The 72089-nt window shown below is 43.6% G+C and overlaps 1 long non-coding RNA gene across 2 annotated transcripts; it reads left to right on the plus strand.

Annotated features, from left to right (window-relative positions):
• Positions 1–3338: 3338 nt before the first annotated feature.
• LOC140065680 (uncharacterized) lies at positions 3339–33525 on the plus strand. Of its 2 annotated transcripts, none has more exons than XR_011848020.1 (4): positions 3339–3377; positions 9374–9530; positions 31126–31327; positions 33465–33525. It is a non-coding gene; the product is annotated as an uncharacterized lncRNA (long non-coding RNA). The 2 variants fall into 2 exon arrangements; XR_011848019.1 differs by lacking the exon at positions 3339–3377 and adding an exon at positions 3956–4215.
• The last annotated feature ends 38564 nt before the right edge of the window (positions 33526–72089 follow it).

Consider the following 72089-nt stretch of genomic DNA (forward strand, 5'->3'; position numbering starts at 1 on the left):
ACTATCCAAATTAAATTGTCTCCATAGCAGCCTCCACACGTTGTCTCCATTGCTACCTCCAAAAGTCGTCCATATAGCTGCCTCCATACATCGTCCCTTTATCAAACGAGGTGTGTCAGGCAGAAATTTGGGTTGTTTTCATGGATTCCACATCAAAGTTGTTAACTTTGTCGCCACCCTGCTGTGTTATCCACAAAATATACTGGCAAACTTTTACCATTTAGGGATATTATTTCAGCGCTTCTTGCGCATCTGTTTACATTCCCCTCACCTGGCATATCCTAAACTTATAAGAACGCTACTACACTTGATCTTATACAAAAGGTTCTTAGAAGTGCTGTTTGGGGAGTAGCCTAGAGACAGGGGCTTGGATTGGCGAAAGCTCGCCTGGCAGCGGAACGCCAGCTCCATGCGCATCATGCGCTTCTTGCGCATCTGTTTACATTCCCCTCACCCGCCATATCCCAAACTTATAAGAACGCTACTACACTTAACTTGGTGCAGGCTGGGACCGAGTCTGACCCTGGGGCTGGTCATATACTGCCGACGCAGAGAATTGCGGGGCCTACCTCGGTCCAGGTCTCAAAGGCCTACTATACCTCCTCCCACCCCTCCTCCACCTCCTCCTCCTCCGAATTACCATCCGTGGGCATGGCGCCATCAGTCGGTAGCTCTAGGCACAGCAGCAGTGCCGTCGCTAAGCGACAGCAGGCGGTGCTGAAACTGCTGAGCCTAGGCGATAAAAGGCACACCGCCCAAGAGCTATTACAGGGCATTCCACATCAAAGTTGTTAACTTTGTCGCCACCCTGCTGTGTAATCCACAAAATATACTTGCAAACTTTTACCATTTAGGGATATTATTTCAGCGCTTCTTGCGCATCTGTTTACATTCCCCTCACCCGCCATATCCTAAACTTATAAGAACGCTACTACACTTGATCTTATACAAAAGGTTCTTAGAAGTGCTGTTTGGGGAGTAGCCTATAGACAGGGGCTTGGATTGGCGAAAGCTCGCCTGGCAGCGGAGCGCCAGCTCCATGCCAAGATCCAACTAACATAGTTTTAACTGCAGCACCTTTAATCTACTACTAGTTCACTGCCTCCATACATGGTCCCCTTATCAAACGAGCTGTGTCAGGCAGAATTTTGGGTTGTTTTCATGGCTTCCATGTTAACTTTGTCGCCACCCTGCTGTGTAATCCACAAAATATACTGGCAAACTTTTATCATGTACCGATATTATTTGAGCGCTTCTTGCTCACCTCCTTTGGTTCCTCTCTGCCACCCATTGGTTTGAAGCCTGAGTCCATTTAGGGTATGTCGCCATGACACTCTCTAGCCTGCTGCCGCTGCCTCTGCATGCCGTCCCCTATAGTGTCAGGGTCAATTATTGGATGTTTTAGATGCTATCTAGCTTCATTCTGTCACTCTGTCATGGCCATGCTGTTGCCCATAATTTTGGCATAATGGTGCGATTAGGCAGCCTCAGAGGCATCCATGCATGCTGCCCCTGCTGTTTCCTGTCCATTTCCGTGGTGTTTCCATCCTTTTCTGAGGTTCCCAGGTGTTTGGCCAAGCTTCCCTGTGCAGAGCCTTGGTCCCCTTGAAAAATGCTCGAGTCTCCCATTGACTTCAATGGGGTTCGTTATTCGAGACGAGCACTCGAGCATCGGGAAAAGTTCGTCTCGAATAACGAGTACCCGAGCATTTTAGTGTTCGCTCATCTCTAATAGTCACATATATATTCACCTCTATTTATACAGTCAAAGCCGCACAGATCTACCTTACTTTCTGATCAGTGGGGGTCTAAGTGATGGGACCACAGATCTCCTTTGCACCCCTGTTGTAGATTGAGATGAATAGAGCAACTGGCTGCACATGCGACAGCTGCTCTATTAATCTCTATGGCGTTGATGAAGATTGGCAAGTATGGCGCTCGGTAATCTCCATTAGCACAATAGAGATGAATGTAGCAGCCAGGGCATGCACGACTGGCTGCTCCAGTCATCTCCGATGCAACAGGGGTTCAAAGGACCCCTGTTCTTTAAATCCTAAGGAATCACATTACTGAGGATAGGGACAAACTTACTAGGGGTTTGAGCCAAATCCAGACCTGGACCTGAACTTTTAATGAAGATTGGAGGTGGTCTGGGGGACCCTAAATTGCAATGCTCGGTATAAACCCAACTTCTACTCAACATTACTCATATACTGTAATGTTTGACTACTCTACAAAAACATTTGAGTCTCTATTGGCCATTCCTAACCTCCAATTTCCCCCTTTTATGCCATATTGCATCAGCCCTCATATCATGGCGGTGCTTCTAAGAGAAAAAATCGTCTTAAAATGGTATTATAAAGGCGTACCATATGACAGCACATCGTGTGACTCTCCAATGCATTAGATCTCACACTAGCAAGTTTACACATCCCCAGACTGCATTCAGTCTTCTCTCCGTGACAGGAAACAAACATAGAAAGACTGAAAAACTTCTGGGAAAGTAGAGCTATGCATATCACAGCTACATTGTCTGAATTCTTCTTGTTAAATTGAAAATGTACCACTTACTCTACAACTGCTAAATTGTGTAATAGTAACACCCAGTTAGCAATTTACATTTATAGGAGGAGATTTAGCATTAAAGACCACTTTACCTCATGTTTTTACACTTATGAGTGTATAAGTGTGGGGGGCAAGGTTTTAGGTAATTTACCTGCATCGCTTTCTTGACATGAAATCAAAACCTCTTTTTTTTCCCTCATCATCCGGAAATTCCTGACCATAAAATAGCTGCTGATGGAGGGTCCTGTGATCTCTATCCGTCCATGACCAATCGCCCTGCCAGGACTTTATCATAGTATTCATGCATATATGATCAAGGTCCTGGTAGGGCGATTGTTCATGGACAGCTAGAGATCACATGATCCTCAATCTGCAGCCATTTGATGTCCATAGGAAAAAGACAGGAGGCTTCACTTTACATATCAAAAAAGCAGTGCAGAACCTTTAATAAATGTATATTGGTAAATTACTTACCGTATATTCATGTATTAGTCGAGATTTTCAGCACAAAAAAATGTGCTGAAATACCCCAACTTGGCTTATACTCGAGTGTATAAAAGAATTTACTTGCGTACTCTCCTTCAGATGCTCCCTGATGGTCCACGCAACTCCTCTTCCTTCTCTCGTTCACGTGAAACACAGTGGGCAGAGATGTGCCCCGGCTCTCTGCCCCCAGTGTACACAATGACATTGGCAGCGGCGACCACTACTGATGTCATAGTGTGCGTCCCGGGCACAGTCTCTGCCCTCTATGTTCCAACTGAATGGGAGAAGGAAGAGGTGACGCACGGATCATAAAGGAGCTTCAGAAGGTGAGTAAGTAAGTTTAATTATTTTCTACAATAAGGGGATCTGGGGCATTTCATTATAGGGGAGGATGCAGCACGGGGCATTTCATTATTGGGGGAGGTTGCTGCTTGGGGCATTACATTACTGGGGGAGGCTTTGACCAATGTATTTCCCACCCTAGGCTTATACTCCAGTCAATATGTTTTCCCAGTTATTTGTAGTAAGATTAGGAGCTCTTGCTTATACTCAGATCGGCTTATACTCAAGTATATACAATAATATCCTGCCCCCCACACTTATACACAAACATTACAAAAAACTTTAAGATTAAGTGGCCAACCCCTCTCAATAATACACATGTGAACATTCTCTTATGGGGTTACCACTATGGGGGAACTTTATTAGCAGTGTCTGAGTTAAAACTGTTCTAGTTGCCGTGAAAACCAATCAGAGCTTTGTTTTCATTTAAAAAAAAAACACCAGCAGGAAAATGAAAGCTGAGTTCTGATTGGTTGCCATAGGCAACTAGAACAGTTCTGCTCTGAAACACTTTTGAAACATCCCCCCATGGTATGTAAATAATAGGGAAGGGGCAGCACTATTCTAGTGATGTGTTCCCCGTATATATACAAGATCAATGGCGATCACTGACCATGGATCTCCCGTGATAGCCTTTGTAACATAGCAAACCCCTTTGATCGAGTTTATTATAAGAGTTATATATCATGTCGATGCAGAATAAAGACACCAGCAATTCCCATCATCATTCTCATGGATTAAAATCTCACCACTGGCTGAAACCCTGAGATATAGCCTCTCTAGAGCTCCATTCTGTACGTGGCCTTGCAGAATAGTGAACAGGTAAGCGGCACGTACAGAAGGTGTTATCCATCACAATGATTAAGATGCCTCTGCCCGTAGTCACACACAGCTTCGTCCATAATTCACACAGCTCCACTTGTGTGTCTCCGTGAAATCAGTTTAATTCCAGCAGCTTCCTCCCCGCCACATTGTGCGCTGTGCAGCAGATGTGATGGAGGATTATAAATCAATATTACAGGTGTGTTATTACTCCGCAGCTATGCAGCAGCATCTCCTCACCTCTAGATTTCCGCACTCTCTGGTTACTAACTGGAACGTGTCCCTTTAAAACGAGCCTATTTAGAGCACAGATGCTCAATGAATTCAGCAGACAGACGGTATAATGGAATGTCAGTGTTCTAGTCTGCTGCCTGCGAGCTATGGCACTCGCTTTTTTATTATTATTAATTTCTTGTCTCCGTTTCCAGGGCTGCCTCTGGGCTCGGAGCTTTACAATTGCTATCCCGGTTACAATTCTCCATTTCTGTTTGGGCATTAACTAAAAATAGAGAAAAAGGGTTTTTTTAGATTAAATCCGGTGATATTGTGCAGATACACAATAGAAACAATATATTGTTAGGCGTAATGTTGTATTTCGGTGTAGAATCTTGTTATGTTTCTGTGGAGCTGGTGTAAGATGCCATTAACCCCATGAGCTGTCACTCACTTCCATTCATCAGTAGTATCTGTAGAAAGTCATGTTGTCCGGTACTTGGAGGATTATGGGAAGACACAGTGGGGCACATTTACTTACTCTGTCCCCGGAGTTCATCAAAAGTGGATTGTCCAACTCCGATGCACTAAGATCGTGCCCCGATATCCTGCATGTGTCGCTTCCCCACTCAGGTCCGATGGAGTTCACCTTCTTTTTAGTGGTGCATCTAAGTGCTTGGTCTTGCAACACAATTTAAAAGTTAGATCCCGCGCTCAGTCCGAATTATACGCCCCCTATTTGTGTCGCATGGAAGCCAGCACAGCTGTGCCAAAAAAAATCCCCGAAATAGGTGCAAATTCTGACGAAAGTGCAGCACGCGACCCTTAGTAAATGAGCCCCAGTATGCATATTTGACCCACACTTGCAAAAAGTAGTAAGGTAGGAGTCAATTTGCCAACATGACACTAATATTGGTTATTGCAATTTATCAGAACAATGGATCCCTTTGCTAGAACATAAAGCAACAATTATTGTACATATTGGGGCACATTTACTTACCCGTGCCTGTGCGTTCCCCGAGGTGCGTTGTTCGACTAGAATGCACATCTGCCGCAATTCACTTACATAATGCGCCCAATATCCTGCATGTGTCGCTCCCCACTTAGATCCGCCGTAGTTCACCATCTTCTTCCCGGTGCATGTAAGTGCATGCTTGCTTGCGACACAATTTTAATTTTAAATCTGCACTTAGTCCAAATCAGTTGGATCGTCCGATGGCCGCCCCCCCTATTTGTGTTGCCGATGCGCCAAAATCCGATTGTGTGCACCAAAAACCTCTGCTTAATGCGGTGCAAATCGGAAATCATCAGAATATCCGACGATAGTGTGGACAGTTGGTAAATGAGCCCCAGTGTTGTACATGTAGCCCCTGCTGGGAACACAAAATGCAATCAAATGGACAGTGAAATTAAGGTAAAACAGGGTTTAAGACAAGCAGTCACCCGTACATACTCCCAAGTAGTAGACTAGACTACATTTCCCAGCTCTATGCCACTTCCACCTAGAGGAGGAGTTACAGCAAAAAAGGATTGATTGACTGAGAAGGAGATTTGTGGTCAAGACTCAGGAAAGAGACAAGATGTCTAGCAAAGAGAGAGATAAACTGTGTGTTCATGTACCTACATCCCAACTTTTGGGCTAGGGAAAGAGGGACAAAAGGTCCCTCCCTTTTTCAGAAATCACAGCCATTTTCCCATTCATTGTCACACCTCCAAATACAGTATAATATTGACCTTATTGGCCCCCACATTGTATAATGCCCCTTCCTGTGGCCAACCCTATATGGACCCATATAATACCCCTCTTTAATTTTATACTCCATTACTTTTGTGGCCTCCTGTCCTCTATCTTGGCCGTGTTGTGGCCTCATATCCTCCACCTTGGTTGTGTTGTGGCCTCCTATCCTCCATCCTCCCTATTTGTGTGGCCTCCTGTCCTCAATCCCTCTTATATAAGTGATGTTCTCCTCCATCCTTCTTATATAGTAGCCTCCAGTCCTTTGTCCCCCTCATATAGTGGCCTCTTGTCCTCAATACCATTTATATACAGTGCCTTGTGTTTAAAAGTTGGATTTGGATACAAAAAGATTTCACAAACTTTAAACATCCCAAGGAGCACAGTGCAAGCGATCATATTGAAATGGAAGGACCACTGCAAATCTACCAAGACCCCGTCGTCCCTCTAAACTTTCATAGCAGACTAGGAGAATATTGATCAGAGATGCAGCCAAGAGACCAATGATCTCATGAAATGTAGAGATCTACAGCTCAGGTCAGAGTCTGTCCATAGGACAACAATCAGTCGGAAACTGCCCAGTTCTGGCTCTTATGGGAGTGTCAAGAAGCCATTTCTCAAAGTTATTCATAAAGAGTGTTGTATTAAGTTTACCACATGCCAACTGGAAGACACTAAACTTGTGGAAAAAGGTGCTCTGGTCAGAATAAAACAAAATCGAACTTTTTCGCCACAATGTCAAACAATATGGTTGGCGTGAAAGCAACACAGCTCATCACCCTGAACACACCACCCCCACTGTCACACATGTTGGTGGCAGCATCATGGTTTTTCTGAAAAAACTATTATAAAATTATGATAATATGGTTCCATTGCTCCTTTGCTGCCCCATTTCTCTCTTCTTACCCTAATTATGCACTGCTTCAGCCTTGTCCTGCCCATCATAAGTCGAGAATAAGTCATCACTGTCTTGTCCCTGACAGGCAGAAGTAATCAAACCCTGCACCTTCCCCAGCTGCTGTGTATGAGGCATCCAGCCCAGGTTCATTAGTCCTATTTGGAGAGTTCAGACGGCTCCTGTGTATGTAGAAGTAATGTGTTTATATAGACAGCCAGCCTGCATGCAGCTTTCCCAAGGTCCTGCATCCCACAAGTGCAGCTCACACATCCCACATGTGCAGCGCACACATCCCACAAGTGTAGCACACACATCCAACAAGTGCAGCACAAACATCCCACAAGTGCAGCACACACATCTCACGAGTGCAGCACACACATCCCACAAGTGTAGCACACATCCCACAAGTGTAGCACACACATCCAACAAGTGCAGCACAAACATTCCACAAGTGCAGCATACACATCCCATAAGTGTAGTGCACATATTCCACAAGTGCAGCGCACCCATCCCACAAGTGCAGCGCTCACATCCCACAAGTGCAGCGCACACATCCCACAAGTGTAGCACACACATCCAACAAGTGCAGCACAAACATTCCACAAGTGCAGCATACACATCCCACAAGTGTAGCGCACATATACCACAAGTGCAGCGCACCCATCCCACAAGTGCAGCGCACACATCCCACAAGTGTAGCACACACATCCAACAAGTGCAGCACAAACATTCCACAAGTGCAGCATACACATCCCATAAGTGTAGTGCACATATTCCACAAGTGCAGCGCACCCATCCCACAAGTGCAGCGCACACATCCCACAAGTGCAGCACACACATCCCACAAGTGCAGCACACATATCCCACAAGTGCAGCACACACATCCCACACGTGCAGCGCACACATCCCACAAGTGCAGCACACACATCTCACGAGTGCAGCACACACATCCCACAAGTGTAGCGCACATATACCACAAGTGCAGCGCACACATCCCACAAGTGTAGCACACACATCCAACAAGTGCAGCACAAACATTCCACAAGTGCAGCATACACATCCCATAAGTGTAGTGCACATATTCCACAAGTGCAGCGCACCCATCCCACAAGTGCAGCGCTCACATCCCACAAGTGCAGCGCACACATCCCACAAGTGTAGCACACACATCCAACAAGTGCAGCACAAACATTCCACAAGTGCAGCATACACATCCCACAAGTGTAGCGCACATATACCACAAGTGCAGCGCACCCATCCCACAAGTGCAGCGCACACATCCCACAAGTGCAGCACACACATCCCACAAGTGCAGCACACATATCCCACAAGTGCAGCACACACATCCCACACGTGCAGCGCACACATCCCACAAGTGCAGCACACACATCCCACAAGTGCAGGAAACACATCCAACAAGTGCAGCACACACATCCAACAAGTGCAGCACACACCCCGTACACGTGCAGCGCAACATCCCACACGTGCAGCGCACACATCCCACACGTGCAGTCACACATCCCACACGTGCAGCGCACACATGCCACATGTGCAGCACAAACATTCCCACAAGTGCAGCACACACATCTCACAAGTGTAGAATGCACATCCCATAAGTAAAGCACTCATATACCACATATACCACTTGTGGGAACACACTTCCCACAAGTATAGAATGCACATCCCACAAGTGGAGCACACACATCCCACAAGTATAGAACACACACAGTGGAGGAACTACCAGCACACATCTCTACTATAGAGCACAGCAGTGACAAGTGCAGCTCACACATCCCACAAGTGCAGCGCACATATCCCACAAGTGTAGCACACACATCCAACAAGTGCAGCACAAACATCCCACAAGTGCAGCACAAACATCCCACAAGTGCAGCACACACATCCCACAAGTGCAGCACACATATATCACAAGTGTAGAACACACTCCCACAAGTGTAGAACACACATCCCATAAGTGCAGCACACAAATACCACAAGTGAAGCTCACACATCCCATAAGTGTAGAACACACATCCCACATGCACACATTACACATCATACAAGTGCAGCATACACATTATACAAGTGCAGCACACACGTCATGCAAGTGCAGAATACACACCACACAAGTCAAGTACACATGACACACCTACAGTACACAACATACAAATGCACAGTGATTTTTATATCTTTATATTGTCTTGCATAGCTACATCATATTCTGCATCGCTGTAGAATCATCTCAGTTCATAACTTTAGTAGAATTCACAATGTAAATTGTCATATGTAGCAAATAAACTTCATGTCTACAGGAAATCCATGTAAACTCAAAGGGAAAAAGCAGAAGATCCCATTGCTAGAGGACAAACCATTGCTAACCATGGAGCCCTAGGTTGTCAAAGATTTATCATCACTTGGTCTGGAAATAAAAGCCAAAAAAACAGAAGAAGCTTTTGCCCACCTATTGGAGTAAGTCTACTATACAGTATATGTCCATTTTCAGCACCTACACGTAGCCTTGACTGCAATACCCAGTTATAAGTGTTTGTTAATGGGGTCCAAAAGATGATAATATATATATAAAACTATTGCATATAGTAAACATCGAAGGCTATTCTGCTCAGAACCTATATATTCAATATTTGCAGGAACAATATGCTACAATCCGCGTTCCTGTATCATATCAGATGATATGCTTTGTACTTCACATATCGGCTCATTATTCTAACAGCAGCAGCAGAAATCTGCATTAAAATACCCCGAGGGCTTTGTGTGCATGTACGTCCTCCCAGCAAACACAATAGCTTCCTGCGAGACTATAGGACTGTTTCCATGCACACTCCTACATGCAGAACCACACTGGGCTCCTACCACCTACAGCTGTGATACATGATATTGCTTTTCTATGTACAACATTATTACTGAAATTCCATTATAACATCAGACTACGAATTAGACGTAGATACATTACTGTCCGTAAGGTGTATAGACACCGCAGATGAGCCACGTGCCATGGATATGAACATGGATTTCACCTAGAATAGAATAAGCTGCAATGTTGTCGGGAATCAGCAGAAACTCATTCGAAGGATTTCTTTATGTCTGATGGCTTTAGCGTATCGATGGCTTTGTTTTTCCCTTTTAGATCCAGTCTCCGGGGGCTTGTTTTCCACTGTTGGCTGCTCTGGGACGCGCAGCAGATGTTAAATAGGGCACGGGGGACATATCAAGGCCTGTGGCACATACAGTAGATATTTTTAATCAAATAGTATGAAGTCTTGAAAGAGTCTACCTGCTGTTTCAATCAGCGGTGAACTTATGCCGTCTTCTTTATAAAAAGGGGGAAAATGTTGGCTTTAGATCAGTGTTTGTGGAATACATCGGCTCTTAGATAGGTAAGTTATCCAGCGCAAACAATAGGGAATACAAGAGAGAGAGTCGCAAGGCCCATGGGAACGGAAAAGAAATCTTATATATCATGAGCCTTGCATGTAGTAGGTACAATATATAGCAGATTATGGACACAATCCTAGGTGGGTTATATATAATAGACCAGTATCACTGGTACCCTCCGACTTTAGGACTGTTGGAGTCATTTACTCTTGATTTTACCCCGAAGGCAGACGTCGAGGGAAATGTAATGACATGTAGTGATATGATCCACAACTAGTGCCTTTTCGCCTTTTCACACAGAGAACACTTGTCAAAACAAGCATACACATGTCTGGGAGGACAAAGTATCATGTAAAAGTGCTAAATCTATCACTTTTAAATCTTTCACCATGCTACTTAAAGGGATTGTCCACTTTCGGCAGATTTATATTGTCTGTGGTCATGTGAAGTCACACTGGTGCACAGCTTATTATAACACACCGTTCTGATTACTCTGCTATATATGATGAGCCGTTCACCTGTGTGATGTTACAGAGCTAGGTACCATTTTTTATCCACAGGAAGTAATCATTGAAGCTTCCTATAAAACAGCAAGGAATTGGTACAGAAAGGATATTGGAAAATTATATAAATATATATATATATATATATATATAAATATATATATATATATATATTGCACAAAAATATCAATTATTGGAAGAATATGGATAATCCCTTTAGTTATCCCTTGGCTTGACATTTACTATTAATTCCAGCTTAGTCCCTGACCAGGTCACAGCCTGGGGATGCCCTGTTGTAGTCATGATGCTTGTACAGGGGTTACATTGTAAATATTAGGGTATCTCAAACCCCTGGGGAAACTATATAGGAATTACTCAGGGCAGTGATTTTCAAGAGCCGATTTTTTTTTCTTTAAGTTGAAGATTGCATTACATAATAATAGTCAGAATGAGGAGTGTGAATTCTTGTTTCTCCATACCCTTTCTTTTACTAGTGATGTCACTAGTCTACTTTCCTATTCCCATCATAGCTGAGCCAAGAATATTAAAAAAATGAAGTGCTAACACTTGTCCAGCCTATATTTTCCATACAGGTTATTAGCCATAGCACGTATTTGATGGGTTATGTTAAACCTAAGCCTGTATGTAATATGTAGAAAGGACACAAGATATCCTCTTGTAAATGTATGATGGAAGAACATATAGAAGGTCCAGCTGTGTTTTTACAAGACTCATAGTATCAGGAGGTTACAGGGTCCCATTACATAGGTCTTGTGGGCTGTGACATTGTAAAAGCTTGTAATGAGTGTTACAGATCTCTTAATCCTTGTGGATGCCACAATATATCCCATTACTTCACTACAGTGACCTCAAAACATTTCCAAAGTATTTTTCAATCTCTAAAATAAGTAATTCAGAATATTAAGCTCAATACTAAACTTGATGAGAACTAATACATAACATCTATCTATCCATCTCAATTGGGCATTAGCGTCATGAGAAGTGATATATAATATATACCTAATGATCTTCAATGCAATCTATCTACTGCACTGCATAGACAAACTGCACTGCACAGACAGATATAACAAGTCTGGGAACATACTAAGAAACAGACAGCAACAGTGGACCTTGAGACTTATCCCATTACAAGCTGTGTATGCCTACTTGCCTCGACTTACCCTAAATGGTAAGGGGAAACAACGTAAAGGAAACAAGATAAAACAAACAAACACAGAAGAATAATCCCCAGAGCCGGGTCACAACAAAGAGGGCAAATGAAGTACAGAATCACAAGGCAGGAGGGTGTTCAGAACACAAGCTGAAGGTTAAAGCACCAAAATACAGGATACAAGGATCTGACTGCAAGTTACACTGTTTATGTGTCATAGCAGAGCTGCAGACTGATGATGATGATGATGCAAATCAATCAATACAGCGAGCAAACATAAACCAATGTTTACATTAAGAATGTCAGTTAATATAATGACACATTGGGCACATCCTTACATGTAACCTACAGAGATAGGAAGACACTGGTATAGATACTACACTGATTAATCCCTCTTCCCAACTTGGAAGGTTAATTTCAAAAACAAATTTCCGCTGTATTTTATTTGTTGCTTTCTCAGTTTTCCAACTTCCAACAGTAAGTTGCAAAAGTTAAAAATTGGTTTCACTTTACCCTTGACCATCTCTGGAGCAGAGGTTTTATACAATAACAAGAGCTTAAAGTAAGTGTGGATTCCCATGCGCCCAAACCCTTCAGATCCCCTTAATCCCAATGTGTTCTGCTTGGAGACTTCTGTTGACATCCTGATACAATACTCTAATAAACAGGGTAAAAAAAAATATCTGATGAATAGCAACATCTATTATAACTCCGGCAATCAAATCAAAACTGGGATGAGGATTTTAGATTGGGGAGAGGGTAGGTTCCAATGGAAAACATTATGGTTTAATGCACTGAAAACAAAGATGTACAATTGACTGAATGTGACTTTAACTGTACTGATAATGTGGCACTGGTGTTGGTCTTCTCATACATTTGATATTTTGGATAGTTTCACCACAGATCCAAAATTTTGTTCTTATTTCTAAAATGGCTTGGCTTTAAGTAAATGTTGGAAAGTGTAAGAATAGTGTTAAAAAGTAAAATGCACTTGCCTTCCCATACAATATTCTCATCCTCGACTGCACCCATTCCAATGTGCTACCCATCCACAACTTGTAATGTTTGAGAAAAAGAGGAAAAATCATCACAAGAGGTAACAAATGCCCAAAGTGTTTAATCTTCAGTTTCTGAGTGCACAGTTAGCTGTTAAGCTCCCCCTATGGGTGACTACGGGCAAACAAAATCCATTCATTTATCTATGTCTATCTGGCATCTGGCACCCTGCTTCTGAAAATACTAAAAGATATTAAAAGATATAAATAGATATGATTCGAAAGAGTAAGTCAAGTTTGGACATTCACTTAAAGCCAATATAATAATAAAATTTACCATAAACAAATATCCGGAATATATTTTACATTCCTTTGAGATATTCCTAGACATATATAAGATATTTATAGGAAGACACCATTTATCATTTGATTGAGTCCTAAAAGTCAGAATAAGCTGGACAAATAGTTATGGCACATTGACAGTATGCCCAAGGGTACTTCCATGTGTGTTGCTGAAGGGCAGCAGTGGCATCATTAAGTATTTATACAATTTAGACAGCTTGGGTAACAATCTGTGACGCTTGGGGGTTAGAAAATCATGCTTGTCCCTGCCAATGACGATGGATCAATGCTGTCTGCCCTAACCACTGCGGCCAGGATGTAGCTATGAGCTAGATGAACCTTACATCTGTCCGGATTCCAGTTTTACTTCCTCAGCCGCACACTGCCAGCTATGTATACCAGTATTACTTCCCAAAGCCCATTGGCCAGATTAGCCAGGGGCAGTTTGGCATGTGGAATAAAGATAGTCACATACTTAAAGATCACTGTCTGCCACCTCTGAAGCCATCAAACACTGCTGTTGCTTGTGGAGGGTCTTTTGGTGTTCATCACAGCCCAGTGTCTGTTCAGATCCTACTGAAAAGAGTGATTTACATGATGAGCTCATTGATGCCAAGATGTGTTGTGCCAGCCAGATTCTGGAAGGCATAGTAACCACACAGCTGGCGATTAGGGTCAGTAACATGGGGCTCCCAACTGGCAGCAAACCAAAGCTTTAAATATCACGTCATCCAATTACAGATTTCTAAATGACTTGGCTTTACAAATAGCATTGACTTTTAACTTGGCATCTCACAAAAGTTTAAATGTTATTATAAGATGTTAGAATAAGGAACCGTTCCAGTGGGAGGACTTAAAAGTCATATGAAACTCATGGAATACCCTTATTTTTATATTATTAAAAAAGTTGTCTGCTTTAATGCAGAAACAGCAGTATTCTTGCACTTGGGCTGGTATCACAACTACGTCACATTGACATTATTGAGGATGTTTGGTAATGTTTAGACCAGGTCTGTCATATAGAGAAAACAAAAAAAATGAATGGACCTAGTAAAGATCATGATTTAAATTTAGCAAACCTGATAAGGATGATTTTCTACTCTACTGAGCTCCACGAAAGTAGAAGAAGACCAAGATTGAGAAGAAGAATTCCAAACAATGGGGCTCATCTACTAATGGGGCGAGGGGCAGAAGGCAGCCACAGCAGTAAGGTAACAATCAGCCTAACGTTTACTATAGAAAGAAATCGTTTGGATTAATCAATGTATCTAGATACTGAAACATAATGAGTATTAGCAACAGTTTATAGAATGCAATACTGGTTTGCTACAGCTGGGTTGCCTGGCTCCATCTTATTCTTGGGATCATTTTAAAAATCTATGTAAAACTTTGTCAATGTGTGGTTTTGTTTTAATATAAAAAAAGTAATATTTTTAATATATTTTGTGAGTTCCCCTTTTTGTAGGGTGTTGTGATTTAGGCTGGGGGGAAGTCACCCTAACTCCTATTTAGGACGTATCTAATTTGGGTTAACTCATTTACTAAGTGTCTGTTGGACGCATTTTCTTCGGGTTTCCCTACTATTTCCTTTTTGCATCGAATTGCCCCGGGATTTTGGCGCACGTGATCGGATTGTGTAGATTGGCGCCGGGTTTCACACGACACAAATCGGGGGGGCGTGGCCGTCGGACAACCCGCCAGATTTGGACCCGGTAAGTAAATCTGCCCCAATGTTCTGTTTACCTTATGTTCGCCATTGGCAACAACGTATGGAAGGTTACATTTCATAACACTTCCATTATTTATAGTGGGAGTTTATAACAGAACCTACCAAGCATGTGTGTGAACTAGGCTGGAGAAGGCATAACAAAATGAAAAAACTCAAAAGAAGCATACTCATGTACTTCAGTAGGAAATATGTACGTCAAGACCAGAGGAGTCTAGAAAACTTGCGAAAATTGTAATAATAATATTAATGAATAATTTTGAATGGAGATGTTCTTTATTAGAGATGAGCGAGCACTAAAATGCTCGGGTACTCGTTATTCGAGACGAACTTTTCCCGATGCTCGAGTGCTCGTCTCGAATAACGAGCCCCATTGAAGTCAATGGGAGACTCGAGCATTTTCCAAGGGGACCAAGGCTCTGCACAGGGAAACTTGGCCAAACACCTGGGAACCTCAGAAAAGGATGGAAACACCACGGAAATGGACAGGAAACAGCAGGGGCAGCATGCATGGATGCCTCTGAGGCTGCATAATCGCACCATTATGCCAAAATTATGGGCAACAGCATGGCCATGACAGAGTGACAGAATGAAGCTAGATAGCATCTAAAACATCTAATAATTGACCCTGACACTATAGGGGACGGCATGCAGAGGCAGCGGCAGCAGGCTAGAGAGTGTCATTGCGACATACCCTAAATGGACTCAGGCTTCAAACCAATGGGTGGCAGAGAGGAACCAAAGGAGGTGAGCAAGAAGCGCTGAAATAATATCGGTACATGATAAAAGTTTGCCAGTATATTTTGTGGATTACACAGCAGGGTGGCGACAAAGTTAACAAGTTTGATGTGGAATGCCCTGTAATAGCTCTTGGGCGGTGTGCCTTTTATCGCCTAGGCTCAGCAGTTTGAGCACCGCCTGCTGTCGCTTAGCGACGGCACTGCTGCTGTGCCTAGAGCTACCGACTGATGGCGCCATGGCCACGGATGGTAATTCGGAGGAGGAGGAGGTGGAGGAGGGGTGGGAGGAGGAGGAGGTATAGTAGGCCTTTGAGACCTGGACCGAGGTAGGCCCCGCAATCCTCGGCGTCGGCAGTATATGACCAGCCCCAGGGTCAGACTCGGTCCCAGCCTGCACCAAGTTAAGTGTAGTAGCGTTCTTATAAGTTTGGGATATGGCGGATGAGGGGAATGTAAACAGATGCGCAAGAAGCGCTGAAATAATATCCCTAAATGGTAGAAGTTTGCCAGTATATTTTGTGGATAACACAGCAGGGTGGCGACAAAGTTAACAACTTTGATGTGGAATCCATGAAAACAACCCAAATTGGTGCCTGACACACCTCGTTTGATAAGGGGACGATGTATGGAGGCAGCTATATGGACGACTTTTGGAGGTAGCAATGGAGACAACGTGTGGAGGCTGCTATGGAGACAATTTAATTTGGATAGTGCCTGTATGTGGCAGTCCAAAAAAGTTTTCAAACCAGAGGAGCAGGTAGGTGGCCCTCCAGAAAAATGGAATAGATTGAGGGCCTGTATGTGGCAGTCCAAAAAAGTTTTCAAACCAGAGGAGCAGGTAGGTGGCCCTCCAGAAAAATGAAATAGATTGAGTGCCTGTATGTGGCAGTCCAAAAAAATTTTCAAACCAGAGGAGCAGGTAGGTGGCCCTCCAGAAAAATGGAATAGATTGAGTGCCTGTATGTGGCAGTCCAAAAAAGTTTTCAAACCAGAGGAGCAGGTAGGTGGTCCTCCAGAAAAATTAAATAGATTGAGTGCCTGTATGTGGCAGTCCAAAAAAGTTTTCAAACCAGAGGAGCAGGTAGGTGGCCCTCCAGAAAAATTGAATAGATTGGGTGCCTGTAGGTGGCCCTCCAGAAAAATTAAATGCATAAAGTACTATAGCTAGAGCCAGTGGGCCCTGTCAAAAAATAGCCAGTTTCCTCTGCTTTAGTGTACAAAGAGGAGGAGAAGGAGGAAAATGAGGAGGAGGAGGAGTGCATAAATTATTCAGGTTGAGCTTCCTTCACCTGGTGGAGATTGGAAATTAGGAGAAATCCAGGCTTTATTCATCTTAATAAGCGTCAGCCTGTCAGCGCTGTCAGTCGACAGGCGTGTATGCTTATCGGTGATGATGCCACCAGCTGCACTGAAAACCCGCTCGGACAAGACGCTAGCGGCAGGGCAGGCAAGAACCTCCAAGGCGTACAGCGCCAGTTCGTGCCACATGTCCAGCTTTGAAACCCAGTAGTTGTAGGGAGCTCTGTGATCATTTAGGACGATGGTATGGTCAGCTACGTACTCCCTTACCATCTTTCTGTAAAGATCAGCCCTACTCTGCCGAGACTGGGGACAGGTGACAGTGTCTTGCTGGGGTGACATAAAGCTGGCAAAAGCCTTGTAAAGCGTACCCTTGCCAGTGCTGGACAAGCTGCCTGCTCGCCTACTCTCCCTTGCTACTTGTCCCGCAGAACTACGCACTCTGCCGCTAGCGCTGTCAGAAGGGAAATACTGTTTCAGCTTGTGCACCAGGGCCTGCTGGTATTCATGCATTCTCACACTCCTTTCCTCTCCAGGGATGAGAGTGGAAAGATTTTGCTTGTACCGTGGGTCCAGGAGAGTGAATACCCAGTAATCGGTGCTGGAATAAATTCTTTGAACGCGAGGGTCACGGGATAGGCAGCCTAGCATGAAATCTGCCATATGCGCCAGAGTCCCAACGCGCAAGAATTCACTCCCCTCACTGGCCTGACTGTCCATTTCCTCCTCCTCCAACTCCTCCAACTCCTCTTCTTCTGCCCATACACGCTGAACAGTGAAGGTCTGAGCAATGCTCCCCTCTTGTGTCTCGCCAACATTCTCCTCCTCTTCCTCCTCATCCTCCTCCACCTCCTCCGATATGCGCTGAGAAACAGACCTGAGGGTGCTTTGGCTATCAACAAGGGAATCTTCTTCCCCCGTCTCTTGTGACGAGCGCAAAGCTTCCGACTTCATGCTGATCAGAGAGTTTTTCAACAGGCCAAGCAGCGGGATGGTGAGGCTGATGATGGCGGCATCGCCACTGACCATCTGTGTTGACTCCTCAAAGTTACTCAGCACCTGACAGATATCAGACATCCACGTCCACTCCTCATTGTAGACTTGAGGAAGCTGACTGACCTGACTACCAGTTCTGGTGGAAGTTGACATCTGGCAGTCTACAATTGCTCTGCGCTGCTGGTAAACTCTGGATAACATGGTTAATGTTGAATTCCACCTCGTGGGCACGTCGCACAACAGTCGGTGAGCGGGCAGTTGGAGGCGGCGCTGCGCTGCCCTGAGAGTGGCAGCATCTGTGCTGGACTTCCTGAAATGCGCACAGATGCGGCGCACCTTCGTGAGCAAATCTGACAGATTGGGGTATGTCTTGAGGAAACGCTGAACTATCAGATTTAACACATGGGCCAGGCATGGCACATGTGTCAGTCTGCCGAGTTGCGGAGCCGCCACCAGGGTACGGCCGTTGTCACACACAACCATGCCTGGCTTCAGGTTCAGCGGTGCCAGCCACAGATCAGTCTGCGCCGTGATGCCCTGTAATAGTTCTTGGGCGGTGTGCCTTTTATCGCCTAGGCTCAGCAGTTTGAGCACCGCCTGCTGTCGCTTAGCGACGGCACTGCTGCTGTGCCTAGAGATAGCGACTGATGGCGCCATGCCCACGGATGGTAGTTCGGAGGAGGAGGTGGAGGAGGGGTGGGAGGAGGAGGAGGCATAGTAGGCCTTTGAGACCTGGACCGAGGTAGGCCCCACAATCCTCGGCGTCGGCAGTATATGACCAGCCCCAGGGTCAGACTCGGTCCCAGCCTCCACCAAGTAAACCCAATGTGCCGTCAGCGATATATAGTGGCCCTGCCCGGCAGCACTCGTCCACGTGTCCGTGGTCAGGTGGACCTTGTCAGAAACGGCGTTGGTCAGGGCACGGATGATGTTGTCTGACACGTGCTGGTGCAGGGCTGGGACGGCACATCGGGAAAAGTAGTGGCGGCTGGGGACCGAATACCGAGGGGCGGCCGCCGCCATGAGGTTGCGAAAGGCCTCGGTCTCTACTAGCCTATAGGGCAGCATCTCCAGGCTAAGCAATCTGGAGATGTGGACATTAAGGGCTTGGGCGTGCGGGTGGGTTGCACTATATTTTCTTTTCCGCTCCAGCGTCTGGGGTATGGAGAGCTGAATGCTGGTGGATGCTGTGGAGGATCGTGGAGGCGACGATGGGGTTTTTGTGCCAGGGTCCTGGGCAGGGGGCTGACTATCAGCTGACACAGGGGAAGGAGCAGTGGTGTGCACGACCGGAGGTGAACGGGCTTGGTGCCACTGATTCGGGTGTTTAGCATTCATATGCCTGCGCATACTGGTGGTAGTTAAGCTAGTAGTGGTGGAACCCCTGCTGATCCTGGTTTGGCAAAGGTTGCACACCACAGTCCGTCGGTCATCCGGTGTTTCCTTAAAGAACCTCCAGACTTCTGAAAATCTAGCCCTCGCCGCGGGAGCCCTCGCCACGGGAGCTTCACTACGTGACACATTTGGCGCTGATGCACCTGCTCTGGCCCTGCCTCTCCGTCTGGCCCCACCACTGCCTCTTCCAACCTGTTCTGCTATAGGACTCTCCTCCGTCTCAGAAGCACTGTGTTCACCCGGCCTCTCAACCCAGCTTGGGTCTGTCACCTCATCATCCTCCGATCCCTCAGTCTGTTCCCCCCTCGGACTTCCTGCCCTGACAACAACTTCACCACTGTCTGACAACCGTGTCTCCTCATCGGCGGACACCTCTTTACACACTTCTTCCACTACGTCAAGAAGGTCATCATCACCCACAGACTGCGACTGGTGGAAAACCTGGGCATCGGAAAATTGCTCAGCAGCAACCGGACAAGTGGTTTGTGACTGTGGGAAGGGTCCAGAAAACAGTTCCTCAGAGTATGCCGGTTCAAATGCCAAATTTTCCTGGGAGGGGCAGACTGGGGGGGAGGAGGCTGAGGTGCAGGAGCTGGAGGAGTGCCGATTTCGGTGACATGGGTGGACTGCGTGGAAGACTGACTGGTGGACAAATTGCTCGAAGCAATGTCGGCAATCCACGACATCACCTGTTCGCACTGTTCTGGCCTCAACAGTGCTCTACCACGAGTCCCAGTAACTTCAGACATGAACCTAGGGAGTGTAGCTCTGCGGCGTTCCCCTGCTCCCTCATCAGCAGGTGGTGTCTCACCCCACCCAGGACCACGGCCTCTGACCCCTGCAGTAGATGGACGCCCACGTCCCCGCCCTCGTCCTCGTCCTCTACCCCTAGCCCTCGGGTTAAACATCTTGAAAATGAAAGTTATATAACTTTAATTTTTTTTTTTACTTTTTTTTGTGTTTTTTAGTTTTTTTTTGTGTTTTTTAGTTTTTAAAACCAAACAATGCTATCCTATTGCTATGGCTATTTTCTAGCCAAGTATGAAAGCACACTGCTATGCCAGATGAGATGACGCTGAGTTATGAAAAAATAAACGTAAAATAAAAAGGAAATGGCAGACTGTGCCTAATTGAAATCCAACCCCTAATAAATTATCCCACTTCGGTCTTTGCGATGGATATGTGCAACACTAAGCGCTAAACACAGCGGTCGCAAGTCTCACTCCAAATTCCTCACAATTGGCTAGTATATGCACTGCAGCAAGGACAGCCACCAGCAGATCAACCAGAAATAAAATATATATAACGCTATTGTAGGCGTAAGTAAGCCGTTTGGATTCTCCTTTGGCTATTTTCTAACCAAGTATGAAAGCACACTGATGAGATGACGCTGAGTTATGAAAAAATAAACGTAAAACAAAAAGGAAATGGCAGACTGTGCCTAATTGAAATCCAACCCCTAATAAATTTTCCCACTTCGGTCTTTGCGATGGATATGTGCGTCACTAAGCGCTAAACACAGCGGTCGCAAGTCTCACTCCAAATTCCTCACAATTGGCTAGTATATGCACTGCAGCAAGGACAGCCACCAGCAGATCAACCAGAAATAAAATATATATAACGCTATTGTAGGCGTAAGTAAGCCGTTTGGATTCTCCTTTGGCTATTTTCTAGCCAAGTATGAAAGCACACTGATGAGATGACGCTGAGTTATGAAAAAATAAACGTAAAATAAAAAGTAAATGGCAGACTGTGCCTAATTGAAATCCAACCCCTAATAAATTATCCCACTTCAGTCTTTGCGATGGATATGTGCGTCACTAAGTGCTAAACACAGCGGTCGCAAGTCTCACTCCAAATTCCTCACAATTGGCTAGTATATGCACTGCAGCAAGGACAGCCACCAGCAGATCAACCAGAAATAAAATATATATAACGCTATTGTAGGCGTAAGTAAGCCGTTTGGATTCTCCTTTGGCTATTTTCTAACCAAGTATGAAAGCACACTGATGAGATGACGCTGAGTTATGAAAAAATAAACGTAAAATAAAAAGAAACTGCCAGACTGTGCCTAACTGAAATCCAACCCCTAATAAATTTTCCCACTTCGGTCTTTGCGATGGATATGTGCGTCACTAAGCGCTAAACACAGCGGTCGCAAGTCTCACTCCAAATTCCTCACAATTGGCTAGTATATGCACTGCAGCAAGGACAGCCACCAGCAGATCAACCAGAAATAAAATATATATAACGCTATTGTAGGCGTAAGTAAGCCGTTTGGATTCTCCTTTGGCTATTTTCTAACCAAGTATGAAAGCACACTGATGAGATGACGCTGAGTTATGAAAAAATAAACGTAAAATAAAAAGAAACTGCCAGACTGTGCCTAATTGAAATCCAACCCCTAATAAATTTTCCCACTTCGGTCTTTGCGATGGATATGTGCGTCACTAAGCGCTAAACACAGCGGTCGCAAGTCTCACTCCAAATTCCTCACAATTGGCTAGTATATGCACTGCAGCAAGGCCAGCCACCAGCAGATCAACCAGAAATAAAATATATATAACGCTATTGTAGGCGTAAGTAAGCCGTTTGGATTCTCCCTTGGCTATTTTCTAGCCAAGTATGAAAGCACACTGATGAGATGACGCTGAGTTATGAAAAAATAAACGTAAAATAAAAAGGAAATGGCAGACTGTGCCTAATTGAAATCCAACCCCTAATAAATTATCCCACTTCGGTCTTTGCGATGGATATGTGCAACACTAAGCGCTAAACACAGCGGTCGCAAGTCTCACTCCAAATTCCTCACAATTGGCTAGTATATGCACTGCAGCAAGGACAGCCACCAGCATATCAACCAGAAATAAAATATATATAACGCTATTGTAGGCGTAAGTAAGCCGTTTGGATTCTCCTTTGGCTATTTTCTAACCAAGTATGAAAGCACACTGATGAGATGACGCTGAGTTATGAAAAAATAAACATAAAATAAAAAGAAACTGCCAGACTGTGCCTAATTGAAATCAAACCCCTAATAAATTTTCCCACTTTGGTGTTTGAGGTGGATATGTGTGTCACTAAGAGCTAAACACAACGGTAGCAAGTCCCCCTGCAAATTCCTCACAATATGGTACTAGCTGCACTACTAGTGCCAGCAAGCCCAGCCACAAGCAAACAAACAAAAAAAAAGTATAACGTTATTGTAGCCCTAAGAAGGGCTGTTGGGTTCTTGTTGAATCACTCCTGCCTAACAATATTCTAATAGAACACCCTAACGCTTTCCCTGACCAGCAGCAGCTCTCTCTCTAGCGGCATCCAGACACAGAATGATCCGAGCAGCGCGGGCAGCGGCTAGTCTATCCCAGGGTCACCTGATCTGGCCAGCCAACCACTGCTATCGACGTGTAAGGGTACCACGTCATGCTGGGTGGAGTGCAGAGTCTCCTGGCTTGTGATTGGCTCTGTTTCTGGCCGCCAAAAAGCAAAACGGCGGGAGCTGCCATTTTCTCGAGCGGGCGAAGTATTCGTCCGAGCAACGAGCAGTTTCGAGTACGCTAATGCTCGAAATAGCATCAAGCTCAGACGAGTATGTTCGCTCATCTCTATTCTTTATGAAGGTTTCTGGGATTTTAATGCTCTCCATGCTGGCAAAAATACTAGAACTCAAATGGAATCACAATGGAAAGGGTCATGATTTATCAATGTCTTCGAGAATACAAATCTGACATAGTCGCAACCCCATAGTCACAACCAACTAAATTTTTGAATGTTGATAAAAGTCCAAACCGATTTCACCATTGCAAAGGATGTGATGCCATGTTCTTTTCCATTCTCCTCCTACTTTGTAAAAGAATGACGACCCCCTGTATTCACCAATAATCTGTCTATAAAAGACAGCTATAATATGAGGCAATGTAATCTAACCCGTCCTGTCTATATATTTTAACATCTACTTTATAAGGAAATTTAAATCCCACCGGCTCCGCCAATACAGACAGGGGCAAATCTATGTGGAAATGGCATCAGGTTAGCGAAGGTCACAAAGACCAAGTTTCCTAAATGCATTTTAATTTTTCCATAAAGCAACATGAAGAAAGATGGCCGTTTTAATACTTGTGTCTTAGCCAAGCCCTTCTTAATCCATCTTATGCTTAACAGATATCAACACTTGTGCTGGGAGATTTGTCTTGTATAAATACCCTCAAGAAATAAATAAACTGTAGGATACTAAGGCTCTGGCTCTATCGCTTTCTTTTCCTCTGCCTGTAATGTCCCCAGCTGCTGTCTGAATCAGTCTTAAATAGAAGCCTGTACTTCATTCTAGAGATAACTCAGCCTCGGCTAGTAATATAGGACAAGAAGCTCAGAATCCATAGTGGATTGCTTTTCAATTACCATGACATTAATCTGTGTGTTTATGAAGAGAACATATTAAACAAAGGGTAAAAAAAACACAACAATGACCCGACTATAAGATTCCTACGTTATAATTTTGGCATTTATTTCAACGACAAGCATACCTGTGGTTTTGTTTCTATTCTTTGTTGCAAATCCTAATTAATCCTCAGCAGGCAGGGTGGTGATGAGACCCAGATATCCGTTTTCATGAATCGAGCTGATCGGGGTGGAGTGGGGAAGACAGAAAAAAATTGCAGATTTGGGTGACTGCCAAGTGGCTCGCCAGATTCCCTATAGGCCCATTCAGATAATAGATACAAGTCTTATAGACAGGTGGCCATCTCCGCATAGTATCAGTGTTAAATGCATGGCCATACATTGTACAAGCTGTGGCCTTACACTAAGCCTAGTGGCTTTTAGTCTAAAGTTACCACATGTTGGCTGTCAGCCAGTCGTCCGTGTGTATATCCGCTCAATAAGCTCAAGCTATGCTTCAGACAGTAGTGAAACGGAGAATATAACCTAAACACCACATTTTCTGTCTTGTCTGTGGGGAAAATCATCAAGCTCCTTGTTAACTAAAGAAGTGTCCCAGAAGAACCAGTATGTGGGCAGATCAGCAGCTTTCCAGACACATTACAAGAGATATTAGCTTTCACGGAGTCCTCTATAAGTCATGATGGGGGAGATTTATCAGAAGTGTCTGTGGTACAACTGTTCTCGTTGCCCATGGAAACCAATCAGAGCTCAACTTTCATTTTATAAACTGCTGTGGGAAAATGAAAGCTGAGCTCTGATCTCCCCGGTACCCAGCCTCCTGTCAGCACTGGCACTGATCCTGACATGCCCGATATATTTAGAAAGGTAAAAAACAAGCTGGAGCCGTGCTGCTCAATTTCCCATATTTAATTCAGAATCACAGTGGACTACGCGTTTCGGAAGCGGAACGCCTCCTTCATCAGGTCCAAGAATACAAGCGTTCTGCTTCCGAAACGCGTAGTCCACTGTGATTCTGAATTAAATATGGGAAATTGAGCAGCGCGGCTCCACCCTGTTTTTTACCTTTCTAAATCCCTCGTTATCATCCGCTACAGCCAGTAGTATTGGATGACAGGTTTACTGCAGCAGCTCTCATTGTGTGTTTATATGTGACAAAGTCATCATCCGATCGGTGTGTCTATATGCTATATAGTCATCGTCCGATCGGTGAGACATTCATTGCCAACAATTACCACTTCTGTCTCTGATACTACTATATATGTACATGTATATGTATATATAATTGTATATTTGTCTACATATTTATTATCATATAACTTGCGCTGTGTTCAATTTGCTTTTTCATATATGTATGCCTGATATATATACAAATTTAGACATATGGTTGGAGTTATATCTCAACCTACCAGTATTATATGTATGATGAAGATTGTATGAGACTTTAAGGTTTACAAAAGTCCTCTGTGTCTGTTTAGTTTGTGGCTCACCACGTTGCTTTGCTGCCTGTTATACCACTAGTCTTGAGTTCTGATGCTGTCTTAAACATTTGTTGTAATATGCATAGGAACAGTGTGGGGTTGCAGGGAGGAGTCTGTGTCTGGGGTTGGTAGAAGGGGCATGTCCTGCCATCATGAGATAATCAGATAAACTTTTTATCAACAGTAAAGTGACGGAAAGACTCAAGTAAGATGTTCGTTATAAAAATAAGTATTTAAAGTACAGTAAGCTATTGCAACACCCCACACCGGGGCCTAGCCTTTTCTTGGGTCCGGGAGGCAGCCTCGGCCCAGAATACCGGAGTGGCTGGCAGTTGCGGCCTAGGGAATGCTGATGTCATGGTGCTTGGTATGGGGACCGGAGGGCTGTCCTACAGCCTGGCAGGTCTGCAGGTGGTGTGTGCAAGAAATATGGAGGGAGAGGCTGATGTATTGGTTTCTCCTTGGGGCAACACCTGAGTGTCTGTAGGATGAATCCCTGGGTAAGGGAGACCATGGTGGGTGTCTCGGAGGCAACTTTGTGCAAATCAACTTATAGTTCTTTATTGAACAGCAGGCAATGGCCAAACATGATAACACGGCATATGCTTGGACACTGGGATGCTCAAGGAGAGTTGGTATGCAGGAAAGGTGCACACAGCCTGATAGAAGATGCAGGCTGGGCTGGTTCAAGGAGAACTGTGTCCAAGTAGTAGAAGCAGGCAGTAGGCATGAGGCACTAGAAGTTCCTGGGATTAGTATCTGTGGCAGCAATGGGGCATATGCTGCACACTCTCCTCTGCAGTCTGACTCCAAGATGGAGTCTCTCACTCTGACTGAATGATGTACTCTCACCCAGCAGGGGCTTTTTATACTCCCCCTGGTCAGGTGGTAGCACCTCTCCAATCACACTCCAGCTTTCATAACAAACAGATCATTGGCTGATTACATACACCAGTTAACTGTGTATTGCCTTTCCAGTCAGTATCTTCAAGCTGCAATTACTAAGTTTCCTATGTTACAGCTTCTGACATGGAGAGGGACACTTTCGCAACACCTACCTAACCCTTTGCATTGGCAGGGGTGTTGCACTATTAGTTTTCCGAAGAACAGCCCCTTTAATGCTAATATATTTCTATAGGGCAATGCATATTTTTATATACTTTGGTTCAGAAAATCATTTCTATGAAATAAAATAAGAAAAGAGTGCACTGGGATCCATTGGATGTTATGAATTGAATGATTTTTTCCCTTTCGAAGCAGAGTTTTCAGTTCTATTACAGGAAAACTCTTTCTATGTTATAGCACCCCATATGGAGCTGTACAGTGGCAATATGGTGGATTACACTGTTTCCTATTGTGCACAGTACTATCAGATGAAATGCATATGGATGTCTATATGGGGCCCAAATTTAAGAATACGCAACAATATAGTGAAATGTTGTGATTTTTGTAACTGCACTATACTACATAGTAATAACACTGGGACAGTGACACTAAACATTGCTATATCCCTATTTTGGGCTTTTAGTAGGATTTAAAGGAAATCCACCATCAAAATGAAGCACCAGGGACACTAAGGACCCTTTCACACTTGCGTTGCAGATCATGTCAGAATCTGATCAAAGTACAATGGGGCAGATTTATCAAGCTGTCTGAAAGTCAGAATATTTCCAATTGCCCATGGCAACCAATCACAGCTCAGCTTTCATTTCACCAGTGCTCATGAATATTTTAAAGGGGAGCTGTGATTGGTTGCCATGGGCAATTGGAAATATTCTGACTTTCAGACTGCTTGATAAATCTGCCCCAATGTGTTTTTGATGCATCTCCATGGTGCGTTTTTCACATGTGTGACTTCACATGTGTGACTTTTCACTGTGAAAAGTAGAGCATGCTGAGATTTAAACGCGAGTTTAGAAAAATGTGTGTGTGTGTGCATGAGAAAAACCTCTGAAAACACCAATTTATTACAATGGGTCAGAGATCCAGACACTGTGACTGTGGTAATCTTCTTGTATTTGTTATCCATCCTTCTAAAATCAACTTTTATAATTATGCTTATTAGCAAGAAGGGTTCTGTGAAGCATTGCTTGAGCTCAAGATCTAGCTTCATAGGCTGTTACACTGTCTCCCTCTCTGCCCAGCTGTCTCAGCACTTTCCCATCCCTCTGCCTGCTGTTATCTCACATAGTGGGAGGTGGAAGTGTTGAGACAGCTGGGCAGAGAGGGAGACAGTGTACCTGCCTATGAAGCCAGATCACGAGCTCCATAGCATAATTAGCTTTTCTAGCTCATTAACATCATTTTAAAAGTTGATTTTAAAAGAAAGAAGGCCATAATTAACAAATATAAGACGATTACCACAGTCACAGTGCCTGGATCTATGAGTGAGTGTCCCTGGTTTATCATGATGGATTTTGATGATAGATTTCCTTTAACACAAGTGTTTAATGTTAAATTGTAATCAAATGTATACTTTTTTGTGTGTGACATGGTCCGCTATCGCTAGATTGAGATAGATAGAGATAGATAATTCTTCGCCTTGTTTATTTTAAGCTAGCACTAAATGTGAATGTCTATGATTTCTAGATACGACCATGGAAAGTATTTGCTTTCACAGCTGAAAAATATCTAATTTCAATTTCTCATATCATGTAACATGTGCCACGGAAAAAAGGACCCAGTGTTGCATATCTTATCGCCATTAACGTCACTCAGCCAAGCACGGTAACTGTAATGTCGCCCTATCATCTGAAATAAAATGACAGTATTTGATTTGCAAAAACAGATGCACTTCTGCGCGTAACACGTATTATATGTATAAATTATTACAGTAAAGGAACATCAGTAGTTGTTTTTAATTAAACGATGAAAAATGACTTGTCATATTTCCATGTCATGTTTATTTTCAAGATCGCCCAAAAGAAAATAAATAAAATACATGACAGGGGTGTGCAACATATCACATGCATATCACAGAGGCAGGTCATGCTGCTGCTATTGGGCCCCTGGAGAAATGTGGCCCGGTCTTGATTTGTCATTTATCCTTTTCTATTTGATAAACATATCTTTTATTATGTCAATATATCCCCAATATAAACATGGTTGTTATCTTATTACAGTAAATCTGTGGAGTAGCCTGCCTTAAGAGCTGGTCATAGTAGGGACAGCAGAGAGCTTCAAGGTGTCCTTTTACATCTAAATAGCATTGACGGTTATTTTATAATATAGAGTAGGAAGGAGGACATGGATAACGGATATAAAAAGATTACCACAGTCCCGTTTCCTGGATGTATAAGTAAGTGCCCTGGTTTATCATGGTAGATTTCTTTTAAATCTAAAATATATTGGTCCTCCTCTTTAAAAGGTTTTACAATGTATAGGTTGCCAGATTTTTAATTGCTTCTTTCAGATACAATAGATGGTGTTGGAACACTCTGGCTGTTAACAGGAAAGAGCTCTATTAAAGATATGAAACTACTACTCTAGTATCAAATACCAGGGATACACTTCAGCCTCATTGCCAGGTTTCAGTAATATTATGAAATCTCTGATGCCCTAACTGCACTATAATATTTTATGTCTCTACCATCTGTGGCTCTGCCACGTGGAATCCATGAGTATAGTGTACATTGAATTACCCCCGAACTGCCACTGAATGTAGAATATTAGCTTATTTAATGAATATTTGGGTGCAAAATTCTTGCCTGAGGGTTGATTCACATAATGGAATTTTCATGTAGATTTTTTGGGGGGATTTGTGTAAAATCTGCATCTAATGCATGTGAATGTGGTTTTTGCTATCCCATTCACGTACATAGAAAAGTTTTCAAAAGATTTTCCAGCTGGAAGAAAAACCATCTTTATGTGTGACCTGTGACTTATTTTCTGCAAAAAGATAGGTTTACTTGTATTAAATGACATTAGGCTTAAATTTCATGTGGCAGTGCTAATCCATGACAGCAAAGACCCAAAAGTCATCCTAATGTTTCTAAACTGCAAAATAAATATGAACATGGGGGGGTATGAACTTTAAAGGGGTTGTCCACTTTACCTCATGTTTTTTGTAATGTGTGTGTAAGTGTGAGGGGAGTGGGATATTAGGTAATTTACCGATATACATCTATTAATAGTTATGCTCCATTTTCTTGATATGTAAAGTTAATACTTTACATATATTGGGGCACATTTACTTACCCGTCCTGTTGACACTGCCGATCCGGAATGTCCGACGGTTATTCGGAGCTGCCGCGAGTCACTAAGATTGTGCTTCCAATTTCCTGCATGTGTCCCTTAACCGCTGGGGTCCGCCGCAGTTCACCTTCTTCTTCCTGGTGCATGTGAGTGCTGGTCCCCCTGTCTTTTACCTCATCAACCAGACCTATCCATAAAATGGCTCCAGATGGAGGGTCATGTGATCGCTATCTTTTTATGATCAATCGCCCTTCCAGGGCCATGATCTTTTATTCATGAATAATATCATATAAGGTCCTAGCAGGGGGAGATTGTTCATGGAGAGATACAGATCACATGACCCTCTATCTGCAACCGTTTTATGGACAGTAATGACAACTGATGAGGTCAAGGACATTTCTGAACATGCGGTCTTACAATATATATATATATATATATATATATATATATATATATATATATGTATGTGTGTGTGTGTGTGTGTGATGTGTGTGTGTAAATTACCTAATATCCTGAACCACACACACATTACAAAATCATGAGGTAAAGAGGTCAACCTCTCAATAGTGGGTTAACAAGAAGACAACCTAGTAAGAAGGTTTATTTTCTAGGGGTGGGTACTAAGAATTACTTTATATGGTCTGCCTGTTATGAACTTTTTGGAGACAGTGATAGGACCACAATGATTTAATATTTTTGGAAGTTTGAACAAAAGTGACATATATGGAGCACGTGATGGGCAAGCCACGGCTGGTCTTAGCAGTCATGTATAAATGAGCAATACACAGCCAATGAGCCAGAGATTGATACAGCAATCACATGCACAATGTATATACTAATGGTTTGAAAGTGAAATGGCAGTGAAAGTCCTGGAAACCAGAAAGTCTCTGCTGGAACCAGGAGGACCCCTGGGGAGGAGACTTTATGGTTTATATATTTTTACATAAAATCTGTAAAAGAGGATTTTTTATGAGCATAGCCTAAAAGAGCTTTCACTTAATTCACAGTCAACAAATATTTTTATCCAATATAAAGATTTTCTACATCTTGAATTTGACATTTCCTGAATTATCACAGAGGACAAAGATCTGGTACAATCCCAGAGAAAAACATGTTTTATTGTACCTCCTGTCTTGGAGAGACGTAAGCTCCAGAAATGTAAGCGCTTTCTGTTCCTCTCTATGCAATCTGTTTGCGCAGTGATATTACACAATGACAAGAAGCCTTTTACCTCTCTGAATTAAAGCAAAGTGCTCTATCTCCCATTGGCTGTTGGGGAAGTTGGGACGTGTTGTGCAATGTCTTTATTCTTCTATTCCTTTCTTCCTTCACATTTCTCATCCCCCAGTCTCCCTGTGCTGAGTTTCCTGCCAGCTTGGCTTGTCGAAAAAATCAAAATGAAATCTCCTCCATTTTTCTTTTCCTGAACAGATTGGAAGTCATTATGCTCAGCTGAGCTAAGAGATGGCCTGGGAGGGAAGAAAACATTTCACAGTAAGACTCTCCGAGGCCAGCGGAAGAAAACAGCCTGCAGATACAAGTCATTGTGAGCTCAAATTAAGTTTGTTTTACTGCAAATGCAGGCATGGACCAGCTGCAGCAGTCACAGGGAGACATGTACACTCAGTCTAAGGTATTCTGCCCTCTACAATATAAAAATGAGTAAGTTTATTAGCTATTAGTAGAGAAGTGCATATCTATTCAAGGTTTTGTGGTTTTGGCACAAATTAAATACAAATATTTTCCATCACATCTATTAGGATACAATTATTATCATTTCAGTGAAAACTGAATATTAAAACACCTTTCAAAATTTACTAAATGAGATACCCTATATACCCGTGCATAAGCCGAGTTTTTAAGCACAAAAATATTCAGAAAAACCCCACCTCGGCTTATACACAAAAATCTATGAAAAAAAATGACATACTCACCTTCTGGCACTCCCTGAAGCTTGGAGTGGCTCACTGATGCTCCCGCCTCGCGGCTCCTCTTCTTTCTTCTCTCTGCATGTAACAGTGGGCAGAGGCACGTCCATTTGCTCTATCGGACGACGGACACTGTGATGTTTTGTCGCTGGTGAGGTCATAGTGTGCGCCGGTGTTCAGAGCACAAGGACTTGCCTCTGCTCCTGTTACAGAGAGAAGGAAGAAAGGAGCCAAAGGGACAAGAGCATCGGGAGCCGCGCTTAGCATCATGGACTGCCAGAAGGTGAGTATGTGGGTTTATAAATTTATACGCTGAGGGGCTGCTTGTGACCAATGCATTTCCCATGCATACTCGAGTCAATCAGTTTTCCCAGTTATTTTTGGCAAAATTAGGCACCTCAGCTTATACTCGGGTCGACTTATACTCGAGTATATACAGTATTTTAAAAACCCTATGTTTTTAGAGGACTAATAGGTTTTATATTCCAATCAAGGTATACATCTGTGCTGCTTTGGTAAATAACATCAGATAAATGCTATAAATAATTGATCCCCACTCAAGTATTTGTTTTCTATTTGAATGATAAATCTCTCTTCTATCTCTACATTTATTGAGTGCTGGATTTTATTTATGTTATAAATAATTGGTGCTGCCTCTATCCATGTACCCACTGATGGGTGTCCCAACCACAAAACTCACAAAATGAAATCACTCTGCAGGTTACATCTACACTGAACAGTAAAATGTGTTATATAGGCATTGGGGCAGATTTATCAAGCTGTCTGAAAGTCAGAATATTTCTAGTTGCTTTCATTTTACCAGTGCTCATGAATATTTTAAAGGGGAGCTGTGATTGGTTGCCTAGGAACTAGGAATAATCTGACTTTCAGACAGCTTGATAAATCTGCCCCATTGTGTATGCTACACTTTCTTGCTTGAGATTTGGAAAATGTCAAGATTATTTAGATCAATAGTTACATAAAAACATTACAATATATGATTCAGGATGTTCTTCTCAGCTCATAAATTCAATTTTAATTAGTTGTGTATGCTATTTTCCTAGCAACCTTTTTATAAGATCACATGACAAATCTGGGCAAAACTAGATAGACAAAAAGCTAGAAATACATCCTCTGCCCACAAAAGTCCACATGCAGGGGGCCGCTTTAGGACAGGAGGCCCTGGGCAAATACCCAGTTTTCCACCCTCCAATGCATAACATAACCAATAATACGAGCCCTAAGTCCTTATGTAGGCACTATACAGTTTTGATGTACTGTAGAGGAAGCTTCCAATATATTGTTTACAGAGAAGGAGTCCATGTGATAGCTGTAGGAGTCCATGTGATAGTAAAAATTAAGATGCCCAGCCAGCGAAAGGGGCAAATGCCCTTTGTCCCACCTTCAAAGTCCCACCTTTCTAAATGAACAACACTTACGTTCAATATCAGTACAAAAGTTTATTTTTCTCAAAATTTCAGAGTCTGATGCATTCTTAGACATAGGGTGGGGACAGAGGATATATGAATGATTCCATTGTGATCTTGTCTTCTATACACCTGGACTGATTACAGCAAGGTTGTCTAGATTTGTTCCCAGGTTAATTATGGGGATGTGTCAACAGATTGTCAAATTATAGTCAGATGATAGACAGAATGGTACAATGTGAGACATTAATAGCTATTATTCTGCCATAATACTCCGAATATCATGGATGACATAAAGTGTCATAGTTTCATCTATGTGACATACCATAAGCTACTTGCATATTAGTCTGAAATGTTAGATAAACTATGATAGGAAATCATGTAACATAGAACTCTAAGCATCTATCTCTTTTAGGAAGAGTCTCAACACCTAGTCATGGGCTATGTCTAGCATTGCAATCCATCCAGTGTCTGAATGTCCCTCCTGGGCACTTAATGATCCTCCGATGGGCACAGGCTGTAATAATTGAACCCATGAATAAAGAAAAAAAAAAACGTAATTTGAAGGCTGCTTGGATATTTTTACTAGTTAAGACCCCAAAATGTTATCTGGAACCCCAGTCCGAGTCCTTTTCTATTAAAGTGAATGCATCTAATCTGCTATAGGAGGGCAGATGTGGTTCTAATTCTGGAGAAAACAGCTGACTCCTTTCTCATCCAGGAGAACCTCTTCCCGTTCCTTCCATCTATAACCTTTACATCTCTCTCCGCAGAACATTAGTGCTATTAACCAATCAGCTCCTGATCCATCCACAATCAATGTTCAACAAAGTGCAAAAGTCATTAACTTGAAAGCCGTTAATGACCAATTATTACTCTTACACCTAAAGCGAATAGACCCCTAAATGAGAGTGGAGTCTGTCCTGCTTCTAATGGCTCCAAGGCGGACCTATTAAGACTGTCTGCATCCTGAATCGTAGAGAGGCTGAAATTGTGGTTTGGTGCCTTTTCTCAGCTTTTTCTTCAATTAGTCTTCACTAATGGCGTGCGTCTTACGTTATTTTCCGCAGAAACATCTCATTTTCTTTACAGACTTTGCTAAAAGTGTCAAAAATGAGAAAAGGCCAGTCGCCACCAATGCTTTTGCGAACCTATTAATACATATTTTCTGCTCCTTTTCACTCCATATAACTTAGCCCGGTTAATCTATCTCTGTTTAAGCATGCAATGCAGTCATCCTCTGTGACTAAGGAATCTCTGCCAGGATTAAGAATGAGACAGGGGAATCAAAGCCAGTGAAGTGCAGACTGTGTGAAATAAGCGTTCTTAGCCGATTCAGAGGTAAACTTGAAAAGCTTTATGCTAGAAGAGTGATCACACCTATTGAAGGCCTCTAATCCCCACCATAAAGGAGACTGCAAGGAGTTTCTCAAAGAGAAAGCTGCCGAAAAGAGTTTGCAGTTCAAGCTACAATGTAAAAACACACAGGAAACAGAAGTTCTGAATTTACTAGTATTACTACTTTTTTCTATAGCGCATTTCTTTTTATTTTATAGGAACGTAAAATGTATACAGCAACAAAAGAGAAGAAATGTAATCCCCAAGTACAAGTGAGCATGAGTAGCACAGGAAACATGTCGGCTGCTAAGGGCTGATTTGCACTTCAGAGCTTTCTGTACACAAGGACCTAGCTCTTGCCATAAATGCACCTACCACTAGGGGCCAGTGTTCTTCATGTTTGGTTTATGTCGGGCAAATTCTCTGTGTCATGTATATGTACCAACAAGTACTGATTCTAGCCTTCTATTGAAAGCAGATAAGACTGAAGACTCCATGTTTTGTACAACGTGAAATTCTGTGGATGCTCTAAAAGAGCATTAACGGAGCTTAAAGATAAATCCTTGGTTTAAGTTAATTTCATCATAAAAAAATAAAATAATGGAAACACCCATATACTTTTTTACAAAGTGTTAAATCCCTTCACTATGAAGATGCAGTCGAAGCTGCATAGACCAGATGGGGCTGAGTAGATGTTTTGTAGTGTCTAATCAGCAGGCATCATGTTATAGAGCAGGAGGGGCTGAGCAGATTACTGTATACATAGTGTCCTATCTGCAAACAGAATGTGATATAGCAAAAGACAATGGGGCACATTTACTAAGGGTCCGCAGCCGCGAATCCGTCGGGTTTTTCCCGAATATTTCCGTTTTGCGCTGTATTTCACGGGATTGTGGCGCTCGCGATAGATTTTTGGCGCAATCGCGCCGACTTTCACGCGACAGAAATTGGGGGGCGTGGCCGCTGGACAACCCGAAGGATTCGTAAAAACTGCGGAATTTAAAAAGCCATTTGTGTCGCAAGATCAAGCACTCACATACACCAGAAAAAAGCAAGTGAACTCCGGAGGACCTCAGCGCAGCAGCGACACCTGGTGAATATCGGCGCACGGACCTTAGTGAATCCGGGCCGGACCCGAATCCAGCACAGAGAACGCGCCGCTGGATCGCGAATGGACCGGGTATGTAAATCTGCCCCACTGAGCACATAGCGTTCTATCTGAAGACACCATGTTGTAGAGCAGAAGAAACTGCAGATTCTACGTTGGGGCAAATTTATCAAGCAGTCTGAAAGTCAGAATATTTCCAATTGCCCATGGCAACCAATCACAGCTCAGCTTTCATTTCACCAGTGCTCATGAATATTTTAAAGGGGAGCTGTGATTGGTTGCCATGGGCAATTGGAAATATTCTGACTTTCAGACTGCTTGATAAATCTGCCCCATTGTGTCCTATTTGCAGGCAGCATGATATGAGCAGATAGTATAAAATGTCTGCAAACAGTTGTAGATCAGGGCAAACAAGCAGATTTTACATGATGTCCTATCTGCAGACAAAATGTTATGGATCAGGAGAAGATGAGCAGATTGTACACAATGGCCCACATTTATTAATGCATTTATGACAGTTTTCTGTCTGACTTTGCACTGAAAAGAAACTGCTTATACATGTATTTATAAAAAGTCTACTTAAGACTCCCACACTTGCTATTCAGCAGGGTCTATAATAGTATGCCAGTGGAACACTATTGTAGATCAGCAGTATTGCAGACACCCTAGGGCAGTGATGGCAAACTTTTTAGAGACCGAGTGCCCAAACTACAACAAAGACCCACTTATTTATCGCAAAGTGCCAACACAGAAATTTAATTTGTGATTTATACTCCCTTCTCTGTCACAGTTTTCATTTGAGGACACCAATAAAGCAGAAAATAGTCCCAGGTAGAGCTGTCACTTCAAAATAGCTCTGTGCACAGCAAGTCCTGGGATGTCTGGGACTGCAGGAAGGTACCTGGAGTCATCTCTGGTGATGGCCTGAGTGCCCACAGAAAGGGCTCTGAGTGCCACCTATGGCACCAGTGCCACAGGTTAGCCATCACTGCCCTAGGGTCTAATTATACAGTAATTTTTTTTTAAAATAATAAAAACCTAAACGTTTAAATCACTCCAGTTCCTGTATAACTGTTAAAATAAATGAATAAATGAAATCACAAACATGATAGGTATCGTCAAGTCCCAAAATGCCTGATGTATTAAAATATAAAAACGGTTATTCCCTGCAGTGAACCCCTTTGCAGAAAATAGCGCCCAAATGTCAGAAACGCCACTTATTTTTAATTTTTCAAATAATAATTATTTTATTAAAAAGACAACTTACACAACTATGAATAGGACACAATAGGGGTCATTTACTAAGGGCCGATTTGCTTTTTCCCGACGTGTTACCCGAATATTTGCGATTTGCACCGATTTTTCCTGAATTGCCCCTGGATTTTGGCGCACGCGATCGGTTTGTGCCGCATCCGTGCCGGCATGCACGCGACGGAAATGGGGGTGTGGCCAAACGAAAACCCCACGGATTCGGAAAAACCGCCGCATTTAAAGAAAAATAAGTGTCGCTGTACACACTCTTACCTTCACCCAGCAATGGATCGTGGACTCCGGCGGACCTCAGCGGACTTCAGCGCAGCAGCGACACTTGGTGGACGTCGGAGGAACTGCCTTAGCGAATCGCCGGAAGACCCGAATCCACCGCAGAGAACGCGTCACTGGATCGTGAATGGACCGGGTAAGTAAATCTACCCCAATGAGTCATTTGGAGCGCACACTGAAAGCTGTAAAAGGCACAAAAAAAATGGCTGAAATGTGTTTTTTTGTCAGTTTCACCAGATTTGGAATTTTTTTTTGCAGTTTCTCAGTACACAGTATGGAATATTAAATACCATCACTAGGAAGTGTAATTTGTTATGCAAAAAACAAGCCCTGATACAGCTGTGTACACAGAAAATGTAAAAAGTTATGGAATTTTGCACACTCCACAGGCAAACTGCACATTTTGATAATGTGACCCATTGTCCTACCTGCAGACAGCATTATATAGAGCAGAAGGAACTGAACAGACTAAACCTCTGAGGGTGAGGTCACAGGTGACGCTAGAACTGGGGGGCGGGCTCATTTACTGAGGGTCCGAATCGCCCACTTTCGTCTGGTTTCTCGAACTTTCTCGCAACAGAAATCGGGGTATGGCCGTCGGACAACCCGACGGATTCGGAAAAAACGCGGAATTTAAAAAAGAATTTGTGTCGCAAGATCAGCACTACCCGAATCAGCGTCAGACAACGTGTCACGGGATCGCCACTGGACCGGGTAAGTATATGTGCCCCACTGTGTAGCAGTGTGTAGTGGGGTTATCACAAACTGGACACAAATACAGGCGGTCCCCTACTTAAGGACACCCGACTTACAGACAACCCATAGTTACAGACAGACCCCTCTGCCCACTGTGACCTCTGGTGAAGCTCTCTGGATGCTTTAAAATAGTCCCAGTCTGCAATAATCAGCTTAAAATGGTCTGCAATGAAGCTTTATTGATAATTCTTGGTCCTATTACAGCAAAAAAATTTGAAACTCCAATTGTCACTGGGGCAAAAAAAAAAATTGTCGGGAACTACAATGATAAAATATACAGTTTCGACTTACATACAAATTCAACTTAAGAACAAACCTACAGTCCCTATCTTGTATGTAACCCGGGGACTGCCTGTATATGATCAGGCCGAGGCATAGACATATATAGGTCTTTTACCAACCCATGAATACAAAATTGTTTTGTTAACTGCATAGATCCAGAAGGTAGAACACTGACAACACCAGAACCATGCCAAATACAGCACCAGAGCTAAAATCATACAATAAATCCAGCCCCCTAACCAAGTTCTACACATACATAGCAGAATACTAACAGTAAATACAGCACTAAAACCGAGTTTGTACATATTTACAACACAATAACAAAGTTCAGAACATGAAAAAGCACCAGAACTGAGATTAGAAAAAAAAATACAGCACCAGAACTGAGATCAGGAAATAAATACAGCACCAGGACCCAGTTTAGTAAATAAATACAGCATCAGAACACAGCTCAGTACATTAAAAAAAACACTTTTTAAAACCCAGCTAAATACAAGATCAGTGTCAAAAATATGGAGTGCAGAATTTTAAACTCAGGTGTAATGCCAGCACTTACTATAAATCCGATGATGTCTAATCAAAGGAGTCTGTTTTTTTTTTCTTCTTCTTCTTCTTCTTCCTGTCAGCCATTTCAGCTTCTCCAGCCAACACTCCACTCTGCACAAAAAGTTTAGGTTCCTCACTCCATCATCTCCTCTGTTTTCTTATCAAAAATGTAATACTGTTATGGTGTTCCCCTAGAAATCATTATTATGCCCCCACAGTAAATAATATAGTAACATTCCCTTCACGGTAACCAATATAGTAACAGTGCCCCCACACAAAATGTCCCCAGTAGCCAATGATATAAAAAGAAAAAACTTAATTTGTTTCTTCCCTTGAGCCTCGATTCTGGAGCTGCAGCACAGCGGATGCAAAGTTACATCACACGCCAACTGTGCCAGGTCACCTTTGACGCAGTGCAGGTGGACGCATTACTGTACTTTGGCTGCGCAGGAGGGCAGTAGCCATTATAGGAATGGTGGCCATATAGAAGCTAATATAGTCATAGTAGTCAAATCAAAGTGCCCCCACAGTTATCAATAGTCACAGTGACCCCATTGTAGCCAAGACACAGTTACCCCCACAGTAGCCACATCACATTGCCCCCCCCCCTCATAGTAGTCAAGTCAAAGGTTCCCCATAGTTGCTTTAATACTAACTCTGAGTTTTCTGTTCACGATAAGTATCACCATACCATAACCCCTCCCATGCCGAAGATGTCTGCACACCCCTACAACCACTGGCATGGGAGTTTTTAAGGAGTGGATGTGCAGACAGTAAAGACTGCACGGCCCCTTCCATCCTCCTGCAACCAGCAGGACATGGGATATCAAGGGAAGTATTGGATCTTGCTGGCTGGGGACATGTGATCCACAGCTCTAGGAGGCGAACAGGAACCTTTATCAGGGTAAGTATAATATGGGTGACTCTATTAGGGTCTTACTCTTACCATGTTAAAGTTTCCTATAAGTGTCCATCCTTTTTAAGGTAAATCACTGCCCTAAGTACCCACAATGAATAAAAGGACACATAAAGGAATGTGAGTCATCATTCTGCTTTTCCTCAATTATTGGAACCAGTTGTTTTTTTCACAACCAGTCTCGGAGAACTGCCTGCATTTCACCACCCACCTGGTTTCTAGGGTTCCCAAAAGTAGGGTTGCATTATGATTAATATGCCCCAGCCTCAATTATTTATTTATGCAAAGCTTGATATATATTTTCAACAATTTACCAATGCTCATCTTCTTTACAGAATGGGACTCACAATCTAATCTACCAGTATGTTCTGGAGTGTGGGAGGAAACCGGAGTACCTGGCGGAAGCCCAAGCAAACACGGAGAGAACATACAAACTTTTTGCAGATGTTGATACTTGCGCCCATCATGGCACCTAATTTGCTGAGTCTGCAGAAAAACTTGCAGACATATAGATATGAATTTTCATTTTCTTTCATTTATTCCTTCGTTTGGAATCATGTCTAACTATATACAGGATAATCATGTGATGCATCATCCGCACACTGTAATTACTCCCATTTACACAGTTAATAGTATTTAAATAAATTGAGCCTAGTTGCCTAGCAGCCAGATTATGCAACATTATTTATATAGGCGATCAATATCATTGACTTATCAATACCACACTGAGACCTCAAGAATGAACAGTAAGTAGGATGAGGGGTTCAATGGAGAGATCATTAGTAGGTAAAATAGGTTGACTATATCATATAAAATCATAATTATAGGGTAATTGTAGAATATGACGGTAAGATGCAGTAGATAATTAGCATGAAAAATGTGAACTAAATACACCCAAAATATATGCCAAATATGAATCCACCCCCCAAAAACTGAAAATGACAGTACTTCTAACATTATATTTGGCATAATATACTAAAGTGTTTTGCATTGTGTAGATCCAAAACAACGGGTGCTCATTACCTATCACATGCGTTTCAATGGAAATACATATGAGATCGCCCACTTGAATTTACGATACATTTCTAAATGTCATGTTCATAAATGCCCCATTTATCTTAAATCTGGAAACATGGGTCTAGTTTTTTTTTGTCTTTTGTATGAAAAATCAGGCCGAGTCATGCACACTTGCATTTTCATTGCGTTTCTAAATGCAATGCAAGCACAGTGCGGCACATTTACTAAAAATGGTGGTCTGTACTATATGCAGTTTGCCTGTGTAGTGTGCACAGGGCGCCAGATTCAGGATTTATGACGCCCGCTCTTCATGAATCTGGTGCCCCCTGCACTGCTCCGACAGAGTACACCAACTGTTTTTGGGTGCACCTTTAACATGGGCTGTGCATGTGAGTAATAATAATAATTCCTTTATTTATACACTCACCGGCCACTTTATTAGGTACACCTGTCCAACTGCTCGTTAACACTTAATTTCTAATCAGCCAATCACATGGGGGCAACTCAGTACATTTAGGCATGTAGACATGGTCAAGACAATCTCCTGCAGTTCAAACCGAGCATCAGTATGGGGAAGAAAGGTGATTTGAGTGCCTTTGAACGTGGCAAGGTTGTTGGTGCCAGAAGGGCTGGTCTGAGTATTTCAGAAACTGCTGATCTACTGGGATTTTCACGCACAACCATCTCTAGGGTTTACAGAGAATGGTCCAAAAAAGAAAAAACATCCAGTGAGCGGAAGTTCTGTGGGCGGAAATGCCTTGTTGATGCCAGAGGTCAGAGGAGAATGGGCAGACTGGTTCGAGCTGATAGAAAGGCAACAGTGACTCAAATCGCCACCCGTTACAACCAAGGTAGGCAGAAGAGCATCTCTGAACGCACAGTACATCGAACTTTGAGGCAGATGGGCTACAGCAGCAGAAGACCACACCGGGTGCCACTCCTTTCAGCTAAGAACAGGAAACTGAGGCTACAATTTGCACAAGCTCATCGAAATTGGACAGTAGAAGATTGGAAAAACGTTGCCTGGTCTGATGAGTCTCGATTTCTGCTGCGACATTCGGATGGTAGGGTCAGAATTTGGCGTCAACAACATGAAAGCATGTATCCATCCTGCCTTGTATCAACGGTTCAGGCTGGTGGTGGTGGTGTCATGGTGTGGGGAATATTTTCTTGCCACTCTTTGGGCCCCTTGGTACCAATTGAGCATCTTTGCAACGCCACAACCTACCTGAGTATTGTTGCTGACCATGTCCATCCCTTTATGACCACAATGTACCCAACATCTGATGGCTACTTTCAGCAGGATAATGCGCCATGTCATAAAGCTGGAATCATCTCAGACTGGTTTCTTGAACATGACAATGAGGTCACTGTACTCAAATGGCCTCCACAGTCACCAGATCTCAATCCAATAGAGCATCTCTGGGATGTGGTGGAATGGGAGATTTGCATCATGGATGTGCAGCCAACAAATCTGCGGCAACTGTGTGATGCCATCATGTCAATATGGACCAAAATCTCTGAGGAATGCTTCCAGCACCTTGTTGAATCTATGCCACGAAGAATTGAGGCAGTTCTGAAGGCAAAAGGGGGTCCAACCCGTTACTAGCATGGTGTACCTAATAAAGTGGCCGGTGAGTGTATAGTGCACACAGATTAGACAGCGCCTGCCAACTCGCTGCCTGTCCCAAATGGGGCTCACAATCTAATCAACCTGCCAGTATGTTTTGGAGGAAACCAGTCGAAGCCCATGCAAACATGGAGAGAATATACAAACTTTTTGCAGATATTGATGCCGGACTTGACCCCAGGGCTGCAAGGCTGTAATGCTAACCACTAAGCCACCATGCTGCAGGAAATCCTTCAAAAATATTTAAAAAATAGCAGCAGTCCAGGCAAATCATTTCAGGTGAATAAAACTATGGTCTTTATTCCATGCAACGTTTGAAATGGTGACAGCATATCTCAACCAGAGGATGTCACAAGTCAAAATGTTGAATGTAATAAAAACGAAAGTTTTCTTCACCTGAAATCATTTGTCTGGACTGCTGCTATTTTTCTTAACGTAGATAGATAAAATCAATTGTCCAAAGCAGCATAGCAAGTATGTTACCATAGGATGTCATGCATGCCCACAGCATATGTTCCATGTAATGTGGAAGCTAACAGAACTCCAAAAGATATTGTAGAAAAAAATCTAATATATTATTCTGGTGAGCAACATTTTAGCTTCCGATCCTGAAGCCTTTGTAAAGTCTAGATAGATAGAAAAATATGACACAGAGATAGATTAGAATTAGAGATGATCGAGTATACTCGTCCGAGCTTGATGCTCGTTCGAGTATTAAGGTACTCGAAACGGCTCGTTGCTCGGACGAGTATTTCCCCTGCTCGAGATCGAGCATTTAATTAAAAAAACACAGTGAAGAACAATGAAGAATAGAATAAAAACAGTGAACACAGTGAACACATGATCATTTAAGTGAAAAACACAGTGAAGAACACAGTGAAGAATAGATTACAGATGTTCTGCACATCTGCTTACTTGTCGGAAGATACGCGCGGAACGGCAGCAGGGAGACATCGGGCAGCACGGGGGAGACATCGGGCAGCACGGGGGAGACATCGGGCAGCACGGGGAGACATCGGGCAGCACGGGGGAGACATCGGGCAGCACGGGGGAGACATCGGGCAGCACGGGGGCACAAGTAAGCAGATGTGCCGAACATCTGTAATCTATTCTTCACTGTGTTTTTCACTGCGTTTTTCACTTAAATGATCCTGTGTTCACTGTTTTTATTCTATTCTTCACTGTTCTTTACATCTGCTAACTTGTCGGGAGATAATATACGCGCGGAACAGTGAAGAATAGATTGCAGATGTTTGCATACATCTGATCACTTATCAGAAGACATTCTTTTTCAATTAAATAACACATTTTATTCCTGAACCATGGTCCCTTTGAAAAATGCTCGGGTCTCCCATTGACTTCAATGGGGCTCGTTATTCGAGACGAGCACTCGAGCATCTGGAAAAGTTTGTCTCGAATAACGAGCACCCGAGCATTTTAGTGCTCGCTCATCTCTAATTAGAATGATTAAATGTTTATTAGAGAGAAAACAATAACCTTAAGTTTCGTCTTTCTGTCCTGTCATTAACCGGTTTTATTCTTAGAGGGTGAGGAATTGTTGATCAAACACCTACTACTAATTCCTAAATGGAAATCAAACAGATGGAAATAGAATAATGCGCAGGAAAGAGAATAAAGGAATTACTCTACTGGAGGGAATGCTACCTAATTATGGATAATTAAAAAGTTATTAGAGATTATTATTACTGTCATATATTTATAAAACATCAATATGCTGCAGGAGTCAGTACAATACGGCGGTGATAGTCTGCAATTAGGAAATGCCAATAAGCCTATAGATGTGACATGATGTAAAAATGTTCTGATAAGATGAGGTTTTTATAATTAATCCTCCCATCCAGAAGTGTTTGGTGCATGCTATAGCATGTGCTATACTGCTGTCACAGAGATAATACATGAAGTGATGGCACAGTACAGAGATAATGCACACAGTGATGTCACAGTACATGTATAATACACACAGTGATGTCACAGTAAAGGGATAATACACACAGTGATGACACAGTACAGAGATAATACACACAGTGATGTCACAGTACAGGGATAATGCACACAGTGATGTCACAGTAAAGGAATAATGCACACAGTGATGTCACTGTACAATGATCATACACACAGTGATGTCACAGTACAGGGATAAAGCACACAGTGATGTCACAGTACAGGGATAATACACACAGTGATGTCACAGTACAGGGATAATACACACAGTGATGTCACAGTACAGGGATAATACACATAGTGATGTCACAGTACAGGGATAATACACACAGTGATGTCACAGTACAGTGCTAATACACACAGTAATGTCACAGTAAAGGGATTATACACACAATGATGTCACTGTACAAGGATAATACACACAGTCATGTCACAGTAAAGGGATTATACACACAATGATGTCACTGTACAAGGATAATACACACAGTCATGTCACAGTACAGGGATAATACACACAGTGATGTCACAGTACAGGGCTAATACACACAGTAATGTCACAGTAAAGTGATTATACACACAATGATGTCACTGTACAAGGATAATACACACAGTGATGTCACAGTACAGGGCTAATACACACAGTGATGTCACAGTAAAGGGATTATACACACAGTGATGTCATAGTAAAGGGATAATACACACAGTGATGTCACAGTACAGGGATAATACACACAGTGATGTCACAGTACAAGGATAATACACAGTGATTTCATAGTACAGGGATAATGCACACAGTGATGTCACAGTACAGGGATAATACACACAGTGATGTCACAGTAAAGGGATTATAGACACAGTGATGTCATAGTACAGGGATAATACACACAGTGATGTCACAGCACAGGGATGAAAAGCACAGTAATATCACAGTAGAGGAATAATGTGCACCATTTGTAACGGTGCAAGGAGAATAAAAACACTGATGACATAGTACAGAACTCCTATACACAGTGATAAGTAAATCAAATTGCATGATGTAGGATTTTATCCAAATTTTATAACAATTCAATTTTTCATGAAACTAAATTTCCTGTCAATTTATGTTACCAAAGTCCTAAAACTGGGAGGTTGTGGATAATGGTCGTGGCTGACTTCCTTGAGCCCTTTCTGGCTTGGTCCTTTGAACCAGTGTCCGCAGAATTTCTGTCAAGATCTGCAGAATCTCTATGTCTTTTTTTGTTATTTCTTTTATTACGGTGCTTGTTGCCTTCCATAGGCTCATTATTTTTGGGCAGTTCCATAAGATGTGTATGAGCTTTCCTCTGTTGCCCATGACTTAACCTGACTGAGGAAGAAAATATCAACGAAAATAGAAGAAAAAGGATAGACTCACAGCTCACCCCCACCCTCTACCCCTATACTCACCTTCCCTCTGACCCACTCCTGAATGTTAGGTCATTACCTAAAATGTTATTCTTGTTTTTTGTTATTCTGTTAAAAACAAATCTGCATAGACCATAATTTGCTCTCAACTAGATAAATATGATGACTAGAGATGAGCGAACATGCTCATCCGAGCTTGATGCTCGGTCGAGCATTAGGGTACTCGAAACTGCTCGTTGCTCGGACGAATACTTCGCCCGCTCGAGAAAATGGCGGCTCCCGCCGTTTTGCTTTTTGGCGGCCAGAAACAGAGCCAATCACAAGCCAGGAGACTCTGCACTCCACCCAGCATGACGTGGTACCCTTACACGTCGATAGCAGTGGTTGGCTGGCCAGATCAGGTGACCCTGGGATAGACTAGCCGCTGCCCGCGCTGCTCGGATCATTCTGTGTCTGGATGCCGCTAGGGAGAGAGCTGCTGCTGGTCAGGGAAAGCGTTAGGGTGTTCTATTAGCTTACTGTTAGACAGGAGTGATTCTCCAAGAACCCAACAGCCCTTCTTAGGGCTACAATAACGTTATACTTTTTTTTTTTTATTTGCAGCTAGTACCATATTGTGAGGAATTTGCAGGGGGACTTGCTACCGTTGTGTTTAGCTCTTAGTGACACACATATCCACCTCAAACACCAAAGTGGGACAATTTATTAGGGGTTTGATTTCAATTAGGCACAGTCTGCCATTTACTTTTTATTTTACGTTTATTTTTTTAATAACTCAGTGTCATCTCATCTTGCATAGTAGTGTGCTTTCATACTTGGCTAGAAAATAGCCATAGGAGAATCCAAACGGCTTACTTACGCCTACAGTAGCGTTATATATATTTGATTTCTGGTTGATCTGCTGGTGGCTGTACTTGCTGCAGTGCATCTACTAGCAAATTGTGAGCAATTTGTAGTGAGACTTGCGACCGCTGTGTTTTGCGCTTAGTGACGCACATATCCATTGCAAAGACCGAAGTGGGAAAATTTATTAGGGGTTGGATTTCAATTAGGCACAGTCTGCCATTTCCTTTTTTATTTTACGTTTATTTTGTTTAATAACTCAGCGTCATCTCATCTGGCATAGTAGTGTGCTTTCATACTTGGCTAGAAAATAGCCATAGGAGAATCCAAACGGCTTACTTACGCCTACAGTAGCGTTATATATATTTGATTTCTGGTTGATCTGCTGGTGGCTGTACTTGCTGCAGTGCATCTACTAGCAAATTGTGAGCAATTTGTAGTGAGACTTGCGACCGCTGTGTTTTGCGCTTAGTGACGCACATATCCATTGCAAAGACCGAAGTGGGAAAATTTATTAGGGGTTGGATTTCAATTAGGCACAGTCTGCCATTTCCTTTTTTATTTTACGTTTATTTTGTTTAATAACTCAGCGTCATCTCATCTGGCATAGTAGTGTGCTTTCATACTTGGCTAGAAAATAGCCATAGGAGAATCCAAACGGCTTACTTACGCCTACAGTAGCGTTATATATATTTGATTTCTGGTTGATCTGCTGGTGGCTGTACTTGCTGCAGTGCATCTACTAGCAAATTGTGAGCAATTTGTAGTGAGACTTGCGACCGCTGTGTTTTGCGCTTAGTGACGCACATATCCATTGCAAAGACCGAAGTGGGAAAATTTATTAGGGGTTGGATTTCAATTAGGCACAGTCTGCCATTTCCTTTTTTATTTTACGTTTATTTTGTTTAATAACTCAGCGTCATCTCATCTGGCATAGTAGTGTGCTTTCATACTTGGCTAGAAAATAGCCATAGGAGAATCCAAACGGCTTACTTACGCCTACAGTAGCGTTATATATATTTGATTTCTGGTTGATCTGCTGGTGGCTGTACTTGCTGCAGTGCATCTACTAGCAAATTGTGAGCAATTTGTAGTGAGACTTGCGACCGCTGTGTTTTGCGCTTAGTGACGCACATATCCATTGCAAAGACCGAAGTGGGAAAATTTATTAGGGGTTGGATTTCAATTAGGCACAGTCTGCCATTTCCTTTTTTATTTTACGTTTATTTTGTTTAATAACTCAGCGTCATCTCATCTGGCATAGTAGTGTGCTTTCATACTTGGCTAGAAAATAGCCATAGCAATAGGATAGCATCGTTTGGTTTTAAAAACTAAAAAACACAAAAAAAAACAAAAAAAAGTTAAAAAAAAATTAAAGTTATAACTCTCATTTTCAAAATGTTTAACCCGAGGGCTAGGGGTAGAGGACGAGGGCGGGGACGTGGGCGTCCAACTACTGCAGGGGTCAGAGGCCGTGGTCCTGGGCGGGGTGAGACACCACCTGCTTATGAGGGAGCAGGGGAACGCCGCAGAGCTACACTCCCTAGGTTCATGTCTGAAGTTACTGGGACTCGTGGTAGAGCACTGTTGAGGCCAGAACAGTGCGAACAGGTGATGTCGTGGATTGCCGACAATGCTTCGAGCAATTTGTCCACCAGTCAGTCTTCCACGCAGTCCACCCATGTCACCGAAATCGGCACTCCTCCAGCTCCTGCACCTCAGCCTCCTCCCACCCAGTCTGCCCCCTCCCAGGAAAATTTGCCATTTGAACCGGCATACTCTGAGGAACTGTTTTCTGGACCCTTCCCACACTCACAAACCACTTGTCCGGTTGCTGCTGAGCAATTTTCCGATGCCCAGGTTTTCCACCAGTCGCAGCCTGTGGGTGATGATGACCTTCTTGACGTAGTGGAAGAAGTGTCTAAAGAGGTGTCCGACGATGAGGAGACACGGTTGTCAGACAGTGGTGAAGTTGTTGTCAGGGCAGGAAGTCCGAGGGGGGAGCAGACTGAGGGATCGGAGGATGATGAGGTGACAGACCCAAGCTGGGTTGATAGGCCGGGTGAACACAGTGCTTCTGAGACAGAGGAGAGTCCTCGACCAGAACAGGTTGGAAGAGGCAGTGGTGGGGCCAGACGGAGAGGCAGGGCCAGAGCTGGTGCATCAGCGCCAAATGTGTCAACTAGTGAAGCTCCCGTGGCGAGGGCTCTTGCGGCGAGGGCTAGATTTTCAGAAGTCTGGAGGTTCTTTAAGGAAACACCGGATGACCGACGGACTGTGGTGTGCAACATTTGCCAAACCAGGCTCAGCAGGGGTTCCACCACTACTAGCTTAACTACCACCAGTATGCGCAGGCATATGAATGCTAAACACCCCACTCAGTGGCAACAAGCCCGTTCACCTCCGGCCGTGCACACCACTGCTCCTTCCCCTGTGTCAGCTGATAGTCAGCCCCCTGCCCAGGACCCTGCCACAAAAACCCCATCGTCGCCTCCACGATCCTCCACAGCATCCACCAGCGTTCAGCTCTCCATACCCCAGACGCTGGAGCGGAAACGCAAATATAGTGCAACCCACCCGCACGCCCAAGCCCTTAATGTCCACATCTCCAGATTGCTTAGCCTGGAGATGCTGCCCTATAGGCTGGTAGAGACCGAGGCCTTTCGCAACCTCATGGCGGCGGCCGCCCCTCGGTATTCGGTCCCCAGCCGCCACTACTTTTCCCGATGTGCCGTCCCAGCCCTGCACTAGCACGTGTCAGACAACATCATCCGTGCCCTGACCAACGCCGTTTCTGACAAGGTCCACCTGACCACGGACACGTGGACGAGTGCTGCCGGGCAGGGCCACTATATATCGCTGACGGCACATTGGGTTAACTTGGTGGAGGCTGGGACCGAGTCTGACCCTGCGGCTGGTCATATACTGCCGACGCCGAGGATTGCGGGGCCTACCTCGGTCCAGGTGTTTCAGGCCTACTATGCCTCCTCCTCCTCCCACCCCTCCTCCACCTCCTTCTCCTCCGAATTACCATCCGTGGGCATGGCGCCATCAGTCGGTAGCTCTAGGCACAGCAGCAGTGCCGTCGCTAAGCGACAGCAGGCGGTGCTCAAACTGCTGAGCCTAGGCGATAAAAGGCACACCGCCCAAGAGCTATGACAGGGCATCACGGCGCAGACTGATCTGTGGCTGGCACCGCTGAACCTGAAGCCAGGCATGGTTGTGTGTGACAACGGCCGTAACCTGGTGGCGGCTCTGCAACTCGGCAGACTGACACATGTGCCATGCCTGGCCCATGTGTTAAATCTGATAGTTCAGCGTTTCCTCAAGACATACCCCAATCTGTCTGATTTGCTCACGAAGGTGCGCCGCATCTGTGCGCAATTCAGGAAGTCCAGCACAGATGCTGCCACTCTCAGGGCAGCGCAGCGCCGCCTCCAACTGCCCGCTCACCGACTGTTGTGCGACGTGCCCACGAGGTGGAATTCAACACTGACCATGTTATCCAGAGTTTACCAGCAGCGCCGAGCCATTGTAGACTGCCAGATGTCAACTTCCACCAGAACTGGTAGTCAGGTCAGTCAGCTTCCTCAAGTCTACAATGAGGAGTGGACGTGGATGTCTGATATCTGTCAGGTGCTGAGTAACTTTGAGGAGTCAACACAGATGGTCAGTGGCGATGCCGCCATCATCAGCCTCACCATCCCGCTGCTTGGCCTGTTGAAAAACTCTCTGATCAGCATGAAGTCGGAAGCTTTGCGCTCGTCACAAGAGACGGGGGAAGAAGATTCCCTTGTTGATAGCCAAAGCACCCTTAGGTCTGTTTCTCAGCGCATATCGGAGGAGGTGGAGGTGGAGGAGGATGAGGAGGAAGAGGAGGAGAATGTTGGCGAGACACAAGAGGGGAGCATTGCTCAGACCTTCACTGTTCAGCGTGTATGGGCAGAAGAAGAGGAGTTGGAGGAGTTGGAGGAGGAGGAAATGGACAGTCAGGCCAGTGAGGGGAGTGAATTCTTACGCGTTGGTACTCTGGCGCATATGGCAGATTTCATGCTAGGCTGCCTATCCCGTGACCCTCGCGTTCAAAGAATTTATTCCAGCACCGATTACTGGGTGTTCACTCTCCTGGACCCACGGTACAAGCAAAATCTTTCCACTCTCATCCCTGGAGAGGAAAGGAGTGTGAGAATGCATGAATACCAGCAGGCCCTGGTTCACAAGCTGAAACAGTATTTCCCTTCTGACGCTCACAACAGGGGGGGGTGTAGCACAGCCAAATAGTAATAGAGCCAATGCACAGTAAATTAACCAAGACCTCAACAAGAAAAGAATGCATTCAAAGGCTCAAGTCAGGTACAAAAACGTGAATCAATGTTTCGTCGTGTAAAAACGACTTCCTCAGGGGTCTGTCACAGACCCCTGAGGAAGTCGTTTTTACACGACGAAACGCGTGGGGAGCCCGTCACCCCTGTCCACCTGTGCCTCTCCTGACTGCTCACAGTTCTACTGCTGACACCGTGCCCTGGTGCCATTATCCTCCTTCCTCTTGATAACCCTTTTATCAATGTGCTTACCCTGTAGCAACTCCATTCTATTCCATTCTCTTTTAGGGCCTCGAGGTTAGTAGTACTTTCTTGGTACATGTACACCTATTAGTTATCAGTGTTCCTTTGGGCATCGGGCTACATAGTTTTCACTTTGTTGTTGAATAGTCAGGGAGGCCCTGTAACACTTACTCTGTGTTGGTCAGGAGGTGTACAGTTCACCTAACGAGGTGACTGCTTGATTCTCTGTGTATATATATCTTTTAATTGCTTTTAAATGTTTGTATCTCTTGATTGTCTGTTGTGTTTAAGATATTTTTGTAATAAACATTGATTCACGTTTTTGTACCTGACTTGAGCCTTTGAATGCATTCTTTTCTTGTTGAGGTCCCTATTTCCCTTCTGACAGCGCTAGCGGCAGAGTGCGTAGTTCTGCGGAACAAGTAGCGAGGGAGAGTAGGCGAGCAGGCAGCTTGTCCAGCACTGGCAAGGGTACGCTTTACAAGGCTTTTGCCAGCTTTATGTCACCCCAGCAAGACACTGTCACCTGTCCCCAGTCTCGGCAGAGTAGGGCTGATCTTTACAGAAAGATGGTGAGGGAGTATGTAGCTGACCATACCATCGTCCTAAATGATCACACAGCTCCCTACAACTACTGGGTTTCAAAGCTGGACATGTGGCACGAACTGGCGCTGTACGCCTTGGAGGTTCTTGCCTGCCCTGCCGCTAGCGTCTTGTCCGAGCGGGTTTTCAGTGCAGCTGGTGGCATCATCACCGATAAGCGTACACGCCTGTCGACTGACAGCGCTGACAGGCTGACGCTTATTAAGATGAATAAAGCATGGATTTCTCATAATTTCCAATCTCCACCAGGTGAAGGAAGCTCAACCTGAATAATTTATCCACTCCTCCTCCTCCTCATTTTCCTCCTTCTCCTCCTCTTTGTACAGTAAAGCAGAGGAAACTGGCTATTTTTTGACAGGGCCCACTGGCTCTAGCTATAGTACTTTATGCATTTAATTTTTCTGGAGGGCCACCTACCCGGTCCTCTGTTTTAAAAAATTTTTGGGAGTGCCACATACAGGCACTCAATCTATTCAATTTTTCTGGAGGGCCACCTACCCGGTCCTCTGTTTTAAACAATTTTTGGGAGTGCCACATACAGGCACTCAATCTATTCAATTTTTCTGGAGGGCCACCTACCCGCTCCTCTGGTTTGAAAACTTTTTTGGACTGCCACATACAGGCACTCAATCTATTCCATTTTACTGGAGGGCCACCTACCTGCTCCTCTGGTTTGAAAACTTTTTTGGACTGCCACATACAGGCACTCAATCTATTCCATTTTACTGGAGGGCCACCTACCCGCTCCTCTGGTTTGAAAACTTTTTTGGACTGCCACATACAGGCACTCAATCTATTTCATTTTTCTGGAGGGCCACCTACCTGCTCCTCTGGTTTGAAAACTTTTTTGGACTGCCACATACATGCACTATCCAAATTAAATTGTCTCCATAGCAGCCTCCACACGTTGTCTCCATTGCTACCTCCAAAAGTCGTCCATATAGCTGCCTCCATACATCGTCCCCTTATCAAACGAGGTGTGTCAGGCAGAAATTTGGGTTGTTTTCATGGGTTCCACATCAAAGTTGTTAACTTTGTCGCCACCCTGCTGTGTTATCCACAAAATATACTGGCAAACTTTTATCATTTACCAATATTATTTCAGCGCTTCTTGCGCATCTGTTTACATTCCCCTCACCCGCCATATCCCAAACTTATAAGAACGCTACTACACTTGATCTTATACAAAAGGTTCTTAGAAGTGCTGTTTGAGGAGTAGCCTAGAGACAGGGGCTTGGATTGGCGAAAGCTCGCCTGGCAGCGGAGCGCCAGCTCCATGCGCATCATGCGCTTCTTGCGCATCTGTTTACATTCCCCTCACCCGCCATATCCCAAACTTATAAGAACGCTACTACACTTGATCTTATACAAAAGGTTCTTAGAAGTGCTGTTTGGGGAGTAGCCTAGAGACAGGGGCTTGGATTGGCGAAAGCTCGCCTGGCAGCGGAGCGCCAGCTCCATGCCAAGATCCAACTAACATAGTTTTAACTGCAGCACCTTTAATCTACTACTAGTTCATTGCCTCCATACATGGTCCCCTTATCAAACGAGCTGTGTCAGGCAGAATTTTGGGTTGTTTTCATGGCTTCCATGTTAACTTTGTCGCCACCCTGCTGTGTAATCCACAAAATATACTGGCAAACTTTTATCATGTACCGATATTATTTGAGCGCTTCTTGCTCACCTCCTTTGGTTCCTCTCTGCCACCCATTGGTTTGAAGCCTGAGTCCATTTAGAGTATGTCGCCATGCCACTCTCTTGCCTGCCGCTGCTGCCGCTGCCTCTGCATGCCGTCCCCTATAGTGTCAGGGTCAATTATTGGATGTTTTACATGCTATCTAGCTTCATTCTGTCACTCTGTCATGGCCATGCTGTTGCCCATAGTTTTGGCATAATGGTGCGATTAAGCAGCCTCAGAGGCATCCATGCATGCTGCCCCTGCTGTTTCCTGTCCATTTCCGTGGTGTTTCCATCCTTTTCTGAGGTTCCCAGGTGTTTGGCCAAGCTTCCCTGTGCAGAGCCTTGGTCCCCTTGAAAAATGCTCGAGTCTCCCATTGACTTCAATGGGGCTCGTTATTCGAGACGAGCACTCGAGCATCGGGAAAAGTTTGTCTCGAATAACGAGTACCCGAGCATTTTAGTGCTCGCTCATCTCTAATGATGACATATGTGCAATTACAGATTAGGATTCTAACTTGTAACATATGCAACAGGAAGAAAACACAAGAGACCTATGTATAAAAGCATGCTTTATTAGAGAGATAATAATTAGAGATGAGCGAGTATACTCGTCCGAGCTTGATGCTCGTTCGAGTATTAAGGTACTCGAAACGGCTCGTTGCTCGGACGAGTATTTCCCCTGCTCGAGATCGAGCATTTAATTAAAAAAACACAGTGAAGAACAATGAAGAATAGAATAAAAACAGTGAACATAGTGAACACAGGATCATTTAAGTGAAAAACACATTGAAAAACACAGTGAAGAATAGATTACAGATGTTAAGCACATCTGCTTACTTGTCGGGAGATACGGGCGAAACGGTGCGAACAAAATAGCATGTGAAGAACACATTGAAGAACATGGTGAGCAGGACAGAGACACCAGGGAGCAGCACAGAGATATCGGGGAGCAGCACAGGCAGCGGCGGGCACGGAGACATCGGGGCAGCGGCAGGCAGGGAGACAGCGGGGCAGCGGCAGGCACGGAGACAGCGGGGCAGCGGCAGGCACGGAGACACCGGGGCAGCAACAGGGGCAGCGGCAGGCACGGAGCCAGCGGGGCAGCGGCAGTCACGGAGACACCGGGGCAGCGGCAGGCACGGAGACATCGTGGGCAGCGGCAGGTACGGAGACACCGGGGCAGCGGCAGGCACGGAAACTGCGGGGCAGCGGCAGGCAGGGAGACAGCGGGGCAGCGGCAGGCACGGAGACAGCGGGGCAGCGGCAGGCACGGAGACACCGGGGCAGCAACAGGGGCAGCGGCAGGCACGGAGCCAGCGGGGCAGCGGCAGTCACGGAGACACCGGGGCAGCGGCAGGCACGGAGACATCGTGGGCAGCGGCAGGCACGGAGACACCGGGGCAGCGGCAGGCACGGAGACACCGGGGCAGCGGCAGGCATGGAGACATCGGGCAGCGGCAGGCACGGAGACATCGTGGGCAGCGGCAGGCACGGAGACACCGGGGCAGCGGCACAGAGACATCAGGAAGGGCAGAGAGATCGGGGAGACTTCAGTGGAAGAAGAGGAGCGGATCCCGGGACAGCGTATCTCCCGACAAGTAAGCAGATGTGCAGAACATCTGCAATCTATTCTTCACTGTGTTTTTCACTGCGTTTTTCACTTAAATGATCCTGTGTTCACTGTGTTCACTGTTTTTATTCTATTCTTCACTGTTCTTCACATCTGCTAACTTGTCGGGAGATAATATACGCGCGGAACAGTGAAGAATAGATTGCAGATGTTTGCATACATCTGCTAACTTATCAGAAGACATTCTTTTTCAATTGAATAACACATTTTATTCCCTAACCATTTTATTCCCTAAAAATGCTCGGGTCTCCCATTGACTTCAATGGGGCTCGTTATTCGAGACGAGCACTCGAGCATCAGGAAAAGTTCGTCTCGAATAACGAGCACCCGAGCATTTTAGTGCTCGCTCATCTCTAATAATAATGCATCTTCCACCCAGGAAAAGAATAGAAATAGGTTAATATTGACAATGTAATTGCACTAAATATGCAACAGAAAGTACTGCATGATGTTATGTAATAAAACTTAATAAAAAGTATTTGGAAAAAAAAAAAAAGATCTGCAGAATCTCAAAAAGTAGCCACCTTTATGGAGTCAACTAGGGTTGGGGAATGGGTTTTCCAGTTGGTGTTACAGATGTGCAGGTTTCTGGGTGCATTTCCCATGCGACACCCTTCCTGAAAGTCTGACAGTGAGACCCTGTAGGAGGGCAGCTACTTTATGAGAGACTCTTGGTCTTGGCAAAAATTCTGGCATGGACGGTGCAAGGTGCCAGGTCATGCCAAAAAGAGGCTCTTTAAAGTAATCCTGCCATTGACATTAACCAATGCTAAATAAAGAATTCATTAAAAACTACTGTATGATTGACCCCTTAAAGACCTGGCCCTTTTTTGTTTTTTCATTTCAATGCAGTGAAAATGGTGTTTTCTTGTGGGCTTAGATTTTATGCTTTCACTGTACACCCAAAATGACATGTCTACATTATTCTTTGGGACAGTATGATCACGAGGATACCAAATTTGTATAGGTTTTGTAATGTATTCATGCATTTACAAAAATTAAAACCTCTTCTGGCGCTAATAGCTTTTTCATACTTCAGTGTACAGAACTGTGGGTGGCGTCATTTTGTGCAACTGTTTTCAGTGCTTCTATTTTTAGGACTGTACAACCTTTTGATCATTTTTTATAGATTTTTTTTTATATTTTTCAAAATGGCAAAAAAAATGCCATTTTCGATTTGGGGGATATTTTCCGTTACACAGTTAAACGCAGTGGAAAACCATTAGTATATTTTGATAGATCGGGCATTTTTGGACACGGAGATACCTAATGTGTTTATGATTTTTACTGTTTATTTATAATTATATCAGTAATAGGGAAAGGGGCGTGATTTGAATTCTTTTTTTTAAATTTTTTTTATTTTTACTATTTTTCAGACTCCTTAGGCTTTAACCCTAGGATGAAGTCACAGAAAGCAACAATCCTCTGCAAAATGGCGGCGCCCATGCGCTGCCATCTTTTTGAAGCCGCCGTCAGCTCTGCCGGCGGCGATCACGGGGAAAACAATATGCAATATGCAGCAAAGACTTACCAGCAATTGAGAGGACTCAGCAATGCGAGGGAAACAATTTTAGCTGAAAGAAGAGTGTCAGTTAATTAAAGAGGTTTCCCCCATGATAGAAAGTTCTCAAATGTTAATCCCTTAGTAATGTTTATATAATAAAGCTAATTTTTAGCCCCTTACTTTACATTTTTACTCAGTTTTATTGCTTTTTTAGCTCCTATCACTCAGTGTAATAGTGGTCAGTGTAAAATTCCAGACTGTGGGCGGGGATTCTCTAAGCAGACACTTCATGATTCCTCTGTTCTATGAGATGCTGTGTACTGACCATGTGGTTAGATTATCAGGGTGCAGGTTAATCTACACTTTCATTTATCTTCTGAACATTCTACAAGCATCTGACACATAGAAAGAGAGATGAGACAGATCAAAGATGAGAGATGATGAGTTCCATGAGATGGGTATAAAACACAAAACAATGACACTGTAAGTACTGCTAACTCACCTATAACACAAAAAAAGTCAGCTCTTATGTCTCCATTCTGAATAAAGACTTTATCTTGCCTGTAGCTAGTAGAGTAAGTATCTGCACACTGCTGCTTGACCTCCTGAAGCCATTTGCAGCATGGCCTGGTGCCTTCCCCAAGTCACAGAAGAATTTCTCAAAATGTAGCCAGGACTTCAAGATGGTGTCTGTTACATCTGTTTGAGGGTCTTCTGCAATTCATAATGTCAGGCTGAGAAATTGGTGATTTCCATCTAGTTCATTTCAGTCAGCAGCCTGAATAGTGCTCTAGTGGCTGACTAGTGGTTTTTGTATTTGACTATCCTTCATATCTGTGATTTTGTGCCTGACACCTTTTTGTGACCAGGATTGTTGACCTTGCCTTTAGCACAAAGAGGGACCATCTTTGTGGTATTCCCGTAAGCACAGGATATGCTGAGGCAAGAAGGGAGGGCTTTTGGGGGGCTGGAGTTATAGAGTTTACTGTTCCAATGTCCCTATTACATCAACCTTCTTGGAACCTTTAGGAGTGTGGCTACTTTTGGCAATTCTGACAGGCCATGCTGTAAAGGTTAAAAGGAGGTAACATAGGAATTCCACAAACTCCCACTCACGCTATGGAATTTAATTTCTCTGACCACATTTTCAGGGACCGTAAGCATGCATGGTCTTGGCAAGAAAAATATGCTCTGTAGTTGGACCAGGAGGTAATGGAAGCCTTATAAAACCTACTAGAGACCTCCTGGCATGGTTTGCCACCATGTCCCAGTTGCAGCAGAATTTCTGCTAAGACCAGGAGCCTTTCAAGAGTAGATGCTCCCCTGGAGTCCTGACTTGGCTCAGGGGATCAGTTCCTCCCTCGCCCAGATTTTCATAAATAGGCCTGCCAGACTCTTCTTGGGATCCTGCCCTCTGGTTCACTACTGGAAGGACCCACTCCCCCAGGTTGAGTCAGGGCTCCACAAGGGTGGCTACTTTTCGAGAGCCTCTAGGTACAAAACATGCCATGCCCAGGATGAAGGCCATGCTGGAAACGGCTCCAGGAGGTCAGTCATGGGTTTGACCATTTGTAAGTAAGACAGCTGACAGTTTCTATGTGGAATAATGATCTCAAAGTATGGGAATTAAGCAGTCAGTGATGTCACAATGAAAATAACAATAAACCTTGTTCAGTCATAAGAAAAGGTTTTGCACAAAGTAATGTGAGACTCTATGCATGTCCCAAAGAATAGTAGATAAACAGAAGTTGTAAATGGTTAATGACTGCAAATACATTGATGTCACAGATAATAAGTATGCACGCATAATGCAGGGATATTATCATAGTAATATTCTAGTGTACAAACATTTTAACCCTTTAGCACTTTTCTCCAATATTTAGTTCTCCAGATTTTGCAAGACTAGTACTATAGCCTGTGGATGGAAAACGACAGGTTAGATGGAAAGTTCTGCTACATATGTTGCGTTGACTGTTACAGATGTAGCAGAAAAGAATTTCATATGAGCGATATATGTATATGTGAACTGCTTTTATGGGATTGCAGGTGTAACAGGTCTGCTATATCCGAACTAGGAGAGCAGGAACGAAACGGTTAAATGACATCTTCAGCTCTTCTACATCTGTATGGTGTAAGAGCTTATCCCGTATTATTAGAGCACAGCACATGGCCGTGGAGTAGCAGCAGCTGGATTAACAATCACGAGTGAACATAAGGGCCCGGGACCCCAGCACAAGGCTGTTTGTCTCTTCCACCTTCCTTGTAACTGACAAAACAGCCTGTTTAGCTGTTCTAATTTGGACAAAGGGAGGCCATGCAAAACAAGGGTGATGGATAACAGGAGAAAGACACAAGGGGGTACCAACAAGAGGGGCAACAGTCAAGAAGTAAAAAAGAGGACAGGCATGAAGGGAGGCAGACAAAAGACCAACGGTTGGTGGGGGAAAAAAGGGGGAAAATGAAAATAAGCGTAAAAGCTAAAGACAAAGGGGCAGATTTCGGAGATCTATACTTGGAGGGTGTGCTGTATTAAGCCAATGAAATGAATACAAAGAATGGCCGAGTTGCCAATATATTTAATCCAATTATAGACGTTGTGCTTTTCTTCACGTGCTCGCAGCACTTCTTTACCACCCCACTGCCAGCTGTTAACACTGGCACTTTTGTACACACTGTCTCCCTTAACACGTGCTAACGCTGTTTAAAGCTGTGGCAAGTGACAAGAATCTGAAATCATACAATGTTGGTATATTGGCCTATTATATAGGATATTAGATATTATAAATATAAATGAAGTATTGCTGCTTTCACTCTATGTTATGTCGTGTTAATTTGTGGTATGTGCCAGGCAAACTTCCAATGCAAATTTTATCCAATATATCCATTTCCCTCCAGTTACCTGAAGTCCTTTCTGTCCCGCACAAGTCACATGAAGTAATTACCAACAGAGTACAGAAGCATGTGACAGGACTAGTTCACCAACTTCAGCAGTGATGGCGAACCTTTCAGAGACCAAGTGCCCAAACTACAACCAAAATCCACTTATTTACCATAAAGTGCCAACATGGCATTTCAAGCAGTAACTTATTGCTACCTGTTCTTCAACATCATTCAATTGTATTGGCTCTCCTGAGGTCACCAATACAGTTGAAAGACGGTGGGCAAATTCAGACCATCATTGTAGCTTCTTTCCAGGAAGAATGGTGGGTCCAGCAGGAGAACCTCCAAAGACAATGCAGTTCAGTCAACACCTTCTTACTTCTCCTGCAGCCAGTGAAGTGTTGCTTTAAAATAGCACGGAGAGCAGCATCCCTTAAGTTGCTTAGGACTGCAGGAAGATTTGGTGGATGTGGTCCTGTTTGGTGAAATTGGGGCTATGGCCTGAGTGCTCACACAATGGGCTCCGAGTGCCACCTCTGGCACCCGTGCCATAGGTTCGCCACCACTGAACTACAGGATCCGACTCAAGGATGGCACAAAAAAAGGCAAAAATTGCAGTTGTTGCTTTGAATTAAACTTTATTCCAACAAGGGTGCACTGCTTGCTAGTTACAGCATAACGCACTGAGCTTGGCAGTTACAGTTACGAGTTACGAGGCGGCGGTGCATGGGCTCCGCCATGTTGGCTCCAAATGTCGCTCCCCATGACAAAATCAGGGAGCCGCGATCTATTGCCATGACAGCCTCAGGTCACACAAAGATCAAAATATAATGTCATACTGTCATACTGTAGTATGGCAGTATATGGTAGGATCTATCAGACAACCTAGGGTTAAAGTACCCTAGGGAGTCTGAAAAATAGTAAAAAATAAATGAATAAAAAAAGTAAAAAAAAAATCACCCCCCCCCCCTTTCCCTAGAAGTCATATAAATAAACAGTAAAAATCATAAACACATTAGGTATCGCTGCATCTGAAAATGACTGTAACGGAAAATAGCGCCCAAAGTCGAAAATGGCTTTTTTTTGCCATTTTGAAAAATATAAAAAATTCAATAAAAAGTGATCAAAAGGTTGTACAGTCCTAAAAAGCATTGAAAACATCATCAAAAGTTGCAAAAAATGACACCACCCACAGATCTGTACACCGAAGTATGAAAAAATTATTAGCGCCAGAAGACGAATGAAGATTTTTTTTTTTATATACAGGGGGTTTTAATTTTTGTAAATGTATGAAAACATTATAAAACCTATACAAATTTGGTATCCCCGTGATCGTACTGACCCAATAAAGGAAGTAGACATGTCATGTGGGGTTCACAGTGAAAGCCATAAAATCCAAGCCCACAAGAAATGGGGCAAATGTGTTTTTTCATCATTTTCACTGCATTCAGAATTTTTTTCCTGCTTCCCAGTACACGGCATGGGATATTAAGCTTATGCTCAACTGGGTTTAGGTCAGGTCTCTGGCTAGGCCAGTCAGGAATGGTCACAAAGTAGTTTAGAAACCCCTGCTTTCATATCTTTTAGCCAATACTCTGACACAGCTGGCTTCACACCCCTCCATGCCCCCCTTGCATGAAGGTGGCACATAGGGAAAAATAATCACAAGTGCTAGCTATAAGTATAAATATCCCCCAATGTCTTGGTGCTGCATTCATGAAAAACACCCCCATAGCATGATGCTGCTACCATGTGTCACTGTTGAGACTGTATTTGCCAGGTGATGAGCAGTGCCTGGTCTTTCTACACACTTACTGCTTAGAATTAACACCAAAAAAGTTCAATCTTCATCTCATCAGACCAGAGAATCTTATTTGCCATAGTCTGGGAGACCTTCATGTGTTCTGTTGCAAGCTGTATGCGGCTTTCACATGTCATGCACTGAGGAGAGGCTTCTGTTGGCAGACTCTGCCATAAAGCCCTGACTGGTGGAGGGTTGCAGTGATAGGTGACTTTGTGGAACTTTCTCCCATGTCTCTACTGCATCGCTGGAGCTCAGCCACAGTGATCTTGGGATTATTCTTTACCTCTCTCACCAAAGCTCTTCTCCCATGATTGCTTAGTTTGGCTGGATGGCCAGGTCGCGGAAGAGTTGTGGTCATCCCAAACCTTTTCCATTTAAGGATTATGGAGGCCACTGTGCTCTTAGGAACCTTGAGTACCTCAGAAATTCTTTTGGCAACCTTGGCCAGATCTGTGCCTTGCCAGATGAGCTCTGTCTATGAGCTCTTTGGGCAGTTCCTTAGACCTCATGATTCTCATGTGCCCTGACATGTACTGTGAGCTGTGAGGTCTTATATAGACAGGTGTGTACCTTTTATAATCAAGTTCAATCAGTTTAATTAAATACAGCTGGACTCCAATGAAGGAGTAGAACCACCTCAAGGAGGATCAGAAAGTAATGGACAGCATGTGAGTTAAATATGAGTTTTACAGCAGTGGGTCTGCAATGCAACAAAGAGTGAAACATTTAAAGGGGCTTGAATACTTTCTGTACCCACTGTTAATCCAGTGAAAATAATTAATATTTTCTTGGGGTGATAGAACCATTTCACTTTAGGGATTCTTAAAATGTATGCATACTCAGACAGGCCATTCTAGTAGGTTATAGACCAAAATCAGGAGTGTGACCCCTCATTCTGGTAATTTTGACACTCCTAATGATATACAGAAGCCTAATGTGTTGAGTAGCTTCTTGTAATATTCCAAACAATAATGGAAACAGGTAACAGCCTGTGAAGCTACAGCACAGAGGGGTTCTGGGAACTCCAGTAGCCTTTCAGACTTATCATCATAATTTTAATGGTTGATTTTAGAAGGAAGGAGGCCATGGATAACAAATATAAGAAGATTATCACAGTCATGGTGCCTGGATCCATGAGTGAGTGTTTATCATGATGGATTTTGATGTTAAATTTCCTTTAATCTGCAGCTTGCATTGCCAACTTTATCTTTGGTTCTTTAGCTTAGAGAATGTGGTTCTGGGGGCATTACAAGGTAGGAACACCTGAAGTGACGTACCTGTCTCAAGTGAGTCTTATAAGCTCATTTGCATTTTACTTTTATAGGTAAACAGATAAAAGTTAACATCTGGACAACATGGTAGCTTATTGGTTAGCACTACAGCCTTGCAGCACTGGCTTGCTTCGTCCAAGTCCCAGGGTCAGCCTCTGCAAAGAGTTTGTAGGTCCTGTCCGTGTTTCTGAGGGTTCCCTCCGGGTCCTCCGGTTTTCTCCCACACTCCAAAACATGCTGGTATGTTGATTAGACTTTGAGCCCCATTGAGGACAGGGACCAATTTTGCAAGCTCTGTGTGTGCTATATAAATAAAAAAATTATTATTATCATAACAGGGATAATACTCAGTTTTGTGGAAAAAGATTAGGTATGGTGTTAAAATTAAATTTTTATTAAAAAGTACACCACCTTAGTAGCAATCATATGCTCTTGGTTGCATAACATTATTAAATGCTATAATTTCAGAGATTTTTTTAATATAATACATATACATAACACACATCTGCTCACCAGCCTGACAACAAAAGCATACCAGATATCAATTCAATTAACAATGGCATTGTTCTGATAACTAGAAATAAATAGCGTCGAGCCTCAGGCTTGGCGACGTTATCCGCAACGCTTCAGTAACCCAGGTGCGTGTTGTCATTCAAATAGTTTGCTGGATCTTCTTTGAAATATGTGTGCTTCAGAGAGACGTATCATTACCATCTGCAGAAGTGCTTATTCATCTATAATCCTCTTCAAACCACTTGACACAAAACCCCTGACGCCAAAAACACAAGAATTTTCTTCCTATGAAAGCGATGAATAATTTGTTGTACCTCTGTGGTTTGATTTATGTTTGGGTTACGTCTTTGTATAATTCTCTCAGACATGCATACATCTCTGGGAAACCCCAAATAACCCAAATGTCGAGGACCCTTCACAAGAAAACAGCTGAAAATATTGAAAGAAGCCTCTCACTGTTTAAGCACATCCTAAGCATCGAAAAAACATAAGGAAATGTCATCTCTGAAGGGGCTTTCCAGGTTCACAATTTGGTGGCATTGTTACGTGACTGTGGCAAAGCTGCTACTATATGTATGATGGGTAGGAGTGGGGACAAATGTGAACAAAGAGACTACAACATGGCTGATGACCACTGATGCCCACTGATTGGGGAAATAAGGCCTCTACTGTAAGAAGCCACAGGGACAGCCCATGTGCTAAGACCCCTCAAAAAGATTGATGGGGGCGACGATCTCTATTTGGGAAAACTGTTTGCATTAAATAGGAAAATAGGGTAATTTCCCACCTCAAATCATGTCCTGTCTACACTATTTAATTGTTACATCATAGTCCTTTTTTCCATTTGCCTATTTTATTCATTTGGAAAGAAAATTGGCCTTTGTTTCTTGGAATCCATAAACATATGTTGTGATACTTATTTCATTTCTGAATACTCCATATAAGAATTTTTAGGAAAGGCCATAAATTTCGCGAGAGTCCAATTTTCTGAAAGTCCTGTCCGTCAACATGAGGTAACCAAACCATCAGCTATATTGAAATGGACTATAACCAGGACTGGTTATGTAAAACCATCTGGTTCTGTGTATATATCCTGGATCCTGGCATCCAAGTGCACTAGTAGTAGCTTCATCGGAGCAACTGAAATGTAAGTGATCACAACCAGAGCATTACCGCAAGTCAGGAGGACGCTGAACCAAGGCTCCAGTGGCAGCCACAACCAGGCAGCTTAATCGCCAGTACTTGGCAAAAGTGGATCTACGGACAGTGCGTCTTCTGCCAAACCAAACCAATACCATCAGTACTGGTTAGCGCCACACCGGCACCCCTACTGTAATAACCCCTACACATGTCTCTCTAGTCTGTGTCTATTTGTTATTGTGACTGGTATATATTTGTACCGTAATTGCTTCCCCATGTGTAATGTGGTCATGTAGCCTGTATTGTGCTATATTGCAATGTCCTGTAACTATGTTTGTGTGCAACCGAGGAAATAGTCACATGTAAGATCGCGCCTCTCAAAGTATTTATGTATTTGTCTCTAACTGTGTAACAATCGCCGGAGCAAAATAATTTTACCCCAATAAAGTTGTATCATATCGTATTGTGTATGTTACTGAAGTAGTATTGCTCACCTTATTGAGTTGTGCACAAAACAGTTTTGAGAATGGAAATGTGGAGGGTGCCTGCTAGCAGGAAGGTTGGTGACATACTGGGCCTCATTTACTAAGGGTCCGCGGACCGTGATTCCGTCTGGTTCCCTGAATATTTCCATTTTGCGCCAAATTGCCCCGGGTTTTTGGCGCACGCGATCGGATTGTGGCACATGGGTGCCTGCTTGTATGCTCCAGATATCGGGGGGCGTGGCCGTCAGACAACCCGACGGATTCGGACAAACCGCAGAATTTACAAACTGAATTGTGTTGCAAGATCAAGCACTCACATGCACCTGGAAGAAGAAGATGAACTGCGGCGGATCTCAGCGCAGAAGCAACACATGCAGGAAATTGGATGCATGACCTTAGTGAATCGCGGCAGACCCAAATCCTCGTCGGACAACGCAACAGGACCGGGTAAGTAAATTTGACCCACTGTATGCGAACCTTTGAAAGGGCAGTTTAAAAACTTTTTGCAAACTTTAATTTAAATGGTTTTTAATTTTCTAAAACTAGCGAGCGTATTTGTGCCAGACTTATAGCTTAATGTGGGACTACATGTCTATGATAACACATGCCCAGACCTGTTGGCATGGTCACTCTACCCACTGTGCTGTTCTTTTTGGACATGAGTGTTTTGCTCCAATTATTGACTGTATGTTAGTTGCCACAGGAAAAAAAATATACCCTCAAAATCCATCATGATAAACCAGGGCCACTTACTCTTAGATCCAGGCACCAGGACTGTGGTAGTCTTCTTATATTTGTTATCAATGGTCTCCTTTTTTCTAAAATCAACTTTTAAAATTTTGCTAAGGGGGATGAGGGGCTCTGGTGGTAGGTTCCAGAGCCCCTCAGTGATGTCTTTTCACTGGTTGTTACAATGAACAGACTACTAAAGCTCAACATAGTCAAAATGGGTTAAGAGGGCCATTGTAGGGTGAAACCACACAGTGAGCGTGGTCCAGCTTTTATATGGGACATTTGACATTAATATTCATTAACTTTTTCGGCTTCTCTAGAATCTGGAAATTCTAGAATATTTAATACCGGTGTATGAACACTAAGACTTAGCTGCTATGATTTTCTGTGAATGGAAACCATCCTACAGCATCTATCCCGTGACATCTGATAGGAACGAAGAAGCATTGTAGACAATAATACTTAATATATGTGTAAATTATGGATAATAATGGTCATATCTATCTGTATTAATAGACAAAACATAGAAAGCTGCAATGACAGGACATTATGTCAGCACACACAGGATCTCATGCCAGATTGGCCTTATCTAAACATATGGATTAGCACCATACAGCAACATGTAGCACAAGACAGGAAGCAATGCTGCCAAAAGTCAGTGACCCTCAGCTAAGCATTGGCACAAGCTCTCTGTAAACATGATATAAGATAATACCTACTGGCCTGTGCAGCTGACTACAACTGCCCTCCATGGCCCAGCTGCCACAGCCTGAAACAATGGACGGGTTGTCCTGCATCTGCAGCAGCATAGAAGACCATATGGGCAGAAGAAGCCATGTAGCCTCATCCCTAGATTAATACATACATATGAATGGGGGGATTTGGGGGAGATAAAAAGTTGTCAGCCAACGTTTATCTCATTTTGTGACCAGCACATACTGGACTGTCTTGGGAAACTATAAAGTATAATTTTTTTAGCAGTGCAAGTTTTTTAAGTACCGTATTTTTGCTAATTACAACATTTTAGAAAAATAATATTTATTTTATTCCTTCCCTTAGTATATGCATTCTATAAGTTAGTACCAGAATTCACCACATATTTGTATACAGTGAGCTTTGCTGCTATTTCTACACTCTATAGGATGGTTCAGTACTATAAGTAAACTAAATAGCATTGAATCCTTTGAATTACTCTTTTCTCTTCTGATCCAATTACTATCCAAAAATTTAATTGTAGATCTAGCAAAACTTTAGAAAAGTACAGTGGGTACGGAAAGGATTCAGACTGCTTTACTAACTCTTAATTTCACTCTTTGTTTCATTAGAGCCGTTTGGTAAGATCAAAAAAGTTCTTTGTTTTTGCTCATTAATGTAGATTTTGACAGAAATGTAGATCTTTTTGCTACTGTAATTAATTAAACAGTAAAAACTGAACATGGTCATACATATTCTGACCCTTTGTTGTGACATTCATATTTAACTCACATGCTGTACAGTTCCTTCTGATCCTCCTTGAGATGGTTACTCCTTCATTGGAGTCCAGCTGTGTTTAATTAAATTGATTGGACTTGATTAGATAAGGCACATACCTGCCTATATAAGACCTCACAGCTCACAATGCATGTCAGAGCACATGAGAATCATAAGATCTAAGGAACTGCCCATGGAGCTCTGAGACAGAAGGAACAGATCTGGCCAAGGTTACAAAATAATTTATGCAGCACTCACAGTACTCTAGAGCACGTTGGCCTCCATAATCCTTAAATGGAAGAAGTTTTGGTTGACCACAACTCTTCCCTGACCTGGCCACCCAGCTAAACTAAGCAATTGTGGGATAAGAGCCTTGGTGATAGATGTAAAGAAAAACTTGAAGATCACTGTGGCTGATCTTCAGATATGCAGTAGGGAAATGGGAGAAAGTTCCACAAAGTCAACTATCATTGCAGCCTCCAAAAGTCGTAGTATGCTGACAAAACTCTCTCCTCAGTGCAAGACATATGAAATCCACCCCAACCTAAACCCAATTGAGCATCTCTGAAGAGACTTGAAAATGGCTGTCCATCATTGTTCAATATCCAACCTGAGGGAACTGGAGAGGATCTGCAATGAAGAGGAAGAGGATCCCCAAATCCAGTTGTGAAAAACTTGTTGCATCATTCCCAAGAAGTCTCATTGCTGTACTAGCTCCAAAGCTGCTTCTACTCAATACTGAGCAAAGGGACTAAATACTTATGACCATGTGATATTTCAGTTTTTCTTGTTTAATAAATTAGCAAAAATATCTACATTTCTGTTGTTGTTTTTTTCTGTCTAGATAGGGTGTTTACATTAATGAGCAGAAAAGAATCTTTATAATTTACCAATTGGGTGCAATGAAACAAAGAGTGATTACTTTCTGTACCGATGGGCCAATTGTCCAAATGCCTCAACAATTGCATAAGCTGGGCTTTAGAATGGGGGCAGGACGCACCCGAACACTGTACCAGAACTTAAAAAGAAATCCCATTTGTCTCTATTCTTGGACAGAACATGTAAAGTAAACTTATAGTCATGTAAGTGACATGCCTATAAGGGGGTAGAGTCCCTCCATTTTAAAGGAAATCTACCATTTGTTTTCATGCATTATGAACCAAACATACCTTTAGAAATCTGTAGCTACACTTATGCAGAAACATATCTTGTTTAATCCCTGAGTTGTTTTTCTAAAAAAAAACTATTGTAAAATTATGATAATGAGGCTCTGTCTCTCTTGTGGCTGCCTCGGTGCTTCCCCTCTTACCCTAATTATGCAGTGCTTTAGAGAACGCTGTAATCACTGTGTTCTCCCTGACAGGCAGAATTAATCAATCGCTGCACCATCCCACAGCTGCTTTGTATAAGTCATCCAGCTCAGGTTGATTAGTCCTGTCTGGACAGTTCAGGAAGATCCATGTAATGTGTTTATGAACGGCAGCCTGCATCCCAGCTTTCCCAAACTCCTAAATTTTATAATTGATTTTCAGTGATTAAACAAGATGTTTCTGCATCAGTGTAGCTACAGCATTCTCAAGGTATGTTTGGTTCACAATGCATGACAACAAATGGTAGATTTCCTTTTAACAGTATTGCTTTTTCTAATCTGTTTTGTTTTATTGTGTACTTTGCATGTTTCATACATGTATGTTGCCTCTATGAATCTGTTTGTTGGTTTTATTCCTCTCTGTATACTATTCATTGGGAGGAATTTATCATAGCTGACAATCTGTGCATCGGCATATAATAAGCAGATCAGTTTAGGGTTTACAAAAAAATGGCGTACAAATCCTGATAAATCGCCCCTATTTATTGTATTTGAGCACAACCAAGCTTAGCTTGTTATGCTATGCTTGTTATGTGTGAAAGTGTCAAATGTGAAGAGAAGTGAGAAAAGAGGATAGGTGAGGTAGTTTTGAAAGAGACGGGAAAGACTGTACTCTTGAAGTAAATGTTAGAGAGGATTAGAAGAAAAACGTCAAGAGGCGAATGGGAAGACAGTAGAGATGAGCGAGTATACTCGTTCGAGCTTGATGCTCGTTCGAGTATTAGCATACTCGAAACGGCTCGTTGCTCGGACGAGTATTTCTCCCGCTCGAGATCGAGCATTGAAGAATAACACAGTGAAGAATACAATGAAAACAGTAAACGCAGTGAACACAGGATCATTTAAGTGAAGAACACATTGAAAGAACACAATGAAGAACACATTGCAGATGTTCGCGTACATCTGCTAACTTATCCGAAGACACGCATGCCGAAAGGTGTTTTTCACAACAGTATGTGAAGAACAATATGTGTGAAGAACACATTGCAGATGTTCTTCATACATATTGTTCTTCACATACTATTGTGAAGAACACCGCTCGGCACGCGTGTCTTCCGATAAGTTAGCAGATGTACAGAAACATCTGCAATGTGTTCTTCACTGTGTTCTTTCAATGTGTTCTTTCAGTGAAAACATCTGCAATGTGTTCTTCTTTAGTGTTCTTTCAATGTGTTTTTCAGTGAAAAATGCTCGAGTCTCTCATTGACTTCAATGGGGTTCGTTATTCGATACGAACACTCGAGCATCGGGAAAAGTTTGTCTCGAGCAACGAGCACTCGAGCATTTTAGTGCTCGCTCAGCTCTAGAAGAGAGTTTACTCTACTAAGGAAGAGGAACAGACAAGTGTGAGCAGCAAATATCCACATAGAAATAATGAGAAAGAGAAAACCAAATCTTCTGACAGGATTCTTCATACAAGCAAAAAAGAGATTGTTTAACTGCTTGTAGAATTATCAAAGAAATGTTTATTAATTACCATATTTTTAGAACTATAAGACGCTTATTACTATAGGACGCACCCCGGATTAAGGCTTCCAAAAAATATATTTTAAACCAATTAAAATATCGCTGTTGGTCGCACTAAAGCACAGCACACACAGATCTGGTCTATCCATACAGTTACACACACAGCGCTGCTACATTCATACAGTTACACACACAGCTTTGCTACATCCGTACAGTTACACACACAGCACTGCATCATCCATACAGTTACAAACACAGCTCTGCATCATCCATACAGTTACACACAAAGCACTGCATCATCCATACAGTTACACACACAGCTCAGCTATACACACAGAACCTCACCACATACACTTCCACCCTTCCCCTATTTCCCTCTTCCACTTCTTCTTACCCTGTCCCGGGGCAGCATGTCCCCATTCTCGGCAGTATGTGGTGAAGTAAGAAGCATGTGACATCACCAGAGGCCCTGTAGAACACCCGGGAGAGGAGATAGCAGTGCAGAGGCTCTCCTCTCTGGGAACAGTTCTATATCAGGGCATCACCCAATCTCTCTTACAGCGGTCACGAGGGTCTGGCAGTGCTGGATCCTCATGACATTCGGTCTATAAAACGCAGGCACTTTTTAGCAAGATTTTTTCTTGTTAAAAAATACGTCTTATAGTCACAAAAATATGGTACCGTATATACTCGTGTATAAGCCGAGTTTTTCAGCACAAAAAATGTGCTGAAAAACGTCCCCTCGGCTTGTACATGAGTCAATACTGACTAAAATTGACTAAAAAAATAATAAACTTATATACTCACCCTCCGGTGGCCCCGATGCGCAGCGCACCGTTATACTAAGCGCCTGCCGCCAGGGAGAGAGCAATGGCGGCGCCCAGCACGATGTTAAAGAAGACAGAAGACGGGCTAAAGCAAGACGGGCTAAAGCAAGAAGAGGAGCCGGGAAGCCAGAAGAGGAGCCGCGATTACATTGGGGGAGCAGCGCTGTGCATTGGGGCCACTGGAGGGTGAGTATATAAGTATTTTGCTTTTTTTTTAATTCTGGGCTGACTATATACTACTGGGGGCACGCTGTATACTACTGGGGGCAGGCTGGGGTGGCTGTATACTACTAGGCGGCAGGCTGTATACTACTGGGGGCAGGCTAGGGTGGCTGTATACTACTGGGGGCACGCTGTATACTACTGGGGGCACGCTGTATACTACTGGGGGCACCCTGTATACTACTGGGGGCAGGCTGGGGTGGCTGTATACTACTAGGCGGCAGGCTGTATACTACTGGGGGCAGGCTAGGGTGGCTGTATACTACTGGGGGCACGCTGTATACTACTGGGGGCACGCTGTATACTACTGGGGGCACGCTGTATACTACTGGGGGCAGGCTGGGGTGGCTGTATACTACTAGGCGGCAGGCTGTATACTACTGGGGGCAGGCTAGGGTGGCTGTATACTACTGGGGGCACGCTGTATACTACTGGGGGCACGCTGTATACTACTGGGGGCAGGCTTGGGTGGCTGTATACTACTAGGGGCCGGCTGTATACTACTGGGGGCACGCTGTATACTACTAGGGGCAGGCTGGGGTGGCTGTATACTACTGGGGGCACGCTGTATACTACTGGGGGCAGGCTGGGTTGGCTGTATACTACTGGGGGCACGCTGTATACTACTGGGGGCACGCTGTATACTATTGGGGGCAGGCTTGGGTGGCTGTATACTACTGGGGGCAGGCTGTATACTACTGGGGGCAGGCTGTATACTACTGGGGGCAGGCTCGGGTGGCTGTATACTACTGGGGGCACGCTGTATACTACTTGGGGCCGGCTGTATACTACTGGGGGCAGGCTGTATACTACTGGGGGCAGGCTGTATACTACTGGGGGCAGGCTGGGTTGGCTGTATACTACTGGGGGCACGCTGTATACTACTGGGGGCAGGCTTGGGTGGCTGTATACTACTGGGGGCCGGCTGTATACTATTGGGGGCAGGCTGTATACTACTGGGGGCAGGCTGGGGTGGCTGTATACTACTGGGGGCACGCTGTATACTACTGGGGGCAGGCTGGGTTGGCTGTATACTACTGGGGGCACGCTGTATACTACTGGGGGCACGCTGTATACTACTGGGGGCAGGCTCGGGTGGCTGTATACTACTGGGGGCCGGCTGTATACTACTGGGGGCAGGCTGTATACTACTGGGGGCAGGCTGGGTTGGCTGTATACTACTGGGGTGGCTGTATACTACTGGGGGCACGCTGTATACTACTGGGGGCAGGCTTGGGTGGCTGTATACTACTGGGGGCAGGCTGTATACTACTGGGGGCAGGCTGGGGTGGCTGTATACTACTGGGGGCACGCGTATACTACTGGGGGACGGCTGTATACTACTGGGGGCAGGTTGTATACTACTGGGGGCAGGCTGTATACTACTGGGGGCAGGCTGGGCTTGCTGTATACTACTGGGAGCAAGCTTGGGGCAGGCTGTATATTATAGGGGGCTGGCTGGCTATTATAGGGGGCTGGGAGAGTCAATAGGTTCTCCCAGTTTTTGGTGGTAAAATTAGGGGTCTCGCCTTATACTCGGGTTGGCTTATACTCG

This window comes from Engystomops pustulosus, chromosome 6, assembly GCF_040894005.1.
Source record: "Engystomops pustulosus chromosome 6, aEngPut4.maternal, whole genome shotgun sequence".
Lineage (NCBI taxonomy): Eukaryota > Metazoa > Chordata > Amphibia > Anura > Leptodactylidae > Engystomops > Engystomops pustulosus.